This window comes from Salvelinus namaycush, unplaced genomic scaffold, assembly GCF_016432855.1.
Source record: "Salvelinus namaycush isolate Seneca unplaced genomic scaffold, SaNama_1.0 Scaffold1275, whole genome shotgun sequence".
NCBI classification, from domain to species: Eukaryota; Metazoa; Chordata; class Actinopteri; order Salmoniformes; family Salmonidae; genus Salvelinus; species Salvelinus namaycush.
This window is the reverse complement of record NW_024057981.1, coordinates 1-54679: the sequence shown is the minus strand read 5'-3', so window position 1 is coordinate 54679 and position 54679 is coordinate 1. Positions and strand designations below refer to the sequence as shown.

The 54679-nt window shown below is 46.3% G+C and overlaps 1 protein-coding gene across 2 annotated transcripts; it reads left to right on the top strand.

The window, feature by feature from the left end:
• Positions 1–13007: 13007 nt before the first annotated feature.
• On the top strand, positions 13008–54620 carry LOC120036268 (pneumococcal serine-rich repeat protein-like). 2 transcript variants are annotated; one of them, XM_038982744.1, is made up of 13 exons: positions 13010–13534; positions 14344–16838; positions 17138–17235; positions 18151–18214; positions 21279–21391; positions 26905–27015; positions 27140–27216; positions 29592–29786; positions 39893–39975; positions 40220–40348; positions 43029–43151; positions 46688–46786; positions 54471–54620. In XM_038982744.1, exons 2-13 carry the CDS (start codon positions 14425–14427, stop codon positions 54607–54609), a joined length of 3645 nt encoding a protein of 1214 aa, XP_038838672.1. In that variant the 5' UTR covers positions 13010–13534; positions 14344–14424; the 3' UTR covers positions 54610–54620. The 2 variants fall into 2 exon arrangements, 1 of the variants encoding a protein (XP_038838672.1); XR_005474444.1 differs by lacking the exons at positions 39893–39975; positions 46688–46786; positions 54471–54620 and having other exon boundaries at positions 13008–13534; positions 43029–43143.
• Positions 54621–54679: the final 59 nt, after the last annotated feature.

Below are 54679 nucleotides of genomic sequence, written 5' to 3'. Positions count from 1 at the left end.
TATAGACCACATCTACTCTAACCCTGACCACATCTACTATAGACCACATCTACTATAACCCTGACCACATCTACTATAACCCTGACCACATCTACTATAACCCTGACCACATCTACTATAGACCACATCTACTATAGACCACATCTACTATAACCCTGACCACATCTACTATAACCCTGACCACATCTACTATAGACCACATCTACTATAGACCACATCTACTATAACCCTGACCACATCTACTATAACCCTGACCATATCTACTATAACCCTGACCACATCTACTATAACCCTGACCACATCTACTATAACCCTGACCACATCTACTATAACCCTGACCACATCTACTATAGACCACATCTACTATAACCTTGACCACATCTACTATAACCCTGACCACATCTACTATAACCCTGACCACATCTAGTATAGCCCTGACCACATCTACTATAGACCACATCTACTATAGACCACATCTACTATAACCCTGACTACATCTACTATAACCCTGATCACATCTACTATAGACCACATCTACTATAACCCTGACCACATCTAGTATAGCCCTGACCACATCTACTACAGACCACATCTACTATAACCCTGACCACATCTACTATAGACCACATCTACTATAACCCTGACCACATCTAGTATAGCCCTGACCACATCTACTATAGACCACATCTACTATAACCCTGACCACATCTAGTATAGCCCTGACCACATCTACTATAGACCACATCTACTATAGACCACATCTACTATAACCCTGACCACATCTACTATAACCCTGACCACATCTACTATAGACCACATCTACTATAACCCTGACCACATCTACTATAACCCTGACCACATCTACTATAGACCACATCTACTATAACCCTGACTACATCTACTATAACCCTGACCACATCTACTATAACCCTGACCACATCTACTATAGACCACATCTACTATAACCCTGACCACATCTACTATAGACCACATCTACTATAACCCTGACCACATCTACTATAACCCTGACCACATCTACTATAACCCTGACCACATCTAGTATAACCCTGACCACATCTACTATAACCCTGACCACATCTACTATAACCCTGACCACATCTACTATAGACCACATCTACTATAACCCTGACCACATCTACTATAGACCACATCTACTATAACCCTGACCACATCTACTATAACCCTGACCACATCTACTATAACCCTGACCACATCTACTATAACCCTGACCACATCTACTATAACCCTGACCACATCTACTATAGACCACATCTACTATAACCCTGACCACATCTACTATAACCCTGACCACATCTACTATAACCCTGACCACATCTACTATAGACCACATCTACTATAACCCTGACCACATCTACTATAACCCTGACCACATCTACTATAGACCACATCTACTATTACCCTGACTACATCTACTATAACCCTGACCACATCTACTATAACCCTGACCACATCTACTATAACCCTGATCACATCTACTATAGACCACATCTACTATAACCCTGACCACATCTACTATAGCCCTGACCACATCTACTATAACCCTGACCACATCTACTATAGACCACATCTACTATAACCCTGACTACATCTACTATAACCCTGACCACATCTACTATAACCCTGACCACATCTACTATAGACCACATCTACTATAACCCTGACCACATCTACTATAGACCACATCTACTATAACCCTGACCACATCTACTATAACCCTGACCACATCTACTATAACCCTGACCACATCTACTATAACCCTGACCACATCTACTATAACCCTGACTACATCTACTATAGACCACATCTACTATAACCCTGACTACATCTACTATAGACCACATCTACTATAGACCACATCTACTATAACCCTGACCACATCTACTATAGACCACATCTACTATAACCCTGACTACATCTACTATAGACCACATCTACTATAACCCTGACCACATCTACTATAGACCACATCTACTATAACCCTGACCACATCTACTATAGACCACATCTACTATAGACCACATCTACTATAACCCTGACCACATCTACTATAGACCACATCTACTATAACCCTGACCACATCTACTATAGACCACATCTACTATAACCCTGACCACATCTACTATAGACCACATCTACTATAACCCTGACCACATCTACTATAACCCTGACCACATCTACTATAACCCTGACCACATCTACTATAACCCTGACCACATCTACTATAACCCTGACCACATCTACTATAACCCTGACCACATCTACTATAGACCACATCTAATATAGACCACATCTACTATAACCCTGACCACATCTACTATAACCCTGACCACATCTACTATAGACCACATCTACTATAGACCACATCTACTATAACCCTGACCACATCTACTATAACCCTGACCACATCTACTATAACCCTGACTACATCTACTATAGACCACATCTACTATAACCCTGACCACATCTACTATAGACCACATCTACTATAACCCTGACCACATCTACTATAACCCTGACCACATCTACTATAACCCTGACCACATCGACTATAGACCACATCTACTATAACCCTGACCACATCTACTATAACCCTGACCACATCAACTATAGACCACATCTACTATAACCCTGACCACATCTACTATAACCCTGACCATATTATGACAGACCAGCTAGATCTACTATCTCTTTCATATTTTGACAGACCAGCTAGATCTACTGTCTCTATTATATTATGACAGACCAGCTAGATCTACTGTCTCTACTATTTTATAACAGACCAGCAAGATCTATTATATATTTTATCATATGACAGACAGCTACATCTACTGTCTTTACTATATTACAAAAGACCAGCTAGATCTACTGTCTTTTTTATACTACGAAAGACCAGCTACATCTACTGTCTCTATTATATTATGATAGACCAGCTAGATATACTCTCTCAATTATACTACAAAAGACCAGCAAGATTGCCTGTCTCTATTATATTATGACAGTCCAGCTACATCTACTGTCTTTATTATATTACGACAGACCAGCTATATCTACTGTCTCTATTATATTATGACAGGCCAGCTAGATCTACTGTCTCTATTATATTTTGACAGACCAGCTTTATCTCCTGCATCTACTATTTTATGACAGAACAGCTAGATCTACTGTTTCTATTATATTACGACAGACCAGCTAGATCGACTGTCTTTATTATATTACGACAGACCAGCTAGATCTACTGTCTCTATTATATTATGTCAGACCAGCTAGAGCTACTGTATCTATTAAATTACGACAGACCAGCTAGATCTACTGTCTCTATTATAGTATTACAGACCTGATAGATCTACTGTATCATTTATGTTATGACAGACCAGCTAGATCTCCTGCATCTACTATTTTATGACAGAACAGCAAGATCTACTGTTTCTATTATATTACGACAGACCAGCTAGATCTAATGTCTCTTTTATATTATGAAAGACCAGCTACATCTACTGTCTCAATTATATTCCGACAGACCAGCTCAAGCTACTGTCTCTATTAAATTACGACAGACCAGCTAGATCTACTGTCTCAATTTTATTATGGGAGACCAGCTACATCTACTGTCTCTATTATATTATGACAGACCAGCTACATCTACTGTCTCTATTATCCTTTTACAGACCAGCTTGATCTACTGTCGCAAATATATTATGACATACCAGCAAGATCTACTGTCTCAAATATATTAAGGCAGACCAGCAAGGTCTACTGTCTCTTTTAAATTATGGCAGACCAGCTTGATCTACTGTCTCTATTATGTTATGACAGACCAGCTAGATCTACTGTCTCTACTATATTATGACAGACCAGCTAGATCTACTGTCTCTATTATATTATGACAGACCAGCTAGATCTACTGTCTTTATTATATTATGCCAGACCAGTTAGATCTACTGTCCCTACTATATTATGACAGACCAGCTAGATCTACTGTCTCTATTATATTATGACAGACCAGCTAGATCTACTGTCTCTATTATATTACTACAGCCCAGCTACATCGACTGTCTTTATTATATTACGACAGACCAGCTAGATCTACTGTCTCTATTATATTATGACAGACCAGCTAGAGCTACTGTATCTATTAAATTACGACAGACCAGCTAGATCTACTGTCTCTATTATAGTATTACAGACCTGATAGATCTACTGTCTCTATTATATTACGACAGCCCAGCTACATCGACTGTCTTTATTATATTACGACAGACCAGCTAGATCTACTGTATCTATTATATTATGTCAGACCAGCTAGAGCTACTGTATCTATTATATTATGTCAGACCAGCTAGAGCTACTGTATCTATTAAATTACGACAGACCAGCTAGATGTACTGTCTCTATTATATTACGTCAGACCAGCTAGATCTACTGCCTCTACATTATTTTGACAGACCAGCTAGATCTACTGTCTTTATTATATTAAGACAGACCAACTAGATCTACTGTCTCTATTATATTATGACAGACCAGCTAGATATATTGTCTCTATTATTTTATGACAGACAAGCTAGATCTATTGTCTGTATTATATGTTTACAGCCAAGCTACATTTTCTGTCTGTATTATATTACGACAGACCAGCTACATCTACTGTCTCTACTATATTTCGACAGACCAGTTCAAGCTACTATCTCTATTACATTATGACAGACCAGCTAGATCTACCTCCTCTACTATATTATGACAGACCAGCTAGATCTACTGTCTCTATTATATTATGACAGACCAGCTATATCTACTGTCTCTACTATATTATGACAGACCAGCTAGATCTACTGAGTATATTATATTACGACAGACCAGCTAGATCTACTGAGTATATTATATTACGACAGACCAGCTAGAGCTACTGAGTATATTGAATTACGGCAGACCAGCTAGAGCTACTGTCTATATTACATTATGACAGACCAGCTGGATCTATTGTCTCTATTATATTACTACAACCCAGCTACATCTCCTGTCTTTATTATATTATGACAAAACAGCTAGATTTACTGTCTCCTTTATCCTTTGACAGACCAGCTTGATCTACTATCTCAATTATATTATGGCATACCTGCTAGATCTACTGTCTCTATTATATTATGACAGACCAGCTAGAGCTACTGTCTCTACATACACCTTAGCCAAATACATTTCAATTTAATCCTAGTCAAAATTATCTGTCTTAGGTCAATTAGGATCACCATTTTATTTTAAGAATGTGAAATGTCAGAATAATAGTAGAGAGAATGAATTATTTAACCTTTTATTTCTATCATCACATTCTCAGTGGGTCAGAAGTTTACATACACTCAAGTAGTATTTGGTAGCATTGCCTTTAAATTGTTTAACTTGGGTCAAACGTTTCGGGTAGCCTTCCACAAGCTTCCCACAATAAGTTGGGTGAATTTTGGCCCATTCCTCCTGACAGAGCTGGTGTAACTGAGTCAGAATTGTAGGCTTCGTGGACGCACACGCTTTTTCAGTTCTGCCCACAAATGTTCTATAGGATTGAGGTCAGTGCTTTGTGATGGTCACTCCAATACCTTGACTTTGTTGTCCTTAAGCCATTTTGCCACAACTTTGGAAGTATGATTGGGGTCATTGCCCATTTGGAAGACCCATTTGCGACCAAGCTTTAACTTCCTGACTGATGTCTTGAGATGTTGCTTCAATATATCCACATAATTTTCCTCCCTCATGATGCCATCTATTTTGTGAAGTGCACCAGTCCCTCCTGCAGCAAAGCACCCCCACAACATGATGCTGCCACCCCCGTGCTTCACGGTTGAGATGGTGTTCTCCGGCTTGCAAGCATCCCCCTTTTTCCTCTGTCTGTAAACAATTTTTGGAAAAATTATTTGTGTCATGCACAAAGTAGATGTCCTAACTGACTTGCCAAAACATAGTTTGTTAACAAGACATTTGTGGAGTGGTTAAAAAATGAGTTTTAATGACTCCAACCTAAGTACATGTAAACTTCCGACTTCAACTGTACCTCCACTGGTATGCCATCCAGCCCTAGAGTTTGGTATACCTCCACTGGTATGCCATCCAGCCCTGGAGTTTGGTATACCTCCACTGGTATGCCATCCAGCCCTGGAGTTTGGTATACCTCCACTGGTATGCCATCCAGCCCTGGAGTTTGGTATACCTCCACTGGTATGCCATCCAGCCCTGGAGTTTGGTATACCTCCACTGGTATGCCATCCAGCCCTAGAGTTTGGTATACCTCCACTGGTATGCCATCCAGCCTTGGAGTTTGGTATACCTCCACTGGTATGCCATCCAGCCCTGGAGTTTGGTATACCTCCACTGGTATGCCATCTAGCCCTGGAGTTTGGTATACCTCCACTGGTATGCCATCCAGCCCTGGAGTTTTCCCAGCCTTAAAGGTTAGTGGAGATGGAGGAGACTGAAATGAAAACATATGCTTAAAGTACTTTACTTCCTCTTTCAAAATATCATTTGGTGAATCATGAGTGACTCCGTCATTTGTATCACATTTCAATAAATCATTTTTCGTTGCATTTCTATGTTGAAGATTAAAAAATGATTTGGTGCATTTCTCCCCATATTCCATCCAGATCACTTTATTATTATAATAAATTACAATGGATCTTTCTGGAATAAGTTCCTCCATTTCTTGTTTTTTTTCCTCTAACTTATTCTGAGCCTCTACGATACAGTTTTTATTGCTGTCTATCTGTTCTGTTCGTCCTTCAATGTCCTTTGTTAATATGGACTCTTTTGACCTAAATTGCTTTTGTCTTATAGATGAGAAATGAATTTTATGGCCTCTAAAGGCACCTTTAAAAGTGTCCCATACAATAAGCGGATCTGCTGAACCTATATTATGTTATATATTCTTCTGTCCTGGTTAAAATAAAGTTATCATCCAGTAGGCTTTGATTACATTTCCAATATCCTCGCCAATGTGGAAATTCTGTAAGAGTAATATACTGTATATGTGTAACGGCAGCCTTCCTCCTCTTCGTCTGAAGAGGAGGTGTAGCAGGGATCGGACCAAGACGCAGCGTAGCTCGTGTTCAACATGTTTTTAATAAACAAGACGAAACTGTGAACACTTACAAAATAACAAAATAACAAACGTGGCAAACCGAAACAGCCCTATCTGGTGCAGAGAAAACACAGAGACAGGAAACAACCACCCACAAATCCCGTTCCTGACCTGTTTTCTGTTATTTTTGTATGTGTTTAGTTGGTCAGGGCGTGAGTTGGGGTGGGCATTCTATGTTTTGTGTTTCTATGTTTAGGTCAGGTGTAATTAGCCTTATATGGTTCTCAATCAGGAACAGGTGTTTGACGTTTCCTCTGATTGAGAACCATATATAGGTAGGCTGTTCACACTGTTTGTTTGTGGGTGATTGTCTCCTGTGTCCGTATATGTTACCACACGGGACTGTATCGTTTGTTTGTAGTCTGTACCTGTTCGTGCGTTCTTCGTTATATGTAAGTTCACATGTTTTAGGTCAGTCTACGTTCGTTTGTTATTTTGTAGTTTGTTGAAGTGTTATTTCGGTTTTCGTCTTTTCTTTAATAAACGTAATTATGGATTCAACACATGCTGCGCTTTGATCCAATCCCTACTCCTCCTCTTCTTCCGAAGAGGAGGAGGACAGCCGTTACAACAAGCCACCTATATATGATTCTCACTCAGGGACAACGAATGACAGCTGCCTCTGATTGAGAACCATATTAGGCCGAATACAGAAACAGACAAACTAGACACACAACATAGAATGCCCACCCAGCTCACGTCCTGACCAACACTAAAACAAGCAAAACACACAAGAACTATGGTCAGAACGTGACAATATGCCAATTATTTGATGGTCTGACAGCATTCTGTCCCCTATCAACACTTTTTTAAACTTTTGGTGTAAACGAGAATGACATAAGAAAGCAATCAAGATGACTAGCTTGATTAAGCATCCACCATGTAGGTCAGGATATTAAACCTCCACCATGTAGGTCAGGATATTTAAGCCTCCATATATCCACTAGTTCCAATATATCCATCATATTTGTAATTTCCTTATGTACATGAGGGTGATAGTTTGTAGTGTGATTTTCTTTATGGTCCATTGAGGTATTTAAAACCCTATTATAATCTTCCACTATAATAATAGCGTCTTACATTGCTTATATATATTTTTAAAGAAGCATGGATCATCATTATTTGTACCGTATAGAATAATGAGCCAAATCTGTTCATGGTCCAATAACATATTTAAAATAATCCATCTATCTTGTGGATCTGTTTTAACAATTTGCATATTTGGATCAAAATTACTGTTAGTTAATATCATCACCACTTTTGAATTTCTTTGCCTATGGGAGAAGTATATTTCGCGGGTCTCGTCCCGTGTGTTAATCATTGTACGCGTGTGTTATTTATTCGAGGTACTCCTCGCTCTTTTGTTTGGGTTTCAACCCTGTGTTTTGTTTACTGTTTGTTTGGTCTTCTTCCCTGTGCCTTCACACGGCACGTCGTCATTTGGGATTCATAAAAAACCCTATTACGCATTCCAGCGCCTGTCTCCCGATCCTTCATGCCAATTTGACAGAATAATCGACCATTAAGGGAGACTGCGGGAATGGCCCGTCCGACGACTCCGCGACTGGTCCGTCCGGCGCCGCCGCCACTTCGGCAGCTGCAACTGGGTCGTTCGACGCCGCCACAACGGGTCCGTCCGACGTCGCAACTCCAGCAGGTACAAAACTGTCCCGTCTGACGCCGCCACAACTGGTCCGTCCGACACCACTGCTACTGGTCCGTCCGACGCCGCCCCAACTTCGGCAGCGGCAACTGGCCCGTTCGACGACGACGCAACTTTGGCTGCTACATCGGGTCCTGATCGACCCGCACTGCGTTCCTGTGATCGTCCTCGAGGCCGGTTTCGTTTTGCTGCTGGTGTCACGGATCCCTCCGGAACGTTCATCACCACACCTGTCCCCTATTCCCACTGATAAGTATTACTATATATGTGCCCTTTGGATTACATTGTCTTGTTCCATTATTGTTACAATGTCCGTTGGTGCGTGTGAGCACCTGTTCTGTGTGTTTTGTGCTTTGGTGCCCTTGCGGATTGCACAGATATTTACGGGTCTCGTCCCGTGTGTTAATCATTGTACGCATGTGTTATTTATTCGAGGTACTCCTCGCTCTTTTGTTTGGGTTTCTACCCTGTGTTTACCATTCCTGCGTCTGTCTCCCAAATCATTTGTTCCACAGCGTGACAAGATATTAAATTCCTTCTCAGATCCTCGATTCTTATTATCTGCTAAGCCATTACAATTATAACTGTCTATACTTATTTCAGCAATTACCACAATGAGATACGTTTCAATTCTATTCATCATATAATATATTTATAAACGTATAATTAAAAAGTACCATAATGATTGAGTGTACATATTGTTGTACCATGGTATTTGCACTGCTACTGAGTAAAATTGTTCTCCACTATTCCACCCGCAACCCCCCCCCCCCCCCCCCCCCCCCAGTTGGATTGTCGTCCCAGTGACTGGCAGACCATCCTTGTCCACCTGGATCCTAGGGCCGTTGTGAGATTGGGACCTATCCTTTAAAAAGAGCACACATGGCCACCTACAGAACAGAAGCAGATTAACTGCCAAAAGCATTTCCAACGCCCATACCTCCATTGTATTGTATAGAGATATTTGTATATCTTAATTTATTTCCACAATTAACAAATATTATGCCTTGTCATGTTGGCAGTTCATTCAAAGGATTATTACCTATAACCAGGATTGGCATTACAAAAATTACATTTTTTACAAGCAATTATTATTTTGGCAAACAATTATTGTAATTCATCCTGTATTGTCCCTAACATCTTTACCCCATAGCAACAGATGTGGGATACACACACACACACACACACACACACACACACACACACACACACACACACACACACACACACACACACACACACACACACACACACACACACACACACACACACACACACACACACACATTGGTAACAGTCATTGTGTAATGTGTATTGGTAACAGCCTTTGTGTAATGTGTATTGGTAACAGTCATTGTGTAACGGGTATTGGTAACAGTCTTTGTATAATGGGTATTATTAACACTGTGTAACGGGTATTGCTAACAATGTGTAACGGGTATTGGTAACAGTCATTGTGTAACAGGTATTGGTAACAGTCTATGTGTAACAGGTATTGGTAACAGTCTATGTGTAATGGTATTGGTAACAGTCTATGTGTAATGGTGTTGGTAACACTGTGTAACAGGTTTTGGTAACAGTCTATGTGTAATGGTATTGGTAACAGGTATTGGTAACAGTCTATGTGTAACAGGTATTGGTAACAGTCTATGTGTAATGGTATTGGTAACAGTCTATGTGTAATGGTGTTGGTAACACTGTGTAACAGGTTTTGGTAACAGTCTATGTGTAATGGGAAGAAAGTGTGTTTTGTTTGGCCATTGTTTGTGTGCAGAAGAAGTGCTTGTAGGTCAGGCATGTAAATCGTAAACCACAGTATGATGTGTACCTAACCCCTATGACTATGTGCCTATTGATTCCAATATGCAGACAAGTGTTGCTATCGTGCAATGTCATCCCTTGAGCACATACACCTACATCATGGAAACTAAGTTCTGTTGTATGTGAAACTGCGTGATTCAGTTTGAACAGGGCATTTTCACCAGCCTGACTTGACAACTATCAGTAGAATGTGTCAAGTTGATGTCAAATTTAGGAAACATTTTCATAATACTGAACATGATACATAAGGCAGCAGGTAGCCTTGTGCGGATGTCTAACAACCAAAATGTTGTGTGTTTTAATCTCATCATAGACAACTTTAGCATTTTCGCCAATTTACTACTTTTTAGCTACTTTCCAACTACTTAGCATGTTAGCTAACCCTTCCACTAACCTGAATCATTTTAGCTAACCCTTCCACTAACCTGAATCATTTTAGCTAACCCTTCCACTAACCTGAATCATTTTAGCTAACCCTTCCCCTAACCTGTATCATTTTAGCTAAACCTTGCCCTAACATAAACCCTTTTAGCTAACCCTTCCCCTGACCTGAATCATGTTAGCTAACCCTTCCCCTAACCTGAATCATGTTAGCTAACCCTTCCCCTAACCTGAATCATGTTAGCTAACCCTTCCCCTAACCTGAATCATGTTAGCTAACCCTTCCCCTAACCTGAATCCTTTTAGCTAACCCTTCCCCTAACCTAAACCCTTTTAGCTAACCCTTCCCCTAACCTGAACCCTTTTAGCTAACCCTTCCCCTAACCTGAACCCTTTTAGCTAACCCTTCCCCTAACCTAAACCATTTTAGCTAACCCTTCCCCTAACCTAAACCCTTTTAGCTAACCCTTCCCCTGACCTGAATCATGTTAGCTAACCCTTCCCCTGACCTGAATCATGTTAGCTAACCCTTCCCCTAACCTGAACCCTTTTAGCTAACCCTTCCCCTAACCTGAACCCTTTTAGCTAACCCTTCCCCTAACCTGAATCCTTTTAGCTAACCCTTCCCCTAACCTAAACCCTTTTAGCTAACCCTTCCCTGAACCCTTTTAGCTAACCCTTCCCCTAACCTGAACCCTTTTAGCTAACCCTTCCCCTAACCTGAATCCTTTTAGCTAACCCTTCCCCTAACCTGAACCCTTTTAGCTAACCCTTTCCCTAACCTGAATCCTTTTAGCTAACCCTTCCCCTAACCTGAACCCTTTTAGCTAACCCTTCCCCTAACCTGAACCCTTTTAGCTAACCCTTCCCCTAACCTGAACCCTTTTAGCTAACCCTTCCCCTAACCTGAACCCTTTTAGCTAACCCTTCCCCTAACCTGAACCCTTTTAGCTAACCCTTCCCCTAACCTGAATCCTTTTAGCTAACCCTTCCCCTAACCTGAACCCTTTTAGCTAACCCTTTCCCTAACCTGAATCCTTTTAGCTAACCCTTCCCCTAACCTGAACCCTTTTAGCTAACCCTTCCCCTAATCTGAATCCTTTTAGCTAACCCTTCCCCTGACCTGAACCCTTTTAGCTAACCCTTCCCCTAACCTCAACCCTTTTAGCTAACCCTTCCCCTAACCTGAATCCTTTTAGCTAACCCTTCCCCTAACCTGAACCCTTTTAGCTAACCCTAACCTGAACCCTTTTAACTAAGCCTTCCCCTAACCTGAATCCTTTTAGCTAACCCTTCCCCTAACCAAAACCCTTTTAGCTAACCCTTCCCCTGACCTGAATCATGTTAGCTAACCCTTCCCCTGACCTGAAGCCTTTTAGCTAACCCTTCCCCTAACCAAAACCCTTTTAGCTAAGCCTTCCCCTAACCTAAACCCTTTTAGCTAACCCTTCCCCTAACCTGAACCCTTTTAGCTAACCCTTCCCCTAACCTGAACCCTTTTAGCTAACCCTTCCCCTAACCTAAACCCTTTTAGCTAACCCTTCCCCTAACCTGAACCCTTTTAGCTAACCCTTCCCCTGACCTGAATCATGTTAGCTAACCCTTCCCCTAACCTAAACCCTTTTAGCTAAGCCTTCCCCTAACCTAAACCCTTCCCCTAACCAAAACCCTTTTAGCTAACCCTTCCCCTAACCAAAACCCTTTTAGCTAACCCTTCCCCTAACCTAAACCCTTTTAGCTAACCCTAACCTGAACCCTTTTAACTAAGCCTTCCCCTAACCTGAATCCTGTTAGCTAACCCTTCCCCTAACCAAAACCCTTTTAGCTAACCCTTCCCCTGACCTGAATCATGTTAGCTAACCCTTCCCCTAACCTGAATCATGTTAGCTAACCCTTCCCCTAACCTGAATCATGTTAGCTAACCCTTCCCCTAACCTAAACCCTTTTAGCTAACCCTTCCCCTAACCTAAACCCCTTTAGCTAACCCTAACCTGAACCCTTTTAGCTAACCCTAACCTTAACCACTAACCCTAACCCATAGAGCTAAGCTACATAGCCACCTAGATCAGTGGTTTCCAACCAGGGGTTCTTGGCCTATCCACAGGGGGTACATCATGAGAAGATAAGCTTACTGGTCAAATGCACATGGGGAGTACTTCAGGGGTACTCCTGGCAGAGCAAAATTCAGTTGGTGGTGCAGTAAAGCAAAATAACTTTAGACACAACAAATTGCAAATCGTAACATATCATACGAATTATATTTCGTAACATATCATACGAATTGTATTTCGTGACATATTATACGAAATGGATGATGGAAGTCCCGCGATTAATACAAACCATATGCCTACGAAAAGTAACATGTAATAAATGGGGTGTCTCGGGTTTACCTACAGGATAATACGACATGTTCTGAGCACGTTGAGGGAGGGCTTCCCTTGTGGTATAGACACTTTTTTTTGTGTGTGAAAAGCACCACCACTACTACTGTTGCCACGCGTCCGGCGCAGGTAAATATAAACATTATCAATTGTAACCATGTGCCAGTTTTGAAAATTAAGTAACTAGCTAGGTCTCTCTGAAATTCGTTAATGTTATTTCGAGGTTGTTGGCTCTAGTTGATTTTGTTTATGGAGGGGGGGGAGTCGTCCTGAGCATGTAAAGTTGTCCATGTTTCACACCTAGCTAGCTAACGTAGCTAACTTGTTGCTAGGCCCTGAGAACGTGCTTCAGGAATCCATTTGAGTTTGACTTGATTCGAATTTCTAGTCATCTAACGTTAACGATATTACCTATTCCATTGGAATTGACTCTGAATAATGAATTTAATCTACCGGTAGCTAACGCTAGCTGGCTAGCAAGTGTTTGACAGCAAGTGACGGCTAGCTAACGTCAGCTAGCTTCATGTTGAAACCACATGGCTGCCTACCGGCTCGCTAACGTTAGCTGACGACCGGCTATTTCCACTTACGGTACCGTCACCGTGCATTTAAAAGTGCAGATACATTCGGTCGATGGTGTCTAAATCTATTTAGCCGCGATACTTGTAAACTGGCTAGCGTATTGCTAAGCTAACGTTACCGGTGCTAACTAACTTCTCTCTGCTTACATTGATTGTCAAAGATCTTTATCCACTTACTACCTAGCTAGCATGTTGGCTTACTTACCAAGCTAACTGTAAACTAGAATTGCTTGCAATTTATCTAGCTAGCTGTTATTCCACATGCCGTTGTATTTATAGATTCATGTTGTCACTTAATCAGACCACTTGTGTCAACTTTCATTATTCAGTTTAATCTCATCAATGGTTTTGTTTCAGTGGCATGGTGATCCCCTGGTGCCCTCAATTCCCTGATGTGTCAGCCAAAGTCCATGCCAGGAGGGTGTGAGATGGCACTTGATGGCCTCCAATGGAGCTGAAGACAAGTTGAATACAAGGGCCTCCTGCTCTCGGTCATCAAACCTCATTATTCGAGCCAAGTCAGCAGTGTTTCATACTGCTGACAGTCACACTAGGCCCTTCAGCTCGCATGAGAAGAAGACCCTTCAGTCCTGTGCCAGAGTCCCCCAGGTCACCAGTGACTCTATAGGTCAGCTGAATGCAAGGGTGGGTCAGACTCAGAAGAACCAGCTCCATACTGCCTCAGGGACCCCTCTACAACGTGCCTTCAACCGTTCTGTGCCTGCTGCCACTTACCTAGCTAACAAGCCACAGCGTCCTGGTAGCGCAGGTGCTAATTTAGCTAGTGGTCATAGTAATGGTCACTGTCAACCAACTGTTCTCTCTAAGAGTACACAGATATCCAGTGCTGACATTATCTCATACAGACATAACCCTGGTGTGTTGGAGCCAACCGTAAACAGCTATCGGCACAGCTGCAACTTGGACTCACTAAAGTTAAGATCACGGATCCTGGCCCGCAAAAGAGCCTTGTCGCCCCAGCCTGCTCCCTATCCACCGTGTCCCTGTCCACCGAAGGCAGAACGTGTCCCAGACGCGCAAAACAACTCAGCGTCACAGCCTGCTGAAAGCACCAACACCACCAGCATGCCCACCAACCAGTCAGTCCCCTGGACCAGTGGCAAGCTGAGAGACAATAGCAAAGGGTTTATGAGGCCCACTATGGGTAAAGTGCCTTCCTGTTCCAGACAGGAGACTACCCAGACAAGAGACTCAGCAAAACCTTTGTCCCCCCAGACCAAATCGGCCTCCTATTGCCGTAGGGGGGACAATGGGGATGGCAAAACCCAGACTAAGTTCACACACCACCCCCACAACACTGTGCCTTTGCAGGATAGGTCATCCCACCACCAGGATGTGTCACTGGATCAGACATGGAGGCTCCAGGACCCGCATCAGTTTGAGAGCCCGATGGCAGCAGACATGGAGGGTCACTCCCAGAGGCTGGGCTTTTGTGCTGCTGTCCACGAAGCTCCTAGAGCTCCTCATAACACATCAACAGAGAGGATCAGGAAGGTCAACTCTGAGGTGGAGTATACTGAGGCCGTGAGGAAGATGACACAGTCACGGAGCGCAATCACCCTTCATCCCAGGAACGGGACTGTTATTAGTTTTACTACTGGAACACCAGGGTCCAACGTGGATCCAGTCCAGCTGGGCAAAGCAATGACTAATAGCCCTGTCATCTCTGTCAGCCACAGCCCTGCTCCAGCCAAACCCTCTGTACCACTCTGCCTTACTATGAGAGACCAGCCTGTGTCCATGGAGACCTCCAGTGCCTCTGGCCTCGACAGTAACACCACAACAAACAGTAGTAGCACAACAGCCTCCATGGCACCTCTACCCCATGCAGGGATAACTCCAACCCAGTCCTTTACCCAGGCCAGTGCCACAGCTAGTTCTACTGCAGGGATAACTCCGACCCAGTCCCCTACCCAGGCCAGTGCCACAGCTAGTTCTGGTGTAGGGATAACTCCGACCCAGTCCTATAGCCAGGCCAGTGCCACAGCTAGTTCTGGTGTAGGGATAACTCCGACCCAGTCCTATACCCAGGCCAGTGCCACAGCTAGTTCTGCTGCAGGGATAACTCCAACCCAGTCCCTTACCCAGGCCCCTGCCACAGCTAGTTCTGGTGTAGGGATAACTCCGACCCAGGCCAGTGCCACAGCTAGTTCTGGTGTAGGGATAACTCCGACCCAGTCCTTTACCCAGGCCACTGCCACAGCTAGTTCTGGTGTAGGGATAACTCCGACCCAGTCCCCTACCCAGGTCAATGCCACAGCTAGTTCTGGTGTAGGGATAACTCCAACCCAGTCCCCTACCCAGGTCAGTGCCACAGCTAGTTCTACTGCAGGAATAACTCCGACCCAGTCCTATACCCAGGCCAGTGCCACAGCTAGTTCTACTGCAGGGATAACTCCGACCCAATCCCCTACCCAGGCCAGTGCCACAGCTAGTTCTGGTGTAGGGATAACTCCGACCCAGTCCTATACCCAGGCCAGTGCCACAGCTAGTTCTACTGCAGGGATAACTCCGACCCAATCCCCTACCCAGGCCAGTGCCACAGCTAGTTCTGGTGTAGGGATAACTCCGACCCAGTCCTATAGCCAGGCCAGTGCCACAGCTAGTTCTGGTGCTAGTTCCATCCCAGAGAACACTGAGATGGGTTCTGAGTCCGCCTCGGGTTCTTCTCAGAGTCAGAGGCCTTCTGTCACCTCGGTGACCACCCAGATATCAGCCATACATCTGACCAAGGAGAGGAGTGTCCTGTCTCTACAGGGGGGCCACAGCCCCTCCCAGTCCCCACCTGGCCTGGGGGAGGAACAGCAGGCTGAGTCGCCTCAGCTCCCCAGGTCAGTTCTGTTCTCCCACATACTACTAGCTGTTGTTAGACTAGATGACATAGCATGTTTTGAGAGCTGGAACCGGACTATAAAAATCCATTCCATTATTTGTATTAAGTAGATCAGTACTGAATGTATTGTCACGTGAATTTGATGGGAGGTCGATGTGGGTGATAGGAGGAATTAAGCTCTGTTGTGTTAACCAGCTTAAGTATTGGTGTCTTGAGTATGTTCTGTCATAGGTTGTGTGAAGCTTTTCATTATCATCTGTCTTGCTTTGTGTTTGAGTTTCCTGTCTGTCCATACAGTCCACAGAGTGTTACCATGCAGGAGGATGGAGACAGAGGGGAAGAGGACTATCCTGATGATGAGCTGGAGAATGACTGCAGTGGTGGTGATGATGATGGTGAGGAAGACCCCTTTAACTATTAATTTAAACCCTAATCAACTAGACATGTAAAAATTACACCACTTAATTGGACTGCTGTAGCTAGGCTAACATAATTGGACTGCAGTAGCTAGGCTAACATAATTGGACTGCTGTAGCTAGGCTAACATAATTGGACCGCTGTAGCTAGGCTAACATAATTGGACCGCTGTAGCTAGGCTAACATAATTGGACCGCTGTAGCTAGGCTGACATCATTGGACCGCTGTAGCTAGGCTAACATAGTTGGACCGCTGTAGCTAGGCTAACATCATTGGACCGCTGTAGCTAGGCTAACATAGTTGGACCGCTGTAGCTAGGCTAACATAGTTGGACCGCTGTAGCTAGGCTAACATCATTGGACCGCTGTAGCTAGGCTAACATAGTTGGACCGCTGTAGCTAGGCTAACATAGTTGGACCGCTGTAGCTAGGCTAACATCATTGGACCGCTGTAGCTAGGCTACCATAATTGCACCGCTGTAGCTAGGCTAACATCATTGCACCGCTGTAGCTAGGCTAACATCATTGCACCGCTGTAGCTAGGCTAACATCATTGGACCGCTGTAGCTAGGCTACCATCATTGGACCGCTGTAGCTAGGCTACCATCATTGGACCGCTGTAGCTAGGCTAACATAGTTGGACCGCTGTAGCTAGGCTAACATCGTTGGACCGCTGTAGCTAGGCTACCATAATTGGACCGCTGTAGCTAGGCTAACATCGTTGGACCGCTGTAGCTAGGCTAACATCGTTGGACCGCTGTAGCTAGGCTAACATCGTTGGACCGCTGTAGCTAGGCTAACATAATTGGACCGCTGTAGCTAGGCTAACATACTTGGACCGCTGTAGCTAGGCTAAATGAATGAATCCAATGCTATACCTTTTTTTCTCCTCAGAAGGGTCTGACTGCTCCTCTATGAATGATGCCTCGTCCACAGCCTCCATACCCGTTCTGCCAAAGTAAGTTGAATCGTTTTTCTGTGTGATTTTTTTAAAATGTCAATGAATCGTTGACATTGTTGGAATGCTTTGTGCATTTTGAAGATAGTAATTATTATCTTATTGAAATGGACTCTTGGTCTCAGGAGTTTTGTCTGGATTGATTGAAAGAAGAACATGTTATTACTGTTCTATTATTTGTGGTGTTATATATTTTGACAATGTTTGCAATTCAGCTGTATTTTGGTAATTTACAAGACCACAAGTTCACCTGGATCATAACAGAAATCTGAAACGGTCCGTAGAGTAAATCCCCAGTCATGGTTTCAGGCCATCCCCAGTCATGGTTTCAGGCCATCCCCAGTCATGGTTTCAGGCCATCCCCAGTCATGGTTTCAGGCCATCCCCAGTCATGGTTTCAGGCCATCCCCAGTCATGGTTTCAGGCCATCCCCAGTCATGGTTTCAGGCCATCCCCAGTCATGGTTTCAGGCCATCCCCAGTCATGGTTTCAGGCCATCCCCAGTCATGGTTTCAGGCCATCCAATCAAATGTTATTTGTCACATGCACCGAATACAACAGGTGTAGACCTCACAGTGACATTCTTACTTACAAGCCATTAACCAACAATGCAGTTCAAGAAATAGAGTTAAGAAAATATTTACTAAATAAAGTAAAAAATGTAATAAAAAGTAACATAATACAATAACGAGGCTATATATGTGCTACCTGTTCCAGACCTGCTGTTTTCAACTCTCTAGAGACAGCAGGAGCGGTAGAGATACTCTGAATGATCGGCTATGAAAAGCCAACTGACATTTACTCCTGAGGTGCTGACCTGTTGCACCCTCGACAACCACTGTGATTATTATTATTTGACCCTGCTGGTCATTTATGAACATTTGAACATCTTGGCCATGTTCTGTTATAATCTCCACCCGGCACAGCCAGAAGAGGACTGGCCACCCCTCATAGCCTGGTTCCTCTCTAGGTTTCTTCCTAGGTTTTGGCCTTTCTAGGGAGTTTTTCCTAGCCACTGTGCTTCTACACCTGCATTGCTTGCTGTTTGGGGTTTTAGGCTGGGTTTCTGTACAGCACTTTGAGATATCCAGAACGCCGCAGCCCGTCTGGTGTTCAACCTTCCCAAGTTCTCTCACGTCACCCCGCTCCTCCGCTCTCTCCACTGGCTTCCAGTTGAAGCTCGCATCCGCTACAAGACCATGGTGCTTACCTACGGAGCTGTGAGGGGAACGGCACCTCCGTACCTTCAGGCTCTGATCAGGCCCTACACCCAAACAAGGGCACTGCGTTCATCCACCTCTGGCCTGCTCGCCTCCCTACCTCTGAGGAAGTACAGTTCCCGCTCAGCCCAGTCAAAACTGTTCGCTGCTCTGGCACCCCAATGGTGGAACAAACTCCCTCACGACGCCAGGTCAGCGGAGTCAATCACCACCTTCCGGAGACACCTGAAACCCCACCTCTTTAAGGAATACCTAGGATAGGATAAAGTAATCCTTCTAACCCCCCCCCCCCCCTAAAAGATTTAGATGCACTATTGTAAAGTGGCTGTTCCACTGGATATCATAAGGTGAATGCACCAATTTGTAAGTCGCTCTGGATAAGAGCGTCTGCTAAATGACTTAAATGTAAATGTAAATATCAGCTGATGTAAGAAGGGCTATATAAATAAATTTGATTTGATATACAGGGATTACCGGTTCTCAGACTATGTAAATAGTCTGGGTGGCCATTTGATTAATTGTTCAGCAGTGTTATAGCTTAGGGGTAGAAGTTGTTAATTAAGGAGCCTTTTGGACCTAGACTTGGCGCTCCGCTACCGCTTGCCGTGCGGCAGCAGAGAGAACAGTCTATGACTAGGGTGACTGGAGTCTTTGACCATTTGACTTGAAGTCTTTGACAATCATTAAGTGCCATTGATTTTTAACAGAAGGTTCAGTTTGTTATAGTCTATAACTTAAAAGATAATGAGGATTTACAATACCAGGAAGTCATGTTGTTGATCTGTACACTTGAAACAGAAAAAACACAAATGATTTGAGAGAAATGTCCATTTTATTAATCTGTGAAAGACAGTAGTGTTACGTTTCATCCTATTGTGACTAGATCTCTGTAGAATGACCATTCATAACTCATATAGCCCTCCCGGTTGGGCCACCTGACAGTTCCCTGGTACGATGATGACAAAACCCAAGAGAGAATTGAACTTTATTTTTTTTCTAGTGGTTGCTGCCGGTGAAAGGTTGAAAGCACAGAGGCTAGTGGAAAGGTCTCCCAATTGTAAATCAGTGATAAAAGTGGAACTATCCTTCAATAATGGGGGCATGAGTCTCTGTGTGGTCGAATAGTGCTTGGCCTGTGGGATCATTGTCATACCGTGACGTCCCAGCTGATTGGGTGATTAGTATTAGGCCGTGTTTGTTTTCTTTACAGCAAAAGCCCATGTAGAGTCAGGTCTATTACCTCCAGTTTTAATGCCACTCGCTCTCAGTAGAGAGTCAGACTAGTGTTTTTGAAGCAGGAGGATCAACAACATGACTGTCATGTGAGTTTTTTGTTCAATTCTTTGCCCAGAGAATTTACCATTTATCTGACAAATGTTTTTACTTTGAAGATGGTGAAGAATAATCGAATGCGATTGGAGTTTTTATTTTTTAAATTGATTGATCTTGAAGGAGTTGATTTGGTTAGAAAATACTTTTAATTCAAAATGTCTCCTGCTTTTCCAAAGACATGGCCGACCGTGCCGCTTGAGCTAAAACGGTAGTATTTAAACCTGTGAATGATCCTGCTAGGTGCCAACTAGCAGTCTTGTTTTATTCCACTGGACATTGATGACCAGGAAGTAGTCGTGTTGTCTGTGGCACGGTGGCAAAAAATGGAACACGGTGTTGAAAATGATAGTTGGCAGGGAAGAAATCTGTTTCCAAATTCATCACACATTTTTTCTGTTCCATATTAAACAAATATCTTTTATAGTCTGTGTCTGTATTGATAATATTCCCAGTATTCCCGCTGTTTGCCGATTTTAGTACAGAGTCATAGCTTTAATGCCTCTGTGTTCCAGTATAACGGATGAGGAGGTGATGAGCCCTGAGTTAGAGGTGAAGCCTGCTCTGATCCCCAGCATGTTCCCCCTCATCCCCCCCACACTGTACTTCAGCACTGCCAACCAGAGAGGTAAGACACCCCATCACTGCATTTTATAATGGTAGACTGCTTTAAGGGTATATCCCAAATGGCACCCTATTCCCTATGTAGTGCACTACTATAGACCAGAGCCCTATTCCCTATATAGTGCACTACTATAGACCAGAGCCCTATTCCCTATGTAGTGCCCTACGTTTGACCAGGGCCCTATTCCCTATATAGTGCACTACTATAGACCAGAGCCCTATTCCCTATGTAGTGCCCTACGTTTGACCAGGGCCCTATGGCACCCTATTCCCTATGTAGTGCACTACTTTAGACCAGGGCCCTATTCCCTATATAGTGCACTACTTTAGATCAGAACCCTATTCCCTATATAGTGCACTACTATAGACCAGAGTCCTATTCCCTATATAGTGTACTACTATAGACCAGAGCCCTGTTCCCTATATAGTGCACTACTTTAGACCAGGGCCCTATGGCACCCTATTCCCATTGTAGTGCACTACTTTAGACCAGCGCCCTATGGCACCCTATTCCCATTGTAGTGCACTACTTTAGACCAGCGCCCTATGGCACCCTATTCCCATTGTAGTGCACTACTTTAGACCAGGGCCCTATGGCACCCTATTCCCATTGTAGTGCACTACTTTAGACCAGCACCCTATGGCACCCTATTCCCATTGTAGTGCACTACTTTAGACCAGCGCCCTATGGCACCCTATTCCCATTGTAGTGCACTACTTTAGACCAGCGCTCATAGGATGCCATTTGGGAAGCAGCTAATTAACTGCTTGACAATGTTGGACTGCTTTAGAATTTTTGGGGAAAATATATATATTTTATTTCACCTTTATTTAACCAGGTAGGCTAGTTGAGAACAAGTTCTCATTTACAACTGCGACCTGGCCAAGATAAAGCAAAGCAGTGCGAAACAAACAACAACACAGAGTTACACATGGAATAAACAAACATACAGTCAATAATACAGTAGAAAAGTCTATGTACAGTGTGTGTAAAAAGTATTTCCTTCCAATTCTATCCAAGTATGAGTCCTATCCCTCCCAGTAGGGAGACTGCTGCCTCTAGTCCTATCCCTCCCAGTAGGGAGACTGCTGCCTCTAGTCCTATCCCTCCCAGTAGGGAGACTGCTGCCTCTAGTCCTATCCCTCCCAGTAGGGAGACTGCTGCCTCTAGTCCTATCCCTCCCAGTAGGGAGACTGCTGCCTCTAGTCCTATCCCTCCCAGTAGGGAGACTGCTGCCTCTAGTCCTATCCCTCCCAGTAGAAAGACTGCTGCCTGTAGTCATATCCCTCCCAGTAGGGAGACTGCTGCCTCTAGTCCTATCCCTCCCAGTAGGGAGACTGCTGCCTGTAGTCATATCCCTCCCAGTAGGGAGACTGCTGCCTCTAGTCCTATCCCTCCCAGTAGGGAGACTACTGCCTCTAGTCCTATCCCTCCCAGTAGGGAGACTGCTGCCTCTAGTCCTATCCCTCCCAGTAGAAAGACTGCTGCCTCTAGTCCTATCCCTCCCAGTAGGGAGACTGCTGCCTCTAGTCCTATCCCTCCCAGTAGGGAGACTGCTGCCTCTAGTCCTATCCCTCCCAGTAGGGAGACTGCTGCCTCTAGTCCTATCCCTCCCAGTAGGGAGACTACTGCCTCTAGTCCTATCCCTCCCAGTAGGGAGACTGCTGCCTCTAGTCCTATCCCTCCCAGTAGAAAGACTGCTGCCTCTAGTCCTATCCCTCCCAGTAGGGAGACTGCTGCCTGTAGTCCTATCCCTCCCAGTAGAGACTGCTGCCTGTAGTCCTATCCCTCCCAGTAGAGACTGCTGCCTCTAGTCCTATCCCTCCCAGTAGAAAGACTGCTGCCTCTAGTCCTATCCCTCCCAGTAGGGAGACTGCTGCCTGTAGTCCTATCCCTCCCAGTAGAGACTGCTGCCTCTAGTCCTATCCCTCCCAGTAGAAAGACTGCTGCCTCTAGTCCTATCCCTCCCAGTAGGGAGACTGCTGCCTGTAGTCCTATCCCTCCCAGTAGAGACTGCTGCCTGTAGTCCTATCCCTCCCAGTAGGGAGACTGCTGCCTGTAGTCCTATCCCTCCCAGTAGGGAGACTGCTGCCTCTAGTCCTATCCCTCCCAGTAGAGACTGCTGCCTGTAGTCATATCCCTCCCAGTAGGGAGACTGCTGCCTCTAGTCCTATCCCTCCCAGTAGGGAGACTGCTGCCTGTAGTCCTATCCCTCCCAGTAGGGAGACTGCTGCCTCTAGTCCTATCCCTCCCAGTAGGGAGACTGCTGCCTCTAGTCCTATCCCTCCCAGTAGGGAGACTGCTGCCTCTAGTCCTATCCCTCCCAGTAGGGAGACTGCTGCCTCTAGTCCTATCCCTCCCAGTAGGGAGACTGCTGCCTGTAGTCCTATCCCTCCCAGTAGAGAGACTGCTGCCTGTAGTCCTATCCCTCCCAGTAGAGAGACTGCTGCCTGTAGTCCTATCCCTCCCAGTAGGGAGACTGCTGCCTCTAGTCCTATCCCTCCCAGTAGAAAGACTGCTGCCTGTAGTCCTATCCCTCCCAGTAGGGAGACTGCTGCCTGTAGTCCTATCCCTCCCAGTAGAAAGACTGCTGCCTCTAGTCCTATCCCTCCCAGTAGGGAGACTGCTGCCTGTAGTCCTATCCCTCCCAGTAGGGAGACTGCTGCCTGTAGTCCTATCCCTCCCAGTAGGGAGACTGCTGCCTCTAGTCCTATCCCTCCCAGTAGGGAGACTGCTGCCTCTAGTCCTATCCCTCCCAGTAGAGACTGCTGCCTCTAGTCCTATCCCTCCCAGTAGGGAGACTGCTGCCTCTAGTCCTATCCCTCCCAGTAGAAAGACTGCTGCCTCTAGTCCTATCCCTCCCAGTAGGGAGACTGCTGCCTGTAGTCCTATCCCTCCCAGTAGGGAGACTGCTGCCTGTAGTCCTATCCCTCCCAGTAGAAAGACTGCTGCCTCTAGTCCTATCCCTCCCAGTAGAGACTGCTGCCTCTAGTCCTATCCCTCCCAGTAGGGAGACTGCTGCCTCTAGTCCTATCCCTCCCAGTAGGGAGACTGCTGCCTCTAGTCCTATCCCTCCCAGTAGGGAGACTGCTGCCTCTAGTCCTATCCCTCCCAGTAGAGAGACTGCTGCCTCTAGTCCTATCCCTCCCAGTAGGGAGACTGCTGCCTCTAGTCCTATCCCTCCCAGTAGGGAGACTGCTGCCTCTAGTCCTATCCCTCCCAGTAGGGAGACTGCTGCCTCTAGTCCTATCCCTCCCAGTAGGGAGACTGCTGCCTCTAGTCCTATCCCTCCCAGTAGGGAGACTGCTGCCTCTAGTCCTATCCCTCCCAGTAGAAAGACTGCTGCCTCTAGTCATATCCCTCCCAGTAGGGAGACTGCTGCCTGTAGTCCTATCCCTCCCAGTAGAAAGACTGCTGCCTCTAGTCCTATCCCTCCCAGTAGAGACTGCTGCCTCTAGTCCTATCCCTCCCAGTAGGAGACTGCTGCCTCTAGTCCTATCCCTCCCAGTAGGGAGACTGCTGCCTCTAGTCCTATCCCTCCCAGTAGGGAGACTGCTGCCTCTAGTCCTATCCCTCCCAGTAGGGAGACTGCTGCCTGTAGTCCTATCCCTCCCAGTAGAAAGACTGCTGCCTCTAGTCCTATCCCTCCCAGTAGGGAGACTGCTGCCTGTAGTCCTATCCCTCCCAGTAGGGAGACTGCTGCCTGTAGTCCTATCCCTCCCAGTAGGGAGACTGCTGCCTCTAGTCCTATCCCTCCCAGTAGGGAGACTGCTGCCTCTAGTCCTATCCCTCCCAGTAGGGAGACTGCTGCCTCTAGTCCTATCCCTCCCAGTAGGGAGACTGCTGCCTCTAGTCCTATCCCTCCCAGTAGAAAGACTGCTGCCTGTAGTCCTATCCCTCCCAGTAGAAAGACTGCTGCCTCTAGTCCTATCCCTCCCAGTAGAAAGACTGCTGCCTCTAGTCCTATCCCTCCCAGTAGAGAGACTGCTGCCTCTAGTCCTATCCCTCCCAGTAGGGAGACTGCTGCCTCTAGTCCTACTCCTCCCAGTAGGGAGACTGCTGCCTCTAGTCCTACTCCTCCCAGCAGGGAGACTGCTGCCTCTAGTCCTATCCCTCCCAGTAGGGAGACTGCTGCCTCTAGTCCTATCCCTCCCAGTAGGGAGACTGCTGCCTCTAGTCATATCCCTCCCAGTAGGGAGACTGCTGCCTCTAGTCCTATCCCTCCCAGTAGGGAGACTGCTGCCTGTAGTCCTATCCCTCCCAGTAGAAAGACTGCTGCCTCTAGTCCTATCCCTCCCAGTAGAAAGACTGCTGCCTCTAGTCCTATCCCTCCCAGTAGAAAGACTGCTGCCTCTAGTCCTATCCCTCCCAGTAGGGAGACTGCTGCCTCTAGTCCTATCCCTCCCAGTAGGGAGACTGCTGCCTCTAGTCCTATCCCTCCCAGTAGGGAGACTGCTGCCTCTAGTCCTATCCCTCCCAGTAGGGAGACTGCTGCCTCTAGTCCTATCCCTCCCAGTAGGGAGACTGCTGCCTCTAGTCCTATCCCTCCCAGTAGGGAGACTGCTGCCTCTAGTCCTATCCCTCCCAGTAGGGAGACTACTGCCTCTAGTCATATCCCTCCCAGTAGGGAGACTGCTGCCTCTAGTCCTATCCCTCCCAGTAGAGAGACTGCTGCCTCTAGTCATATCCCTCCCAGTAGAGAGACTGCTGCCTCTAGTCCTATCCCTCCCAGTAGGGAGACTGCTGCCTCTAGTCCTATCCCTCCCAGTAGGGAGACTGCTGCCTCTAGTCCTATCCCTCCCAGTAGGGAGACTACTGCCTCTAGTCATATCCCTCCCAGTAGAAAGACTGCTGCCTCTAGTCCTATCCCTCCCAGTAGGGAGACTGCTGCCTGTAGTCCTATCCCTCCCAGTAGGGAGACTGCTGCCTCTAGTCATATCCCTCCCAGTAGGGAGACTGCTGCCTCTAGTCATATCCCTCCCAGTAGGGAGACTGCTGCCTCTAGTCATATCCCTCCCAGTAGAGAGACTGCTGCCTCTAGTCATATCCCTCCCAGTAGAGAGACTGCTGCCTCTAGTCATATCCCTCCCAGTAGGGAGACTACTGCCTCTAGTCATATCCCTCCCAGTAGGGAGACTGCTGCCTCTAGTCATATCCCTCCCAGTAGGGAGACTGCTGCCTCTAGTCATATCCCTCCCAGTAGAGACTGCTGCCTCTAGTCATATCCCTCCCAGTAGGGAGACTACTGCCTCTAGTCATATCCCTCCCAGTAGGGAGACTGCTGCCTCTAGTCATATCCCTCCCAGTAGGGAGACTGCTGCCTCTAGTCATATCCCTCCCAGTAGGGAGACTGCTGCCTCTAGCCCTATAGATAGCTCTATTGTATATAATTTGAATCCAAATGACACCCTTCTCTCTTCATAGTGCACTACTTTCTACCAGGGCCTGTAGGGAATGTGCTTCCATTTGGGACTCATCCCTAGTCCTATTCCTGTAGCTGTATTGTGTTGTTTCAGTGGAGCCCCTGCCACCAGAACAGAGGAAGCTGCTCAAATGGAAGATGAGCACTGTGACTCCCAACATCGTCAAACACACCATCGCCAGGTCACACTTTAAAGTCACCAAGAGTGAGTTCCTTAAGGGGGTTTCAAATCCCTCCGTCTTGCCTATTTGACATTTTAAAGACGTCTTTTTTTTTTAAATTTCTGTTCATATTTGTGTAAAACGTTAATAAAGTTGTTGTTGTTGCAGAAAGTCATGATTGGCTTGGCTGCTGGGGTCACCATATGAAGTCCCCTGGGTTCAAGGCCATCAGGGAATACCAGAAGGTAAGCTAGATAGGGCTGGGAACAGGGTTGGAAATTAACACCTGCCACTCGCTAAATATGGGTCGATTTTGTCATCTACTATTCATGAACTTTTAGTCATTTGTTATCGTTAAAAAACACTCATACTTTCATTGTTCTAGATTTATTTGCGTACGTCTACATTTCTATTTAAGAGAACATCGTGTACTCGTCGTAAAGCACGTGTGAGTGAGGTCCTAAACTCTGATAATAAGGAAGCTGTAAAAATTCAGCCTTTTGTTGCAGGGCACTTTTATTGATTTATTGATGTTCAGTTGTACAACTGTTTTCACTATTGTATCTAAAATGATTTATTTTAACATACATTGATTAAATTAAGTAAATCACAAAAATGAAATTAAGAAATATACTCGATTAACGTCTTACTTGAAATACCTTTTTTTTTTGTTTTAGAAAAACAGCATGCTCATCTTTTTTTTTTTTTTTCTTTGTGTAATTTATGGAGAAAAATATTTTGGCTGGTTAAAAAATCTGAGTGGCTGGTGGATGTATTTGTATCTATCTGCCACAGTGGCTGGTGGACCATAACGTTTCCTACCCCGGCTGGGATTTGCCAGGGACCTCACGATATGATATTATCATGATACTGGTGCTGATTCGATATGTATTGATATTCTATACTGTGATTTTATTGCGATTTTGATATTCTAAACATATTGCTCCCCATACAGTGCATTTGGAAAGTATTCAGACCCCTTGACTTTTTCCACATTTTGTTACACTACAGCCTTATTCTAAAATTGATTAAATCGTTTTTTCCCCTCATCATTCTAAACACAATATCCCATAATGACATCACAATACCCTATAATGACATCACAATACCCTATAATGACATCACAATACCCTATAATGACATCACAATACCCCATAATGACATCACAATACCCCATAATGACATCACAATACCCTATAATGACAAATCAAACTGTTTTTTAGAAATGTTTGCAAATGTATGAAAACCTTATCACATTTACATAAGTATTCAGACCCTTTACTCAGTACTCTGTTGAAGCACCTTTGGCAGCGATTACAGCCTCGAGTCTTCTTGGGTATGACGCTACAAGCTTGGCACACCTGTATTTGGAGAGTTTCTCCCATTCCTTCTCTGCAGATCCTCTCGAGCTCTGTCAGGTTGGATGGGGAGCGTTGCTGCACAGCTATTTTCAGGTCTCTCCAGAGATGTTTGATCGGGTTCAAGTCCGGGCTCTGGCTGGGCCACTCAAGGACATTCAGAGACTTGTCCTGAAGCCACTCCTGTGTTGTCTTGGCTGTGTGATTAGGGTTGTTGTCCTGTTGGAAGGTGAACCAGAGAATCTTGTTTCTCATGGTCTGAGAGTCCTTTGGGTGCTTTTTGGCAAACTCCAAGCGGGCTGTCATGTGCCTTTTACTGAGGAGTGGCTTCCATCTGGCCACTCTACCATAAAGGCCTGATTGGTGGAGTGCTGCAGAGATGATTGTCCTTCTGGAAGGCTCGCCCATCTCCACAGAGAAACTCTGGAGGTCTGTCAGAGTGATCATCGGGTTCTTGGTCACCTCCCTGACCAAGGCCCTTCTCCTCTGATTGCTCAGTTTGGCCAGGCGGCCAGCTCTAGGAAGAGTCTTGATGTTTCCAAACTTCTTCCATTCAAGAATGATGGAGGCCACTTTGTTCTTGGGGACCTTCAATGCTGCAGAAATGTTTTGGTACCTTTCCCCAGATCTGTGCCTCGACACAATCCTGTCTCGGAGCTCTACGGACAATTCCATGGGTTGGTTTTTGCTCAGACATGCACTGTCAACTGTGGGACCTTATATAGACAGGTGACAGCCTTTCCAAATCATGTCCAATCAATTGAATTTACCACAGGTGGACTCCAATCAAGTCGTAGAAACATCTCAAGGGTGATTCATGGAAACAGGATGCACCTGAGCTCAATTTTAAGTCTCATAGAAAAGGGTCTGAGTACTAAATAAGGTATTTCTGTTTTTTACTTTGAATACATTTGCAAAATTATGGGTTATAGTGTGTAGATTGATGAGTGAAAATGTTTATTTAATCCGCTTTAGAATAAGGCTGTAAATCCTTTATGAATCCGCTGTATGTCTGCTGCGGAGAGACGAGAGAGATGTGTTTTTATCATTCATGGAAATAAAATTGCTTAAAAGAAATTGGCTCCATATTTAAAAAGAATCAATGAAGCGATAATGCTAGCCTGGTCCCAGATCATTTTGTGCCATATTGCCAACTCCTAGGGATCTGGGACCAGATAAAAGCACCAGCTAAACAAGAATCATATTGATTATTATTGATTCGATCTGCATTATTGACTTGTCTCTCTGTGTGTTCTCTCTAGTTAAACCACTTCCCCGGCTCGTTCCAGATCGGTCGTAAAGACCGTCTGTGGAGGAACCTGTCTAAGATGCAGGCTCAGTTTGGTAAGAGGGAATTCAGCTTCTTCCCTCGCTCCTTCGTTCTTCCTCAGGACATCAAGCTGCTGAAGAAAGCCTGGGAGGACAGTGGTAGCAGGCAGAAATGGATCATCAAGCCGGTAGGTAGATAGTATATCTAAATCAGTTTTGGGCTGTGTCTGAAATGGCTTCCATTTCCTGGTGACGGTGCATTTCTCCTGGCTTCCGTTGCCTGGTGACGGTGCATTTCTCCTGGCTTCCGTTGCCTGGTGACGGTGCATTTCTCCTGGCTTCCGTTGCCTGGTGACGGTGCATTTCTCCTGGCTTCCGTTGCCTGGTGACGGTGCATTTCTCCTGGCTTCCGTTGCCTGGTGACGGTGCATTTCTCCTGGCTTCCGTTGCCTGGTGACGGTGCATTTCTCCTGGCTTCCGTTGCCTGGTGACGGTGCATTTCTCCTGGCTTCCGTTGCCTGGTGACGGTGCATTTCTCCTGGCTTCTGTTCCCTGGTGACGGTGCATTTCTCCTGGCTTCCGTTCCCTGGTGACGGTGCATTTCTCCTGGCTTCCGTTGCCTGGTGACGGTGCATTTCTCCTGGCTTCCGTTGCCTGGTGACGGTGCATTTCTCCTGGCTTCCGTTGCCTGGTGACGGTGCATTTCTCCTGGCTTCCGTTGCCTGGTGACGGTGCATTTCTCCTGGCTTCCGTTGCCTGGTGACGGTGCATTTCTCCTGGCTTCCGTTGCCTGGTGACGGTGCATTTCTCCTGGCTTCCGTTGCCTGGTGACGGTGCATTTCTCCTGGCTTCCGTTGCCTGGTGACGGTGCATTTCTCCTGGCTTCCGTTGCCTGGTGATGGTGCATTTCTCCTGGCTTCCGTTCCCTGGTGACGGTGCATTTCTCCTGGCTTCCGTTGCCTGGTGACGGTGCATTTCTCCTGGCTTCCGTTCCCTGGTGACGGTGCATTTCTCCTGGCTTCCGTTGCCTGGTGACGGTGCATTTCTCCTGGCTTCCGTTGCCTGGTGACGGTGCATTTCTCCTGGCTTCCGTTCCCTGGTGACGGTGCATTTCTCCTGGCTTCCGTTGCCTGGTGACGGTGCATTTCTCCTGGCTTCCGTTGCCTGGTGACGGTGCATTTCTCCTGGCTTCCGTTCCCTGGTGACGGTGCATTTCTCCTGGCTTCCGTTCCCTGGTGACGGTGCATTTCTCCTGGCTTCCGTTCCCTGGTGACGGTGCATTTCTCCTGGCTTCCGTTCCCTGGTGACGGTGCATTTCTCCTGGCTTCCGTTCCCTGGTGACGGTGCATTTCTCCTGGCTTCTGTTGCCTGGTGACGGTGCATTTCTCCTGGCTTCCGTTGCCTGGTGACGGTGCATTTCTCCTGGCTTCCGTTGCCTGGTGACGGTGCATTTCTCCTGGCTTCCGTCTCCTGGCTTCCGTTCCCTGGTGACGGTGCATTTCTCCTGGCTTCCGTTCCCTGGTGACGGTGCATTTCTCCTGGCTTCCGTTGCCTGGTGACGGTGCATTTCTCCTGGCTTCCGTTGCCTGGTGACGGTGCATTTCTCCTGGCTTCCTTTGCCTGGTGACGGTGCATTTCTCCTGGCTTCCGTTGCCTGGTGACGGTGCATTTCTCCTGGCTTCCGTTGCCTGGTGACGGTGCATTTCTCCTGGCTTCCGTTGCCTGGTGACGGTGCATTTCTCCTGGGTTTGGACCTTTCTGTTTCACTTAAGTCTAAGGATGTGTCCGAAATGACACTTCCCTATATAGTGCGCTACTTTTAGCTCTGGTTCTAGGGAATAATGGCATTTGGGACATACCCTTGATGTAGGGGATGTGTGTTGGTACTGGTGGTGTAGGGGATGTGTGTTGGTACTGGCGGTATAGGGGATGTGTGTTGGTACTGGCGGTATAGGGGATGTGTGTTGGTACTGGCGGTGTAGGGGATGTGTGTTGGTACTGGCGGTATAGGGGATGTGTGTTGGTATAGGGGATGTGTGTTGGTACTGGCGGTATAGGGGATGTGTATTGGTACTGGCGGTATAGGGGATGTGTATTGGTGCTGGCGGTATAGGGGATGTGTGTTGGTACTGGCGGTATAGGGGATGTGTGTTGGTACTGGTGGTATAGGGGATGTGTGTTGGTACTGGCTGTATATGGGATGTGTATTGGTACTGGTGGTATAGGGGATGTGTGTTGGTACTGGCGGTGTAGTGGATGTGTGTTGGTACTGGCGGTGTAGTGGATGTGTGTTGGTACTGGCGGTATAGGGGATGTGTATTGGTACTGGCGGTGTAGGGGATGTGTGTTGGTACTGGCGGTATAGGGGATGTGTGTTGGTATAGGGGATGTGTGTTGGTACTGGCGGTATAGGGGATGTGTATTGGTACTGGCGGTATAGGGGATGTGTGTTGGTTCTGGCGGTGTAGGGGATGTGTGTTGGTACTGGCGGTGTAGGGGATGTGTGTTGGTACTGGCGGTATAGGGGATGTGTATTGGTACTGGCGGTATAGGGGATGTGTGTTGGTTCTGGCGGTGTAGGGGATGTGTGTTGGTACTGGCGGTGTAGGGGATGTGTGTTGGTACTGGCGGTATAGGGGATGTGTGTTGGTATAGGGGATGTGTGTTGGTACTGGCGGTATAGGGGATGTGTATTGGTACTGGCGGTATAGGGGATGTGTATTGGTGCTGGCGGTGTAGTGGATGTGTGTTGGTACTGGCTGTATAGTGGATGTATTGGGATGTGTATTGGTACTGGCGGTATAGGGGATGTGTGTTGGTTCTGGCGGTATAGGGGATGTGTGTTGGTACTGGCGGTGTAGGGGATGTGTGTTGGTACTGGTGGTATAGGGGATGTGTGTTGGTACTGGCGGTATAGGGGATGTGTGTTGGTACTGGCGGTATAAGAGATGTATGTTGGTATAGGGGATGTGTGTTGGTACTGGCGGTATAGGGGATGTGTGTTGGTACTGGTGGTGTAGGGGATGTGTGTTGGTACTGGTGGTGTAGGGGATGTGTGTTGGTACTGGCAGTATAGGGGATGTGTATTGGTACTGGCGGTATAGGGGATGTGTGTTGGTACTGGCGGTGTAGGGGATGTGTGTTGGTACTGGCGGTATAGGGGATGTGTATTGGTACTGGTGGTATAGGGGATGTGTGTTGGTACTGGCGGTATAGGGGATGTGTGTTGGTACTGGTGGTATAGGGGATGTGTGTTGGTACTGGCGGTATAGGGGATGTGTATTGGTACTGGCGGTATAGGGGATGTGTATTGGTACTGGCGGTGTAGGGGATGTGTATTGGTACTGGCGGTATAGGGGATGTGTATTGGTGCTGGCGGTATAGGGGATGTGTATTGGTGCTGGCGGTATAGGGGATGTGTATTGGTGCTGGCGGTATAGGGGATGTGTGTTGGTACTGGCGGTGTAGTGGATGTGTGTTGGTGCTGGCGGTGTAGGGGATGTGTATTGGTACTGGCGGTATAGGGGATGTGTATTGGTACTGGCGGTATAGGGGATGTGTGTTGGTATAGGGGATGTGTGTTGGTACTGGCGGTATAGGGGATGTGTGTTGGTACTGGCGGTATAGGGGATGTGTGTTGGTACTGGCGGTATAGGGGATGTGTGTTGGTACTGGCGGTATAGGGGATGTGTATTGGTACTGGCGGTATAGGGGATGTGTGTTGGTATAGGGGATGTGTGTTGGTACTGGCGGTATAGGGGATGTGTGTTGGTACTGGCTGTATAGGGGATGTGTGTCGGTACTGGCTGTGTAGGGGATGTGTGTTGGTACTGGCGGTGTAGTGGATGTGTGTTGGTACTGGCGGTATAGGGGATGTGTATTGGTACTGGCGGTATAGGGGATGTGTGTTGGTATAGGGGATGTGTGTTGGTACTGGCGGTATAGGGGATGTGTGTTGGTACTGGCGGTATAGGGGATGTGTATTGGTACTGGCGGTATAGGGGATGTGTATTGGTACTGGCGGTATAGGGGATGTGTGTTGGTATAGGGGATGTGTGTTGGTACTGGCGGTATAGGGGATGTGTGTTGGTACTGGCGGTATAGGGAATGTGTGTTGGTACTGGCGGTGTAGGGGATGTGTGTTGGTACTGGCTGTTTAGGGGATGTGTGTTGGTACTGGCGGTATAGGGGATGTGTATTGGTACTGGTGGTATAGGGGATGTGTGTTGGTACTGGCTGTATATGGGATGTGTATTGGTACTGGCGGTATAGGGGATGTATGTTGGTACTGGCGGTGTAGGGGATGTGTGTTGGTAAAGGGGATGTGTGTTGGTACTGGCGGTATAGGGGATGTATGTTGGTACTGGCGGTGTAGGGGATGTGGGTTGGTAAAGGGGATGTGTGTTGGTACTGGCGGTATAGGGGATGTGTATTGGTACTGGCGGTATAGGGGATGTGTATTGGTACTGGCGGTATAGGGGATGTGTATTGGTGCTGGCGGTATAGGGGATGTGTGTTGGTACTGGCGGTATAGGGGATGTGTATTGGTACTGGTGGTATAGGGGATGTGTGTTGGTACTGGCTGTATATGGGATGTGTATTGGTACTGGCGGTATAGGGGATGTGTGTTGGTACTGGCGGTATAAGAGATGTGTGTTGGTACTGGCGGTGTAGTGGATGTGTGTTGGTACTGGTGGTATAAGGGATGTGTGTTGGTACTGGCGGTATAGGGGATGTGTGTTGGTACTGGCGGTGTAGGGGATGTGTGTTGGTACTGGCGGTGTAGGGGATGTGTGTTGGTAAAGGGAATGTGTGTTGGTACTGGCAGTATAGGGGATGTGTATTGGTACTGGCGGTTTAGGGGATGTGTGTTGGTACTGGCGGTATAGGGGATGTGTTGGTACTGGCGGTATAGTGGGTGTGTATTGGTACTGGCGATGTAGGGGATGTGTGTTGGTACTGGCGGTGTAGGGGATGTGTGTTGGTATAGGGGATGTGTATTGGTACTGGCGGTATAGGGGATGTGTGTTGGTACTGGCGGTGTAGGGGATGTGTGTTGGTACTGGCGGTGTAGGGGATGTGTGTTGGTACTGGCGGTGTAGGGGATGTGTGTTGGTACTGGCGGTATAGGGGATGTGTGTTGGTACTGGCGGTGTAGGGGATGTGTGTTGGTATAGGGGATGTGTATTGGTACTGGCGGTATAGGGGATGTGTGTTGGTATAGGGGATGTGTGTTGGTATAGGGGATGTGTTGGTACTGGCGGTGTAGGGGATGTGTGTTGGTACTGGCGGTATAGGGGATGTGTGTTGGTACTGGTGGTATAGGGGATGTGTGTTGGTACTGGCGGTATAGGGGATGTGTATTGGTACTGGCGGTATAGGGGATGTGTATTGGTACTGGCGGTGTAGGGGATGTGTGTGTTGGTACTGGCGGTATAGGGGATGTGTATTGGTACTGGCGGTATAGGGGATGTGTATTGGTGCTGGCGGTATAGGGGATGTGTATTGGTGCTGGCGGTATAGGGGATGTGTATTGGTGCTGGCGGTATAGGGGATGTGTGTTGGTACTGGCGGTATAGGGGATGTGTGTTGGTATAGGGGATGTGTGTTGGTACTGGCGGTGTAGGGGATGTGTGTTGGTACTGGCGGTATAGGGGATGTGTGTTGGTACTGGCGGTATAGGGGATGTGTATTGGTGCTGGCGGTATAGGGGATGTGTATTGGTGCTGGCGGTATAGGGGATGTGTGTTGGTACTGGCGGTATAGGGGATGTGTGTGTTGGTACTGGGGGTGTAGGGGATGTGTGTTGGTATAGGGGATGTGTGTTGGTACTGGCGGTGTAGGGGATGTGTGTTGGTACTGGCGGTATAGGGGATGTGTGTTGGTACTGGCGGTATAGGGGATGTGTGTTGGTACTGGCGGTGTAGGGGATGTGTGTTGGTACTGGCGGTATAGGGGCTGTGTGTTGGTACTGGCGGTATAGGGGATGTGTGTTGGTATAGGGGATGTGTTTTGGTACTGGGGGTGTAGGGGATGTGTGTTGGTACTGGCGGTATAGGGGATGTGTGTTGGTACTGGTGGTATAGTGGATGTGTGTTGGTACTGGCGGTATAGGGGATGTGTGTTGGTACTGGTGGTATAGGGGATGTGTATTGGTACTGGCGGTATAGGGGATGTGTGTTGGTATAGGGGATGTGTGTTGGTACTGGCGGTGTAGGGGATGTGTGTTGGTATAGGGGATGTGTGTTGGTACTGGCGGTGTAGGGGATGTGTGTTGGTACTGGCGGTGTAGGGGATGTGTGTTGGTATAGGGGATGTGTGTTGGTACTGGCGGTGTAGGGGATGTGTGTTGGTACTGGCGGTATAGGGGATGTGTGTTGGTACTGGCGGTATAGGGGATGTGTGTTGGTACTGGCGGTATAGGGGATGTGTGTTGGTATAGGGGATGTGTGTTGGTACTGGCGGTATAGGGGATGTGTGTTGGTACTGGCGGTATAGGGGATGTGTGTTGGTACTGGCGGTATAGGGGATGTGTGTTGGTACTGGCGGTATAGGGGATGTGTGTTGGTACTGGCGGTATAGGGGATGTGTATTGGTACTGTCGGTGTAGGGGATGTGTATTGGTACTGTCGGTGTAGGGGATGTGTATTGGTACTGGCGGTATAGGGGATGTGTATTGGTGCTGGCGGTGTAAGGGATGTGTGTTTGTACTGGCGGTGTAGTGGATGTGTGTTGGTACTGGCGGTATAGGGGATGTGTGTTGGTACTGGCGGTATAGGGGATGTGTATTGGTACTGGCGGTATAGGGGATGTGTATTGGTACTGGCGGTGTAGGGGATGTGTATTGGTACTGGCGGTATAGGAGATGTGTATTGGTGCTGGCGGTATAGGGGATGTGTATTGGTGCTGGCGGTGTAGGGGATGTGTGTTGGTACTGGCGGTGTAGGGGATGTGTGTTGGTACTGGCGGTGTAGGGGATGTGTGTTGGTACTGGCGGTATAGGGGATGTGTGTTGGTACTGGCGGTATAGGGGATGTGTATTGGTACCTGCGGTATAGGGGATGTGTGTTGGTACTGGCGGTGTAGGGGATGTGTATTGGTACTGGCGGTGTAGGGGATGTGTATTGGTACTGGCGGTATAGGGGATGTGTGTTGGTACTGGCGGTGTAGGGGATGTGTGTCGGTACTGGCTGTTTAGGGGATGTGTGTCGGTACTGGCTGTTTAGGGGATGTGTGTCGGTACTGGCGGTATAGGGGATGTGTGTTGGTATAGGGGATGTGTGTTGGTACTGGCGGTGTAGGGGATGTGTGTTGGTACTGGCGGTATAGGGAATGTGTGTTGGTACTGGCGGTGTAGGGGATGTGTGTTGGTACTGGCGCTATAGGGGATGTGTGTTGGTACTGGCGGTATAGGGAATGTGTGTTGGTACTGGCGGTGTAGGGGATGTGTGTTGGTACTGGCGCTATAGGGGATGTATGTTGGTACTGGCGGTGTAGGGGATGTGTGTTGGTAAAGGGGATGTGTGTTGGTACTGGCGGTATAGGGGATGTATGTTGGTACTGGCGGTGTAGGGGATGTGTGTTGGTAAAGGGGATGTGTGTTGGTACTGGCAGTATAGGGGATGTGTATTGGTACTGGCGGTTTAGGGGATGTGTGTTGGTACTGGCGGTATAGGGGATGTGTGTTGGTATAGGGGATGTGTGTTGGTACTGGCGGTATAGGGGATGTGTGTTGGTACTGGCGGTATAGGGGATGTGTGTTGGTACTGGCGGTGTAGGGGATGTGTGTGTTGGTACTGGCGGTATAGGGGATGTGTGTTGGTACTGGCGGTGTAGGGGATGTGTGTTGGTATAAGGGATGTGTGTTGGTACTGGCGGTGTAGGGGATGTGTGTTGGTACTGGCGGTATAGGGGATGTGAGTTGGTACTGGTGATATAGTGGATGTGTGTTGGTACTGGCGGTATAGGGGATGTGTGTTGGTACTGGCGGTGTAGGGGATGTGTGTGTTGGTACTGGCGGTATAGGGGATGTGTGTTGGTACTGGCGGTGTAGGGGATGTGTGTTGGTATAAGGGATGTGTGTTGGTACTGGCGGTGTAGGGGATGTGTGTTGGTACTGGCGGTATAGGGGATGTGAGTTGGTACTGGCGGTATAGGGGATGTGTGTTGGTACTGGCGATGTAGGGGATGTGTGTTGGTATAGGGGATGTGTATTGGTACTGGCGGTATAGGGGATGTGTATTGGTACTGGCGGTATAGGGGATGTGTGTTGGTATAGGGGGTGTAGGGGATGTGTGTTGGTATAGGGGATGTGTGTTGGTACTGGCGGTGTAGGGGATGTGTGTTGGTACTGGCGGTGTAGGGGATGTGTGTTGGTACTGGCGGTGTAGGGGATGTGTGTTACTGGCGGTATAGGGGATGTGTGTTGGTACTGGCGGTGTAGGGGATGTGTTTTGGTACTGGCGGTATAGTCGATGTGTGTTGGTACTGGCGGTATAGGGGATGTGTGTTGGTATAGGGGATGTGTATTGGTACTGGCGGTGTAGGGGATGTGTGTTGGTACTGGCGGTGTAGGGGATGTGTGTTGGTACTGGCGGTGTAGGGGATGTGTATTGGTACTGGCGGTATAGGGGATGTGTGTTGGTACTGGTGGTATAGGGGATGTGTGTTGGTACTGGCGGTATAGGGGATGTGTGTTGGTACTGGCGGTATAGGGGATGTGTATTGGTACTGGCGGTATAGGGGATGTGTGTTGGTACTGGCGGTATAGGGGATGTGTGTTGGTACTGGCGGTATAGGGGATGTGTATTGGTACTGGCGGTATAGGGGATGTGTATTGGTACTGGCGGTATAGGGGATGTGTGTTGGTATAGGGGATGTGTGTTGGTACTGGCGGTATAGGGGATGTGTGTTGGTATAGGGGATGTGTGTTGGTACTGGCGGTATAGGGGATGTGTGTTGGTACTGGCGGTATAGGGGATGTGTGTTGGTACTGGCGGTATAGGGGATGTGTATTGGTACTGGCGGTATAGGGGATGTGTGTTGGTACTGGTGGTATAGGGGATGTGTATTGGTACTGGCGGTATAGGGGATGTGTGTTGGTACTGGCGGTATAGGGGATGTGTGTTGGTATAGGGGATGTGTGTTGGTACTGGCGGTGTAGGGGATGTGTGTTGGTACTGGCGGTGTAGGGGATGTGTGTTGGTACTGGCGGTGTAGGGGATGTGTATTGGTACTGGCGGTATAGGGGATGTGTATTGGTGCTGGCGGTATAAGGGATGTTTGTTGGTACTGGCGGTGTAGGGGATGTGTGTTGGTATAGGGGATGTTTGTTGGTCCTGGCGGTGTAGGGGATGTGTGTTGGTATAGGGGAGGTGTATTGGTACTGGCGGTATAGGGGATGTGTGTGTTGGTACTGGCGGTGTAGGGGATGTGTGTTGGTATAGGGGATGTGTGTTGGTACTGGCGGTATAGGGGATGTGTGTTGGTACTGGCGGTATAGGGGATGTGTGTTGGTACTGGCGGTGTAGGGGATGTGTGTTGGTACTGGCGGTATAGGGGATGTGTATTGGTACTGGCGGTGTAGGGGATGTTTTGGGATGTGTATTAGTACTGGCTGTACAATGCTTTCAGAAAGTATTCAGACCCCTTTACTTTTCCCACATTTTGTTATGTTACAGCCTTATTCGAAAATGGATTAAATCGTTTCTTTCCCTCATCAACCTACACACAATATCCCATATTGACAAAGCAAAAACAGGTTTGTTGAATTTTACATAAGTATTCAGACCTTTTACTCAGTACTTTGTTGAAGCACCTTTGGCAGCGATTACAGCCTCAAGTCTTCTTTGGTATGAAGATACAAGCTTGGCACACCTGTATTTGGGGAGTTTCTCCCATTCTTCTCTGCAGATCATTTCAAGCTCTGTCAGGTTGGACGGGGAGCGTTGCTGCACAGCTATTTTCAGGTCTCTCCAAAGATGTTCGATCGGGTTCAAGTCCGGGCTCTGGCTGGGCCACTCAAGGACATTCAGAGACTTGTCCCACACCACTTCTGCGTTGTCTTGGCTGTGTGCTTAGGGTTGTAGTCCTGTTGGAAGGTGAACCTTCGCCCCAGTCTGAGGTCCTGAGCGCTCTGGAGCAGATTTTCATTAATTTTTCATTATCTCTCTGTACTTTGCTCCGTTCATCTTTCACTCCATCCTGACTAGTCTGCCAGTCATCCCCACAGCATGATGCTTCATCGTAAGGATGGTGCCAGGTTTAACAATCGTTCCATCTCTCTCTCCTGTAGCCTGCGTCTGCTCGGGGTATTGGAATCCAGGTTATTCACAAGTGGAGTCAGATGCCATGCAAGAGACCGCTCCTAGTGCAGAAGTACGTCAGCACCCTGAGAATGATACTTCTAGTGTTGTGAATGTGATTTTAGCCTGGTCCCAGATCTGTTGGTGCTGTCTTGCCATCTCATGACTATAGGACCTTGGCAAGACGGAGCAAGCAGACCTGGGACCAGCCAGTCTAGTGTGATTGACCAGTAAACTGAAATGGATTATGATAATAACATTACCGTTGCTTCAGGATTGTCTCTGAGTCTAAACGATGCGTGTTGTATCTCTCTCAGGTATCTGCACAAGCCCTATCTCATCAGCGGGAATAAGTTTGACCTGCGTATCTATGTGTACGTGACGTCTTACGACCCGCTCCGTGTTTACATCTTCCAAGACGGACTTGTCCGTTTCGCCAGCTGCAAGTAAGTCATTTGTTTTAATATGTTTTACCTGTTTCGTTCAGTCACCCCGTTTCAGTTATTTATCTCCATCTTTGAAAGATTTCCATAAAGCCTGCAGGTATAAGGCTTCATAGCATGTTATAGATATGTTATATAGCATGTATGAGCTTTTATAATGGCTCATGCTGTGTGTGTCTCTATCAACATGTTCCCATATGGTCCCTGTGACGGGTGTTCCGTGTAATGATTGGTCTGGTGTTCAGTGTAATGATTGGTCCCTGTGACGGGTGTTCAGTGTAATGATTGGTCACTGTGACGGGTGTTCCGTGTAATGATTGGTCTGGTGTTCCGTGTAATGATTGGTCTGGTGTTCAGTGTAATGATTGGTCCCTGTGACGGGTGTTCAGTGTAATGATTGGTCACTGTGACGGGTGTTCCGTGTAATGATTGGTCTGGTGTTCAGTGTAATGATTGGTCCCTGTGACGGGTGTTCAGTGTAATGATTGGTCACTGTGACGGGTGTTCCGTGTAATGATTGGTCTGGTGTTCAGTGTAATGATTGGTCTGGTGTTCAGTGTAATGATTGGTCACTGTGTCGGGTGTTCAGTGTAATGATTGGTCACTGTGACGGGTGTTCCGTGTAATGATTGGTCTGGTGTTCAGTGTAATGATTGGTCCCTGTGACGGGTGTTCAGTGTAATGATTGGTCACTGTGACGGGTGTTCCGTGTAATGATTGGTCTGGTGTTCAGTGTAATGATTGGTCTGGTGTTCAGTGTAATGATTGGTCACTGTGTCGGGTGTTCAGTGTAATGATTGGTCGGGTGTTCAGTGTAATGATTGGTCACTGTGTCGGGTGTTCAGTGTAATGATTGGTCGGGTGTTCAGTGTAATGATTGGTCCCTGTGTCGGTGTTCAGTGTAATGATTGGTCGGGTGTTCAGTGTAATGATTGGTCACTGTGTCGGGTGTTCAGTGTAATGATTGGTCGGGTGTTCAGTGTAATGATTGGTCCCTGTGTCGGTGTTCAGTGTAATGATTGGTCTGGTGTTCAGTGTAATGATTGGTCACTGTGTCGGTGTTCAGTGTAATGATTGGTCCCTGTGTCGGGTGTTCAGTGTAATGATTGGTCGGGTGTTCAGTGTAATGATTTGTCGGGTGTTCAGTGTAATGATTGGTCTGGTGTTCAGTGTAATGATTGGTCACTGTGACGGGTGTTCAGTGTAATGATTGGTCACTGACGGGTGTTCAGTGTAATGATTGGTCCCTGTGTCGGGTGTTCAGTGTAATGATTGGTCGGGTGTTCAGTGTAATGATTGGTCGGGTGTTCAGTGTAATGATTGGTCCCTGTGTCGGGTGTTCAGTGTAATGATTGGTCCCTGTGTCGGGTGTTCAGTGTAATGATTGGTCGGGTGTTCAGTGTAATGATTGGTCACTATGTCGGGTGTTCAGTGTAATGATTGGTCCCTGTGTCGGGTGTTCAGTGTAATGATTGGTCCCTGTGTCGGGTGTTCAGCGTAATGATTGGTCGGGTGTTCAGTGTAATGATTGGTCTGGTGTTCAGTGTAATGATTGGTCCCTGTGTCGGTGTTCAGTGTAATGATTGGTCTGGTGTTCAGTGTAATGATTGGTCCCTGTGTCGGGTGTTCAGTGTAATGATTGGTCCCTGTGTTGGGTGTTCAGTGTAATGATTGGTCTGGTGTTCAGTGTAATGATTGGTCACTGTGTCGGGTGTTCAGTGTAATGATTGGTCTCTGTGTCGGGTGTTCAGTGTAATGATTGGTCACTGTGTCGGGTGTTCAGTGTAATGATTGGTCTGGTGTTCAGTGTAATGATTGGTCGGGTGTTCAGTGTAATGATTGGTCCCTGTGTCGGGTGTTCAGCGTAATGATTGGTCGGGTGTTCAGTGTAATGATTGGTCTGGTGTTCAGTGTAATGATTGGTCCCTGTGTCGGGTGTTCAGTGTAATGATTGGTCCCTGTGTCGGTGTTCAGTGTAATGATTGGTCGGGTGTTCAGTGTAATGATTGGTCCCTGTGTCGGGTGTTCAGCGTAATGATTGGTCACTGTGTCGGGTGTTCAGTGTAATGATTGGTCACTATGTCGGGTGTTCAGTGTAATGATTGGTCACTATGTCGGGTGTTCAGTGTAATGATTGGTCGGGTGTTCAGTGTAATGATTGGTCGGGTGTTCAGTGTAATGATTGGTCCCTGTGTCGGGTGTTCAGTGTAATGATTGGTCCCTGTGTCGGGTGTTCAGTGTAATGATTGGTCCCTGTGTCGGGTGTTCAGCGTAATGATTGGTCGGGTGTTCAGTGTAATGATTGGTCGGGTGTTCAGTGTAATGATTGGTCACTATGTCGGGTGTTCAGTGTAATGATTGGTCACTATGTCGGGCGTTCAGTGTAATGATTGGTCACTGTGTCGGGCGTTCAGCGTAATGATTGGTCACTATGTCGGGTGTTCAGGGTAATGATTGGTCGGGTGTTCAGTGTAATGATTGGTCACTGTGTCGGGCGTTCAGTGTAATGATTGGTCGGGTGTTCAGTGTAATGATTGGTCACTGTGTCGGGCGTTCAGTGTAATGATTGGTCGGGTGTTCAGTGTAATGATTGGTCACTGTGTCGGGCGTTCAGCGTAATGATTGGTCACTGTGTCGGGTGTTCAGTGTAATGATTGGTCACAGTATTTGTTCTCCTCTGTAGGTATTCGTCGTCTATGAAAAGCCTTGGCAACAAGTTCATGCACCTGACCAACTACAGCGTGAACAAGAAGAACTCAGACTATCAGAGCAATGACAGTGACAAGGCCTGCCAGGGACACAAGTGGTAACCATGTTTTATTGGATATTACAAACTGGGTGGTTCCAGCCCTGAATGCTGATTGGCTGACAGCTGTGGTATATCAGACTGTATACCACGGTATGACAAAACATTTATTTTTACTGCTCTAGTTATGTTGGTAACCAGTTTATAATAGCAGTAAGGCACCTCAGGGGTTTGTGGTATATGGTCAATATACCACGGCTAAGGGCTGTATCCAGGCACTAAGAACCTCCCTTAGCCGTGGTATATTGGCCATATACCACACCCCTTCGTGCCTTATTATTTAAATATATGCCATTTGGCTGACCCTTTTGTCCAAAGCGACTTACATTCATGCCTACTTACATGCATGTCAGTAGCACATAACAAACATACATACATACATACATACATACACACATACATACATACATACACACATACATACACACATATATTACATACGTACGTACATACACACATATATTACATACATACATACATACACACATATATTACATACATACATACATACATACATACATACATACATACATATATTACATACATATATTACATACTTACATACATATATTACATACATACATACATATATTACATACATACATACATATATTACATACATACATACATATATTACATATATTACATACATATATTACATACATATATTACATATATTACATACATACATACATATATTACATATAATACATACATGCATATATTACATATATTACATACATACATGCATATATTACATATATTACATACATAACGGACGGACGGACGGAACGACATGACATACAGTTGAAGTCGGAAGTTTACATACACCTTGGCCAAATACATTTAAACTCAGTTTTTTGCAATTCCTGACATTTAATCCTAATAAAAATTGGATTCAGGCGTTTGGAAATTGCTCCCAAGGATGAACCAGATTTGTGGAGGTCTGCAATTTTTTTTCTGAGGTCTTGGCTGATTTCTTTAGATTTTTCCATGATGTCAAACAAAGAGGCACTGCGTTTGAAGATAGGCCTTGAAATACATCCCCAGGTTAACCTTCAATTGACTCAAATGATGTCAATTAGCCTATCAGAAGCTTCTAAAGCCATGACATCATCTTCTGGAATTTTCCAATCTGTTTAAAGGCACAGTCAACTTAGTGTATGTAAACTTCTGACCCACTGGAATTGTGATACAGTGAATTATAAGTGAAATAATCTGCCTGTAAACAATTGTTGGAAAAATTACTTGTGTCATGCACAAAGTAGATGTACTAACCGACTTGCCAAAACTATAGTTTGTTAACAAGGCATTTGTGGAGTGGTTGAAAAACAAGTTTTAATGACTCCAACCTAAGTGTACGTAAACATCCGACTTCAGCTGTACATAACATTTGTTATAGTTGAATTTGGAAGTTTATATACACTTAGGTTGGAGTTAGGAAAATCAAAAGAAATCAGCCAAGACCTCAGATCCGGTTCATCCTTGGGAGAAAATTCCAAACGCCTGAAGGTACGAAGTTCATCTGTACAAACAATAGTACGCAAGTATAAACACCATGGGACCACGCAGCTGCCATACCGCTCAGGAAGGAGATGCGTTCTGTCTCTTAGAGATGAACGTACTTTGGTGCGAAAAGTGCAACAGCAAAGGACCTTGTGAAGATGCTGGAGGAAACGGGTACAAACGTATCTATATCCACAGTAAAACGAGTCCTATATCGACATAACCTGAAAGGCCGCTCAGCAAGGAAGAAGCCACTGCTCCAAAACCGCCATAAAAAAGCCAGACTATGGTTTGCAACTGCACATGGGGACAAAGATGGTACTTTTTGGAGAAATGACCTCTGGTCTGATGAAACAAAAATAGAACTGTTTGGTCATAATGACCATCGTTATGTTTGGAGGAAAAAGGGGGGAGGCTTGCAAGCCGAAGAACACCATCCCAACCGTGAAGCACGGGGGTGGCAGCATCATGTTGTAGGGGTGCTTTGCTGCAGGAGGGACTGGTGCACTTCACAAAATAGATGGCATCATGAGGTAGGAAAATTAAGTGGATATATTGAAGCAACATCTCAGACATCCGTCAGGAAGTTAAAGCTTGGTCGCGAATGGGTCTTCCAAATGGACAATGACCCCAAGCATACTTCCAAAGTTGTGACAAAATGGCTTAAGGACAACAAAGTCAAGGTATTGGAGTGGCCATCACAGAGCCCTGACCTCGATCCTGCAGAACTGAAAAGCGTGTGCGAGCAAGGAGGCCTACAAACCTGACTCAGTTACACCAGCTCTGTCAGGAGGAATGGGCCAAAATTCACCCAACTTATTATGGGAAGCTTGTGGAAGGCTACCCGAAACGTTTGACCCAAGTTAAACAATTTAAAGGCAATGCTACCAAATACTAATTGAGTGTATGTAAACTTCTGACTCACTGGGAATGTGATGAAAGAAATAAAAGCTGAAATAAATAATTCTCTCTCCTATTATTCTGACATTTCACATTCTTAAAATAAAGTGGTGATCCTAACTGACCGAAGACAGGGAATATTTACTAGGATTAAATGTCAGGAATTGTGAAAAACTGAGTTTAAATGTATTTGGCTAAGGTGTATGTAAACTTCTGACTTCAACTGTACATACATGACAGACAGGCAAGTCAGTAGCACATAACAGACACACACTACCAGTCAAAAGTTTGAACACCTATTCATTCAAGGGATTTTCTTTATTTTTACTATTTTCTACGTTGTCGAATAATAGTGAAGACATCAAAACTATGAAATTAAACATATGGAATCATGTAGTAACCAAAAATAGATTTTATTTTAGAGATTCTTCAAATAGCCACCTGATTAGAGGAATTTGATTCCTCTGTGTTTGTTAACCAATTTAATTATAACAAAGCAAACACTCTGTCCGTTTCTAAGAATTTGTAAGGTTCTTATTTGCATAAAATAGACAAAGACCAGTCTCCAAATTAATCAATAGCGTTTATTCTCGAGAGCTCTGTTTATCATTTCTGGTACATTTGGTCTATATACCTCGCATTTCGTCATAAACGTCCCCCCTCCTCTCAGATACAATGGCAACATAGTTCACAAGTCTTCTTCACATTCCTTGTCCGCCACCTGTTATACAATCTACCACAAGGCCAAGGTTTCTCCCCTCCCTGGGTGGGGAGACTTCCACCCCTGTTATCAGTTCCACAGTGGTCACAAGTTGTCTGCCACAGTTCCTTGCCTACCAACAGTCCCTCTTTCTTATGGACAAACATGATTCATCAGACAGGATATAATTCTGTTAGTTATAATTCTACGTTACATGTATACATAATTTAGTCATTATTCATAAAATTCCCATAACACCCTTTGCCTTGAAGACAGCTTTGCACACTCTTTCATAAACGAGGACATTTCTAAGTGAACCCCCCCCAACCTGTTGGAACGGTAGTGTACGTACCTGTCGGTAGCAGGGTTTTCATTCTATAATTGGACTCAGGTGTGTGCTTGTGTTTCCGTGCACCTGTGTGTGTGGCAGGGCTCTGAAGGCGCTGTGGCATTACCTGGGTTGTAAGGGAGTCAACACTACGCTGATCTGGGAGAAGATCAAGGACATCGTCATGAAGACCATCATTGCGTAAGTCAAGAGTACTATAACACGGTAGTATTTAACATCTATGGTGTAAGTCAGAGTTAAATACTACCTTATTATAGTACATCTATGGTGTAAGAGTTAAATACTACCTCGTACATCTATGGTGTAAGTCAGAGTTAAATACTACCGTGTTATAGTACATCTATGGTGTAAGTCAGAGTTAAATACTACCGTGTTATAGTACATCTATGGTGTAAGTCAGAGTTAAATACTACCTCGTACATCTATGGTGTAAGTCGGAGTTAAATACTACCGTGTTATAGTACATCTATGGGGCATGTCTTTTAATGAGGCACTGTATGTCCCAGAATAAGTAGGTGTGGCCCAATGACTGTAAAAAGAATGGACACGGATGGATCACGTGACACCATTCATTCCTATGTAAAGACTCAATAACTCATTGAAGCCAAAATGAAGACAGATGGTGTCCCATGGGGACATGCACAGTTTGAGCCACTCCAGGAAGTGACGGTGGAGGCTAGCTCAGTGCTGCCCCCTGTCGTTGTGTAAAGGCGGTGGAGGCTAGCTCAGTGCTGCCCCCTGTCGTTGTGTAAAGGCGGTGGAGGCTAGCTCAGTGCTGCCCCCTGTCGTTGTGTAAAGGCGGTGGAGGCTAGCTCAGTGCTGCCCCCTGTCGTTGTGTAAAGGCGGTGGAGGCTAGCTCAGTGCTGCCCCCTGTCGTTGTGTAAAGGCGGTGGAGGCTAGCTCAGTGCTGCCCCCTGTCGTTGTGTAAAGGCAGCTACACGCGTCACGTAAACGGAGTGAGGGACCGTCGAATACAGTCTGTTCCAAAGTTTGAGCCACACCAATGTACGTATGACTACACCACATGACCAAAAGTATGTGGACACCCGCTCATCAAACATCTCATTTCAAAATCATGGGCATTAATATGGAGTTGGTCCCCCCCTTATGCTGCTGTAACAGCCTCCACTCTTCTGGGAAGGCTTTCCACTAGATGTTGGAACATTGCTGCTATAACAGCCTCCACTCTTCAGGGAAGGCTTTCCACTAGATGTTGGAACATTTGCTGCTATAACAGCCTCCACTCTTCTGGGAAGGCTTTCCACTAGATGTTGGAACATTGCTGCTATAACAGCCTCCACTCTCTGGGAAGGCTTTCCACTAGATGTTGGAACATTGCTGCTATAACAGCCTCCACTCTTCTGGGAAGGCTTTCCACTAGATGTTGGAACATTGCTGCTATAACAGCCTCCACTCTTCTGGGAAGGCTTTCCACTAGATGTTGGAACATTGCTGCTATAACAGCCTCCACTCTTCTGGGAAGGCTTTCCACTAGATGATGGAACATTGCTGCTATAACAGCCTCCACTCTTCTGGGAAGGCTTTCCACTAGTTGATGGAACATTGCTGCTATAACAGCCTCCAGTCTTCTGGGAAGGCTTTCCACTAGATGTTGGAACATTGCTGCTATAACAGCTTCCACTCTTCAGGGAAGGCTTTCCACTAGATGTTGGAACATTTGCTGCTATAACAGCCTCCACTCTTCTGGGAAGGCTTTCCACTAGATGTTGGAACATTTGCTGCTATAACAGCCTCCACTCTTCTGGGAAGGCTTTCCACTAGATGTTGGAACATTTGCTGCTATAACAGCCTCCACTCTTCTGGGAAGGCTTTCCACTAGATGTTGGAACATTGCTGCTATAACAGCCTCCACTCTCTGGGAAGGCTTTCCACTAGATGTTGGAACATTGCTGCTATAACAGCCTCCACTCTTCTGGGAAGGCTTTCCACTAGATGTTGGAACATTGCTGCTATAACAGCCTCCACTCTTCTGGGAAGGCTTTCCACTAGATGTTGGAACATTGCTGCTATAACAGCCTCCACTCTTCTGGGAAGGCTTTCCACTAGATGATGGAACATTGCTGCTATAACAGCCTCCACTCTTCTGGGAAGGCTTTCCACTAGATGATGGAACATTGCTGCTATAACAGCCTCCAGTCTTCTGGGAAGGCTTTCCACTAGATGTTGGAACATTGTAGCTATAACAGCTTCCACTCTTCAGGGAAGGCTTTCCACTAGATGTTGGAACATTTGCTGCTATAACAGCCTCCACTCTTCTGGGAAGGCTTTCCACTAGATGTTGGAACATTTGCTGCTATAACAGCCTCCACTCTTCTGGGAAGGCTTTCCACTAGATGTTGGAACATTGCTGCTATAACAGCCTCCACTCTCTGGGAAGGCTTTCCACTAGATGTTGGAACATTGCTGCTATAACAGCCTCCACTCTTCTGGGAAGGCTTTCCACTAGATGTTGGAACATTGCTGCTATAACAGCCTCCACTCTTCTGGGAAGGCTTTCCACTAGATGATGGAACATTGCTGCTATAACAGCCTCCACTCTTCTGGGAAGGCTTTCCACTAGATGTTTGGAACATTGCTGCTATAACAGCCTCCACTCTTCTGGGAAGGCTTTCCATTAGATGTTGGAACATTGCTGCTATAACAGCCTCCACTCTTCTGGGAAGGCTTTCCACTAGATGATGGAACATTGCTGCTATAACAGCTTCCACTCTTCTGGGAAGGCTTTCCACTAGATGTTGGAACATTGCTGCTATAACAGCCTCCACTCTTCTGGGAAGGCTTTCCACTAGATGTTGGAACATTGCTCCTATAACAGCCTCCACTCTTCTGGGAAGGCTTTCCACTAGATGGTGGAACATTGCTGCTATAACAGCCTCCACTCTTCTGGGAAGGCTTTCCACTAGATGTTGGAACATTGCTGCTGTAACAGCCTCCACTCTTCTGGGAAGGCTTTCCACTAGATGTTGGAACATTGCTGCTATAACAGTCTCCACTCTTCTGGGAAGGCTTTCCACTAGATGTTGGAACATTGCTGCTATAACAGCCTCTACTCTTCTGGGAAGGCTTTCCACTAGATGTTGGAACATTGCTGCTATAACAGCCTCCACTCTTCTGGGAAGGCTTTCCACTAGATGTTGGAACATTGCTGCTGGGACTTGCTTCCATTCAGCCACAAGAGCATTAGTGAGGTCAGGCACTGATGTTGGGCGATTAGGCCTGGCTCGCAGTCGGCGTTCCAATTCATCCCAAATGTGTTCGATGGGGTTGAGGTCAGGGCTCTGTGCAGGCCAGTCAAGTTCTTCCACACCGATCTTGACAAACCATTTCTGTATGGACCTTGCTTTGTGCACAGGGGCATTGTCATGCTGAAACAGGAAAGGGCCTTCCCCAAACCGTTGCCACAAAGTTGGAAGCACAGAATCGTCTAGAATGTCTTATATGCTGTAGCGTTAAGATTTCCCTTAACTGGAACTAACGGGCCTGAACAACCCCAGACCATTATTCCTCCTCCACCAAACTTTACAGTTGGCACTATGCATTTGGGCAGGTAACATTCTCCTGGCATTCGCCAAACCCAGATTAGTCCGTCAGACTGCGAGATGGCGAAACGCGTTTTCACTGCTACAGAGTCCAATGGCGGTGAGCTTTACACCACTCCAGCCAACGCTTGGCATTGCGCATTGTGATCTTAGGCTTGTGTGCGGCTGCTCAGCCATGGAAACCCATTTCATGAAGCTCCCGACGAAACTGTTCTTGTTTGGAACTCGGAGGTGATCGTTGAAATCAAGGACAGACGATTTTTACGCACTTCAGCACTCGGCGGTCCTGTTCTGTGAGCTTGTGTGGCCTACCACTTCGCGGCTGAGCCGTTGTTGCTCCTAGACGTTTCTACTTCACAATAATAACACTTACAGTTGACCGGGACCACTCTAGCAAGGCAGACATTTTAAGAACTTACTTGTTGGAAAGGTGGCATCCTATGACGGTGCCACATTGAAAGCCACTGTGCTCTTCAGTAATGCCATTCTACTACCAGTGTTTGTCTATGGAGATTGCATGGCTGTGTACTCGATTTTTATACACTTGTCAGCTCCTCCAAAAACAATTGTTCTCAAAAAGTGATCTCACTCTGCCCAAACGTGATCTCACTCTGCCCAAACGTGATCTCACACTGCCCAAACGTGATCTCACTCTGCCTAAACGTGATCTCACACTGCCTAACCGTGATCTCACACTGCCTAAACGTGATCTCACTCTGTCTAAACGTGATCTCACTCTGTCTAAACGTGATCTCACTCTGTCTAAACGTGATCTCACACTGCCTAAACGTGATCTCACACTGCCTAAACGTGATCTCACTCTGTCTAAACGTGATCTCACTCTGTCTAAACGTGATCTCACTCTGTCTAAACGTGATCTCACTCTGTCTAAACGTGATCTCACTCTGTCTAAACGTGATCTCACTCTGTCTAAACGTGATCTCACTCTGTCTAAACGCGATCTCACTGTCTAAACGTGATCTCACTCTGTCTAAACGTGATCTCACTCTGTCTAAACGTGATCTCACACTGCCTAAACGTGATCTCACTCTGTCTAAACGCGATCTCACTCTGTCTAAACGCGATCTCACTCTGTCTAAACGTGATCTCACTCTCACTCTGTCTAAACGTGATCTCACTCTCACTCTGTCTAAACGTGATCTCAATCTCACTCTGTCTAAACGTGATCTCACTCTGTCCAAACGTGATCTCACTCTTTCTAAACGCGATCTCACTCTGTCTAAACGCGATCTCACTCTGTCTAAACGCGATCTCACTCTGTCTAAACGTGATCTCACTCTCACTCTGTCTAAACGTGATCTCACTCTCACTCTGTCTAAACGTGATCTCACTCTCACTCTGTCTAAACGTGATCTCAATCTCACTCTGTCTAAACGCGATCTCACTCTGTCCAAACGCACTCTCACTCTGTCTAAACGTGATCTCACTCTGTCTAAACGTGATCTCACTCTGTCTAAACGTGATCTCACTCTGTCTAAACGTGATCTCACTCTGTCTAAACGCAATCTCACTCTGTCCAAACGCACTCTCACTCTGTCTAAACGTGATCTCACTCTGTCTAAACGTGATCTCACTCTGTCTAAACGCGATCTCACTCTGTCTAAACGCGATCTCACTCTGTCTAAACGCGATCTCACACTGTCTAAACGCGATCTCACTCTGCCTAAACGTGATCTCACTCTGCCTAAACGTGATCTCACTCTGCCTAAACGTGATCTCACTCTGCCTAAACGTGATCTCACTCTGCCTAAACGTGATCTCACACTGTCTAAACGTGATCTCACACTGCCTAAACGTGATCTCACACTGTCTAAACGTGATCTCACTCTGCCTAAACGTGATCTCACACTGTCTAAACGTGATCTCACACTGCCCAAACGTGATCTCACTCTGCCTAAACGTGATCTCACACTGCCTAACCGTGATCTCACACTGCCTAAACGTGATCTCACACTGCCTAAACGTGATCTCACTCTGTCTAAACGTGATCTCACTCTGTCTAAACGTGATCTCACACTGCCTAAACGTGATCTCACACTGCCTAAACGTGATCTCACTCTGTCTAAACGTGATCTCACTCTGTCTAAACGTGATCTCACTCTGTCTAAACGTGATCTCACTCTGTCTAAACGTGATCTCACTCTGTCTAAACGTGATCTCACTCTGTCTAAACGTGATCTCACTCTGTCTAAACGTGATCTCACACTGCCTAAACGTGATCTCACTCTGTCTAAACGCGATCTCACTCTGTCTAAACGCGATCTCACTCTGTCTAAACGCGATCTCACTCTGTCTAAACGTGATCTCACTCTCACTCTGTCTAAACGTGATCTCACTCTCACTCTGTCTAAACGTGATCTCAATCTCACTCTGTCTAAACGTGATCTCACTCTGTCCAAACGTGATCTCACTCTTTCTAAACGCGATCTCACTCTGTCTAAACGCGATCTCACTCTGTCTAAACGTGATCTCACTCTGTCTAAACGTGATCTCAATCTCACTCTGTCTAAACGCGATCTCACTCTGTCTAAACGCGATCTCACTCTGTCTAAACGTGATCTCACTCTGTCTAAATGTGATCTCACTCTCACTCTGTCTAAACGTGATCTCACTCTCACTCTGTCTAAACGTGATCTCAATCTCACTCTGTCTAAACGCAATCTCACTCTGTCCAAACGCACTCTCACTCTGTCTAAACGTGATCTCACTCTGTCTAAACGTGATCTCACTCTGTCTAAACGTGATCTCACTCTGTCTAAACGTGATCTCACTCTGTCTAAACGCAATCTCACTCTGTCCAAACGCACTCTCACTCTGTCTAAACGTGATCTCACTCTGTCTAAACGTGATCTCACTCTGTCTAAACGCGATCTCACTCTGTCTAAACGCGATCTCACTCTGTCTAAACGCGATCTCACACTGTCTAAACGCGATCTCACTCTGCCTAAACGTGATCTCACTCTGCCTAAACGTGATCTCACTCTGCCTAAACGTGATCTCACTCTGCCTAAACGTGATCTCACACTGCCTAAACGTGATCTCACACTGCCTAAACGTGATCTCACACTGCCTAAACGTGATCTCACACTGCCTAAACGTGATCTCACTCTGTCTAAACGTGATCTCACTCTGCCTAAACGTGATCTCACTCTGCCTAAACGTGATCTCACTCTGCCTAAACGTGATCTCACTCTGTCTAAACGTGATCTCACTCTGTCTAAACGTGATCTCACTCTGTCTAAACGTGATCTCACTCTGTCTAAACGTGATCTCACACTGCCTAAACGTGATCTCACACTGCCTAAACGTGATCTCACTCTGCCTAAACGTGATCTCACTCTGCCTAAACGTGATCTCACTCTGCCTAAACGTGATCTCACACTGCCTAAACGTGATCTCACACTGCCTAAACGTGATCTCACACTGCCTAAACGTGATCTCACTCTGTCTAAACGTGATCTCACACTGCCTAAACGTGATCTCACTCTGTCTAAACGTGATCTCACTCTGTCTAAACGTGATCTCACTCTGTCTAAACGTGATCTCACTCTGTCTAAACGTGATCTCACTCTGTCTAAACGTGATCTCACTCTGTCTAAACGTGATCTCACTCTGCCTAAACGTGATCTCACTCTGCCTAAACGTGATCTCACTCTGCCTAAACGCGATCTCACTCTGCCTAAACGCGATCTCACTCTGCCTAAACGCGATCTCACACTGCCTAAACGTGATCTCACACTGTCTAAACGTGATCTCACTCTGTCCAAACGTGATCTCACTCTGTCTAAACGTGATCTCACATCAATCCCAATGCCGTTCCGGTATGCAGCAGGGGGAAACACTGCTCTGTCTGTTTCAATAAGCTGGAATTGGTTGTCAGTCTTTATTCTTTCTACCGTGATTGTCCCACCCCCCAAAAAAAAGTTTTACACGAAGATTGCAATTTTCTCATTCGCTATAATGGGGGATCCTGTTTTCTGCAAACAATGTCTGCAGTACCGCGGTCGGCTTTGATATTCCGTGGCTTCAATGAGAGGGGGGCAGTCGTTCTCCTCTGGGCGTTATGTAATTCATTATGAGTGCATTGGTAAGCAAGCAGGTGTAATGCTTTAGCTTGTCATAGGGCATATGAGCCTTTTATAAGGTCGTCTACAATGTTCTCTCTCTCTATGTATCAGGTCTGACCCGTACGTGCAGTTATAACGCTCTATAGATTGTTAGAAGCACGTATGAGCCTTTTTATAATGTGTTTATAATGTTTTTGTGTGTCTCTATTGTATCAGGTCTGACCCGTACGTCAACACGCTGGTCAAGCTCCACCTGCGCTCCCCCTACAGCTGTCATGAGCTGTTTGGCTTTGACATCATGCTGGATGAGAACCTCAAGCCTTGGGTTCTGGAGGTCAATATATCTCCAAGGTAACAAACAGTACAGACCATTCTGCCTGGTTGGAAGATTCCCTCCCTGTGGTAGGTCGCCTAGTGGCTAAGGA

Coding starts and splice junctions, on each gene's coding strand:
- LOC120036268 (XM_038982744.1), top strand. CDS start 14,425: ATGGCCTCCAATGGAGCTGAAGACAAGTTGAATACAAGGGCCTCCTGC. Junction 29,787..39,892: donor AGAAATGGATCATCAAGCCG/GTAGGTAGATAG, acceptor TCTCTCCTGTAG/CCTGCGTCTGCTCGGGGTAT. Junction 43,152..46,687: donor GCCTGCCAGGGACACAAGTG/GTAACCATGTTT, acceptor TGTGTGTGGCAG/GGCTCTGAAGGCGCTGTGGC.